The 72089-nt window shown below is 37.8% G+C and overlaps 6 protein-coding genes across 6 annotated transcripts in view; 5 read left to right on the top strand and 1 right to left on the bottom strand.

Annotated features, from left to right (window-relative positions):
* The first annotated feature begins 8828 nt into the window (after nucleotides 1-8828).
* LOC110799980 (F-box/LRR-repeat protein 3) lies at nucleotides 8829-13718 on the top strand. The gene is made up of 7 exons (XM_022005266.2): nucleotides 8829-9556; nucleotides 9881-10006; nucleotides 11327-11431; nucleotides 11540-11939; nucleotides 12033-12162; nucleotides 12873-13167; nucleotides 13283-13718. Exons 1-7 carry the CDS (start codon nucleotides 8912-8914, stop codon nucleotides 13526-13528), a joined length of 1947 nt encoding a protein of 648 aa, XP_021860958.1. The 5' UTR covers nucleotides 8829-8911; the 3' UTR covers nucleotides 13529-13718.
* Nucleotides 13719-14191: 473 nt separating this feature from the next.
* On the top strand, nucleotides 14192-16778 carry LOC110799979 (putative pectinesterase/pectinesterase inhibitor 22). The gene is made up of 2 exons (XM_022005264.2): nucleotides 14192-15248; nucleotides 15796-16778. The coding sequence occupies exons 1-2, from the start codon at nucleotides 14252-14254 to the stop codon at nucleotides 16464-16466; spliced, it is 1668 nt and encodes a 555-aa protein (XP_021860956.1). The 5' UTR covers nucleotides 14192-14251; the 3' UTR covers nucleotides 16467-16778.
* Nucleotides 16779-22017: 5239 nt separating this feature from the next.
* LOC130459648 (uncharacterized) lies at nucleotides 22018-23201 on the top strand. Its single transcript, XM_056827132.1, has 2 exons — nucleotides 22018-22933; nucleotides 23014-23201. The coding sequence occupies exons 1-2, from the start codon at nucleotides 22417-22419 to the stop codon at nucleotides 23028-23030; spliced, it is 534 nt and encodes a 177-aa protein (XP_056683110.1). The 5' UTR covers nucleotides 22018-22416; the 3' UTR covers nucleotides 23031-23201.
* Nucleotides 23202-37588: 14387 nt separating this feature from the next.
* Nucleotides 37589-40541, top strand: LOC110799982 (probable pectinesterase/pectinesterase inhibitor 7). The gene is made up of 2 exons (XM_022005268.2): nucleotides 37589-38675; nucleotides 39781-40541. Exons 1-2 carry the CDS (start codon nucleotides 37787-37789, stop codon nucleotides 40476-40478), a joined length of 1587 nt encoding a protein of 528 aa, XP_021860960.2. The 5' UTR covers nucleotides 37589-37786; the 3' UTR covers nucleotides 40479-40541.
* A 1994-nt stretch (nucleotides 40542-42535) lies between these two features.
* Nucleotides 42536-54799, bottom strand: LOC130471362 (protein FAR1-RELATED SEQUENCE 5-like). The gene is made up of 4 exons (XM_056841429.1): nucleotides 54308-54799; nucleotides 53953-53984; nucleotides 53215-53462; nucleotides 42536-42780 (listed from the first exon to the last, which is right to left on the bottom strand). The coding sequence occupies exons 1-4, from the start codon at nucleotides 54797-54799 to the stop codon at nucleotides 42536-42538; spliced, it is 1017 nt and encodes a 338-aa protein (XP_056697407.1).
* A 15016-nt stretch (nucleotides 54800-69815) lies between these two features.
* The window catches only part of LOC130459668 (uncharacterized), a 2820-nt gene continuing 546 nt past the window's right edge, over nucleotides 69816-72089 (top strand). The window contains exons 1-3 of the mRNA XM_056827155.1: nucleotides 69816-69992; nucleotides 70085-70189; nucleotides 72052-72089. The exon at nucleotides 72052-72089 is cut by the window's right edge and continues 32 nt beyond it. Coding sequence (XP_056683133.1) covers nucleotides 69868-69992; nucleotides 70085-70189; nucleotides 72052-72089 — 268 coding nt within the window. The 5' untranslated portion in view covers nucleotides 69816-69867. The remainder of the gene's footprint in view (nucleotides 69993-70084; nucleotides 70190-72051) is intronic.

Below are 72089 nucleotides of genomic sequence, written 5' to 3' on the forward strand. Positions count from 1 at the left end.
AACGTTAGACGATTAGAATGCAAGATGACTAGTAGTTCTGTTTCTTGAACTATGTGGACATGGCAATGTCATAATCATTTGCATAGATACTTACTTTGGGAAGACTAGTATCGGACAAGACCTATGAAACTTTACTGTAAGAGATGAAAATCTGTCATAAGTAAATTTCATTAAAATTATTAGACACTAAATCCCCAATACCTGAGTGATTTGAGATTACTTGTTTGAGAACTGGTTGCTTTGACGTTGACCAACCGTCGCACCGTAAAAGGAGGCTATAAAGGCAACGCTCAGGTAATCACCTATCAAACGAAGTCTAATCTCAAGATCGCAAGATTGGGATTGTCCTCCATAAATCGGGATGAGATGCTTAAAAGTTGTACAAGGCCACTCGGAGAGCTAGAAACTGTGAAATGCATGGCCGTGCTCGGATGAATCATAGGCCATGATTATCTGTTTATTTGATCAGTTGAACTCTGAAACCGAGGAACACCTCTGGACATAATAAGGATGACAACTCTTACCTTATGTTCAAGAGCAAGCATCGAGCGACAAAGGAATTAGGAAATGCACACTTGTCCCTAAGGACAAGTGGGAGACTGAAGGAAATAATGCCTTTGGTCCAAGTATGCATTCTATGTTAAGTCTAATAAGTGCGGTTCAGTATTAATTAACAAGTTAATAATCCAGTGAGATCAAGTGAGCTGAATGCCTAGCTAGAGGCCGCTTCAGTTCAAGTGGAATTAAGCCAAGCGCGCCACACGAACAGCCAAGGCCACGCCAGGCCCAGCGCAAGGACAGGCCCAGCAGGCCATGGCAGCGCGCGCAGCGCGCGCAGCGATGGGCTGCGAGCTGTGCTGCTGCTCGCGTGGGCTTGCGGCTCGCGTGGGCCGAGCGGCCATGTGGGCTGTGCGCGGGCATGGCCTGCACGCTCGTGGGTCATGCTCGTGTAGAGTTTGTGTTCACATACGAAACCTAAATTGTATAGGATTTGTTTGATGATTAAATTCCTAATCCTAAAAGGATAAAATTAATTAGTTAGAGTCCTACTAGGATTCTAGTTTAACTAATTAGTATCCTAATAGGATTCCAGTTCCTTTTCCATACCTCTATAAATAAGGGCCTAGGGTCATTATTTGAAAAGACGATTGAAATATTCAAAGGGTAAGTTTTTGAAATAAAATTAACCATACACTTGCAAACACTAGCCGAAATTCCTAGTAACCTTAAGGGCGATTCTAGTTGGTCTAACTTGAGGCGGATCCGGACGTACTGTGGACTATCTACGGAGGGACGACATTTGGAGTCCTAAAGACTTGTTCTTGTTCAGTTCGGGCGCAGCTAGGGAAGGCACGCTACAACATGTATGCATCAATTCTATGCTAAATGATTATGTGAATATAATATGCTTTCCTGGCTTTATGGTTTTTCCGCATGATTTATGAATTGTCATATGTATCATAACCTAACAGTAATCATTTGCATAGATACTTACTTTGAGAATACTAGTATCGGACAGACCTATGAAAATTTACTGTAAGAGATGAAAATCTGAACTAATCCTCAATACATGAGTGATTTGAGATTACTTGTTTGATAACTGGTTACTTTGTTGTTGTCAACCGTCGCACCGTAAAAGGAGACTATAATGGCAACGCCCAGGTAATCAACTATCAAACGAAGTCTATCCTCAAGATCACAAGATTGGGATTGTCCTCCCATAAATCGGGATGAGATGCTGAAAGTTTTACAAGGACACTCGGAGAGCTAGAAACTGAAAAATGCATGGTCGTGCTCAGATGAATCATAGGCTATGATTATCTGTTTATTTGATCAGTTGAACTCTGAAACCGAGAAATACCTCTGTACATAATAAGGATGACTACTCTTACCTTATGTTCATGAGCAAGCATCAAGCGACAAAGGAATTAAGGCAATGCACACTTGTCCCTAAGGACAAGTGGGAGACTGAAGGAAATAATGCCCTTGGTCCAAGTATGAATTCAATGCTAAGTCTAATAAATACGGTTCAGTATTAATTAATTATGCAAGTTAATAATTCAGTGTGATCAAGTGAGCTGTATGCCTAGCTAGAGGCTGCTTAAGTTCGAGTGGAATTAATAATATCAATCCACAGCTTACTCTTGGCTGAACCCGTAGGGTCACAAAAATAGTACATGAACGGATCAAGTATTTAGGTGAATTAAATACTCTATTTATGAACATTCGAAAACGACGGATCTCGGTTCCAGTGGGAGCTCAAATCGTCAAAAGGAAAAATAAAGAATACTCCGGAAATGATGATTTTGCCGGAAACGGAAATATGGATCGTGACGGAAATATAAATATTATCCAAGTCATAGATGTTTCCGGAAACGGAAACATGGTACGTATCCGAAAATATTATCGGAAATAGAAATATTGCCGGAATCGGAAATATTGCCGGAAACGGAAATATTACCGGAATCGGAAATATTGTCGGAATCGGAAATATTAAATATTTGTTCGAATAGGAAATGAATTCCGGAATCGGAAAACGAATCGGAATCGCGACGTACGAAACGATCGACGGACGAGCTTGCAAGACGCAAGGCCCAACACTAAGCCAGGCCCAGCGCCCAGCAAGCTTGCGCGCGCGCCAAGCAAGAAGGCCGAGCAGCAGCAGCGCCCAGTGGGCCGCGTGCTTGCTGCCAGCGCCCATCTCTTGGGCCGAGCCGAGCATCAGCGCCCCTCGTGGGCTGCGTGGATGTGAGGCTTCGTACGACCAAAGCCTTGGTCGGTTAGGCTTGCTTGCTTAAACCTTGTTTTCCTAATTCTACTCAAATTGAATGTTTTTGTTAAATCTGAAACACTTAGGTGTTTGATTAAACATTAAATTCTAAGGATATAATTTAACTAGAATCCTAATGGATTTAGTTATTGGAATCCTAGTAGAATTCTAATTCTGTTATTTCCACCCTATAAGTATGTGGTTTATAATCACAATTTATAATGCAATTCAATAAGTATTCTCATACACTAAGTTCAAGAGAGAATTTAATAATTTGCCTAAATTAATAATTAATAATAAAACTTTCCGAGTAAACATAAAACCTTAGATAATATTCTAGTTAATTGAATCTAAGGCGGATCCGAACGTGTTGTGGACTATCTACGGAGGGGCGACATTTGGAGTCCTAAAACTTGTTCTTGATCGGTTCGGGAGCAGTAGGGAAGGCACGTATCACATTGTATGCATCCTAATTATGCTAATTGACTATGTTGCAATTAATTTGGATTCCTGGCTTTATGATTTTTCCGCATGAAATATATTGTTTATATTTGTCATAACCTAACAGTTGCTGCTTTCTTCTTCATTTGTGGGAGACACAGATTATACAAATTAGTGTTTTTCCTCTGAAAACTCTTGATCAAATACCTAGTTTCTATAATTTTTTTATTATTATAATTACTTGCCACGGGTTTTGACAAATTATTATGGGCATTTATATTAAAGTATATAAAAAGTTATTCCAAATGTAAAGAATAAAATGAAACACTCAAAATAAAATCTGTAAAAAAAAATAAACTTATCGAACGGACGAATCGAAATACATCATAATAATTTTTTTTAGGGAGGACCCGTGTTCGATCCCCGCAACAACAATTGTGAGGGAATTAGAACCTATCCACCCAAAACTCGTTCAATCCGGATTAGTCATAAGGGTGAATCAATTGCTAACACAAAAAAATAATATACAAGTAGTAAGATGCATCTGCATCTCATATTCTGAATTTCTCATGCATGTGATCGATGATCTGAAGTCAGAAGGAAGTATTGCATTGAAGTAGATTATGATCCAGAATTCGTATGATGCAGTTCCCCATGTTTACCTAGGACATTATTAAACTTAATTTGGATTTATGTACCAAAGTCAGTTAAATAATTAATACTCCGTTGATAATTAATTTGTGTCAGTCCACTATAATACGGAGTAGTATCATGGTTTTCTAATTTATCTTGAAGAAAAAAACGGCCAGAAGTTTTCCAAGGTGATAGTATAATACTTCGTATACAACTATATAAGTAGTAAGATGCATTACAGCATCTCATCGAGGTGATAAGCCAAGCACTGGCATGATAGGTGTTCAACGTGACTGCTGATAAAACTCCGCTGGTTATAACCGAATCTTCCTCAAACATGCACTAAATACTACGGCGTATCAAATCTTATGGATTATTGATTGTATGAACCATGAGCTATGACTAATGGCAATAATAATTGAAACAATCTTATCCGTATTCAGTGGCGGATCTAAGAATTTCGAGATGGGGTGCGAAATTAATAACAAACACAATGTACTTCCAATAAACTCATAACCAATAATTTGCGGGGCCGGATTTAATATAAATCAAAACTTGAGCGATTTCCTTCAATATTGTTTAAAGAACGTCAAATTCCCAAAATACGCCACTTTTTAACTTAATTCCCACCATACCGTCCACGTCAGCATTAAAACCGGTCTCTTTTTTTTTTAACGAAGCGACACTAAACCGCTATCTCAGATAGCGGTTGACTTAAGTAAACCGCTATATGAGATAGCGGTTTATAATCACGTACTATTTATAAATGGTAAAAAAAAAAAACTGCATCAGCTAGGGGTCGAACCCACGACCTTTTGCTTAGGAAACAATCACTCTATCCACTGAGCTACAGACACTAATGTTGATAAGTTAAATTTGGAAATGTTTATAATTAATATTAATAAATGGTTAAAAAGAAATAAACACATCATGTAGGATTCGAACCCACAACCTCCTGCATAGAAACAACACACTCAATCCACTGAGCTACAGACACAATTGATGTCACAAGAGGTTACTTCTGAATTATATTTCTATTTAAACTGTAATTCATGTTAAAAATAATTTACAATTAAGTAAACCGCCATCTGAGATAGCGGTTTTGTTTTAATACAAACCGCTATCTGAGATAGCGGTTTATAACATTGAACCGCCATCTGAGATGGCGGTTTGCTTTAAAACGAAACCGCTATCTCATATAGCGGTTCAATGCTGAACCGGAAAAAAAAAATTACTTCTCTTTCTCCCTTGCTTACGTGGACGGTATGGTGGGAAATAACTTAAAAAGTAACGTATTTAGGGAATTGTTGGATCTTTATGCAATATTGAAGGAAATCGCTCTCAAAACTTGGCGCCTAATTTAATATAATAAGAAACTCATCCATTATTGTATGAATCATGGCCATACTCAACTCTTTGATTTTTTTTTTTGACGGATAACTCTTTGATATTGATGTCTAGTGCGTTAAGAAGAAATAGTAACCTTTTTGTGTAATGATCCATTTTTTAAATTATCTAACCAAATTGTTACTCATATGTAAAAACAATTTAGTTAATTGTACTGCTAGATAATTAACGACTGCACTTTTTACAAACAACTTTGTTGCACATTTTCTATATATGTCACGAAATAATAAACATATTCACCTTCCTATAGAGTAAATGAGTAATAAACCATAGTTTCTTTATATACTATTTTTAAAATTGGTGAATCAAAAATCAACAAAATTTAAATATCTTATGTTATCTATAATCATTAGGCAAACCTAAAATTTTGAAAATCATAACAATTAAAATTGGCACATATAATAACAATAGAAGTATATAGTAGACTGATGGAGCATGTGTACGATAAATCACAAGTTTGAATCTCCACTCCCTCATTTGTAAAGTCATAATTTGCGATGAACATCTCTGCCCTCAAATAAAGAGTATAAAGATGGTAAGCAACTTGTTACATGTTTGACATTTTCCCAATGCTAAGACTCAAAATATCTATATGAGGCAACCCCCATGAGCCTGTGTGCCTTTATTGATGCATGTATATATCTTGCTGCATGTTAGTATATTGCATGATATTTCTTCTACTATTGTTATGTTCAATGCTTGTTGCACATATGGGAGTATGTTAGCAAATAAAACAATTAGAACAACTTATCTGAATATTGCGAATTACGAACTGAACAATTGTCGCGCCGTGGCCGAACTACTATTCTAAAAGACAATTTTACGCTATCCCGAGCAATGGAGCGCTTGCGGTTGTCCTCCAAGGTTAACACGACATCAAGGATTGTGTGCAATCACAAGTCTGATTGGAGACCATAATATTTGCACAGAAACAGAAGTGAGTTCGAGAGAATATGAATTACAATTTCTGAAAGATGTGTTTTTATAAAAAAAATGGAAAGAGGAATATATATATATATATATAATAAGTGTTTAAGGAAACTGCAACAACCATAAAACGGCTAAGGAATTAATTAAAACGGAACGGTTTTTCTAACCGTTACGTAATCAAGGTAAGATTCCTGTAACAAGAATTAACCAAACCTCTGGCGACACCCGCGCATCACATTCCCCAATATATCGAGCCCGACCTAACTTGCATGTGTTATATGTCCACACATACCACTTTCACACTTTCTCAAACAAATAATACACTCAAGTCCTCATATATAAAGTAAGAAGGAGGTTGGTACTCCCTCTGTATTTATTTAAGGGATACACTTGCTTTTTCCGGCCGTATTTATTTAAGAGATACACTTGCTTTTTCCGGCCGTATTTATTTAAGAGATACACTTGCCATTTTTAGTAACTTATCAATCCCACCATCTAATTAAATAATCTATCTACACCCCATCCCCACCCCCATCCTCTAAAATGACATGATCCCCACTTTTACTTATTAAAATATCTACCCAACCCCACTTGTTTTATTATTTTATTTTCATTCAATTTTTTTTCTTAATATCCGTGCCCGACCAAGTGTATCTCTTAAATAAATACGGAGGGAGTATTATATTAATGTGGGACATTTCCCCCTTTCATTTTTCAACTGCTTTCTTTTGCCTTTCCAACAAAAACTTTCAACATAATATGCTGGCACAGTGGTGTGAATCAAGTCTCGGGAATTCAGACGTTGCGCAGACGGTTAAAAGACCCCTATGTGACAAACCGCTAGCAATGATCCGATATCCTACAATACTCTCTCCAACAAGGCTGCAAATCTACAATAAGACAGTTCAACATGTAACCTACATAGTCGTATAAAATTGGAGGAGAATGAATAGTCAACGAAAAGGCTAATTGCCTACTTGAGCATTAGCATAGTAGGTTGTTTATGTTGATGATGCTCTGGAGGTGTGGTGGTGGATAATGGTGTTTCATTTAATTATTTAATAATGAAGTTGAAGGTGGAAACTGGTGTAGGTTAGTAGTAAGTAGAAAGCATAAGTTATTAGTTAAGACTATAATTAAGACAATTAGAGACAGGTTTATGTAACAGCAAGTGGGCCATATGGTCCCATGTGTTACACTGGAGTTTCTAGAGAAGGGCATATGCCGCGTATCTACGTATTGATAATTTAAAACCCTTTTCATTCATGGAGATAGGTACGGTTCTTCGCACGTTAGCTTGTGGGCCCCATTCTTGTATTACTTCCTATCAATTGCCGTACGAAACTCCAATCCGTTTCGCGAGTTCCTACGTGTTAGTAGAATTTAAGGTATAAACTCCCTAATCATTTTCCCGTGGAGAGATAATATATACGATTCGAATAATAGAAACACTATGACTTCGGACACTATTCATAAATTTTAATTTGACTATCGTTTGTAATTTATGTGTATAGAAAAATATAGTTTCGTGAGATCGTGTTTGAAATATCAACTTTTTATAAGTTTTACGAATACAAAATTAGAGATATTAATGTCCAAATATTTATATTGGCAAGGTGAAAACTGTCCCTATTATTACGAAACAAAGAGAGTATAAAGGACAACCACTTTAGTTGCTGACTCTTTTTTATTTTAAGTTACTAGGATTATTTTCACGTCTTTAGCCTATTACAATTAAACTCAAATTTATTAATTTAGGTTACTGGAATTATTTTACTACATATATTTATGAAGTACAATATCCAAATAGTCTCTATTCTAAAAAAAAGACTCTGTTAGGATTCAATTTCACATCTCAAACATCACACTTCAAACCTTTATATATTAAGGCACTGTTCTTTTCACCTTATTTCCACTAATTTCAGTAAAAATAGTTCAGTTAAGTTCAGATAAGATAAGTTTAGAAAAAATAAGGGTTGACCAAGTACAATTTATAACTAAAATAAGTTTTGATAAGTTCAGTTAAGTTCATATAAGTTCAGATAAGATAAGCTCAGGAAAAATAAGTGAAAATCAGGTGAATAGAACGCAGCCTTAGCTACTTGATATTCACATAAGAGCATCTTCAACGATAAGCTAATTGCTTAATTAGCTTGTCATGCCACACAATTAATATATCAAGCTACTTCCCTTTTTAACTAGTTGGTACCCCAATGGCTAGCTACTAGCTTGATATTGTTATAATCATATTTATCACTCAATATTTTTAATTTAATTTAATTAATACTATTTCATTAGCCATTTTTTTTCAAGCAAATTAGCTTGTTAAGCCCCAATGGCCAGGCTTATTATCATTTGAACTCCAATCGTTAAGCTAGTAGCTTGAAATTTGTAAGAATTACAAGTTAGTCCCTAACTACAACCATTGGAGATGATTTAAGGGTTATGTTACTAATGCTAGTAGTTTGATTATCCATTAAAGTAATACATAAATACAAACATGGAAACCCCATATATATTATTAATAAACACATATACACCAAGTCATATAACCTTCCAACTTCCAAGTAGTCTCTTTTTTAAAAGCTTCATATGTTTACCAAAGTCACCTTCATATATATAAGAACATATATATGATCTCTCTCTTTCATCATCATTCCATCTCTCACAATAAACTCTTCTAATCACTACTTAATTACTTCATTATCAACTAAGTTTAGTTTTAGTCTAATGACTATCTTACAATTACACCAACAATGCCCTTCCTTACCCCTCTCCCTCTTAACCGACGACCTCCTAGCTCACATCCACTCCCTCCTCCTCGACACCACTCACCGTAAATCGTTTCGACTCGTCTGCACCACCTTCCACCGCGTCGACTCACTGAGTCTAACCCACCTCCGCCCCCTCCACCCATCCATCATTCTCTCTCTACTCCCAAAACTTCCCTCCCTCCACACCCTCGACCTCTCCTTATGCCCTCGCGTCGACGACTCCCTCGCCTTCGCCATCTCCCCTCTCATACGCCAACGCATAACATGTCTTTCCCTCGGCCGCGCGTCCGGCCTTACACGTGTGGGACTCGAGGCTCTCGCACGCTCGTGCGAAAACCTCGAGTCCCTCGACGTGTCGTACTGGTGTAAGAGGTTCGGAGATAGGGAGGCCCTCGCGCTATCCTGCGCCACGGGGTTGAAGGAGCTGAGGTTGGATAAGTGCTTAAGCATAGGTGATGTGGGGTTGGCCCACATTGCGGTGGGATGCGCAGGATTAGAGAATGTAAGCTTGAAATGGTGCTTGGAGATTACTGATCTTGGGATTGGCCTTCTTGCAACTAAGTGCTTGGGATTGAAGTTCCTCGATGTCTCTTCCCTCAAGGTTTGTTGTTTCTTTTCTTTTGGTATTGCATCTAATTTATATTTTTAAAATGATCTTTACTGTTTTCATTTTAGTCTGTTTTTGTAATGTTATTGATATTATGCTTCATATTATTTTTAGAAAAAATATTTACTTCCTTTTCTTTTATCTTAAATTCTTAATATTTGTCTAAATAGTAACGGTAAATTATTCAACTTCTCAAAATGTTAGTTGTCAAGCATTGAAGAAGATACGAGATATTAAACACTTTGCTAAATTTATAATTAGCAATTGATTTTAGGATGAAATCTAATTTTAAACAATGATTGATTTTTTCGGTTGCAGATAACAAGTGCATCATTGCATTCGATTGCGGCGCTGCAAGGACTAGAGAGTTTGGTTATGGTGGGATGTGGTTTGGTGGATGACTTTGGGTTGCATTCTCTTGCTAATGGCTGCCCTTCACTTAAGGTTAGTACTCCCACAAGATTCATTTTATGTACTTTAGTTGACTTTTTTTCTTTTCTTTTCTTACTAACAAAGGGAATCCCTGGCCTAGGGATTCTTTTCCCATGAGAAAAGCATTTCACTAGGACCAATTGTTCTAGGGATTATTAATATCGAAACTGATAAAGGTCGCAACATGCGACCTTTAAGCCGTGTCACAATGATGACGTGGCAGGCTTATATGTCATGACTTAAATTGGAAATTAAAATATTTAACTTATATTTTTTTATTATACATGTTATAAAAATAAGGTAGGAAAATCTTAATATTCTAATTTTTTCCCTTTTTTATATCGGCTACCTTATTTACATATTTTCGTAGTTGAAATATTGAATTAATAGTAAAAATATTAAGATGACGCGTAGTCTACGTGGCGCTTATATGTACCAATTAAACTGCGACACGTAAGATTGCGACAATTAAATGTTGTCGCAACTTGCGACCTTTATCATCGTCCTATTAATATATAGTGTCTGACACGAGTATATTGTTAAGGGATGTCTTCAAAGGACATGCATAGACGAGATTCGATTACAAAACTTGGGTACTTAATATTAAGACTCTATTAACTAATTTAGTTGACATTCACTTTTATAATATGTATTTCCTCCGTCATATATTTATAGCCTTGTTTGACTAAAAATACGGATTTTAAAAAAAATGGAATATATTACATGGAAAATTGGAATAAAGTACGAATGATGATTGATTTGTATGGAAAAGTGGAATAAAGTACGAAATATAATACAAGGGGAAATGGAATATAATACTTGTTTTTGTTTTGTTGTATTATCAATGCATTTTTTAATTAATATAGTACATGAGAAAGTGAGGAACTTAATAGCCAAAAATAGAAACAAGACTATAATTCTGGGACGGAGGGAGTACTATGTTAGACTATCTGCTCAACTTCTAATTAGGGCACTCATATTAAGACATGTTACTTCAATTCTTTATTTTGTACTAGCTTAGTTTGTGGTTAAGAAGTTCGATAACCTATGTTCATAGTGGTAAAAAGTGAGGGTCTGTATACGATGTGTCTCAGGTTCGAATCCTCTCACCCTTTGTAATTTATATTGTCCTTGTGGCTCATACGGAGAGAGGGAGAAAAAAAAAATGTCCCTATTCTCCCAAATTTTTAGCATGAACCAAAAAATGAATGGCAAGTTTATTTTTGCAACTAGTATATATGTAGTACGGGCTCCTAGCTAGGATTCATTGTTTCTCAATAGACAATAACGTATAATGAAGTTATCAAATTGTCCTCTGTGGTACGGTTGTAGGTAGTAGATATGTCAAGGTGTGATGGCATTTCTTCAGCTGGTTTATGTTCAGTGGTTAAAGGACATCATCAACTGCAGCAGCTAACTGCAAGCCATTGTATGGTCGTGAGTACTATTTAAACTGTGGGAAACCCTTTCCTTATTTCTTCCTTCCATTCAGATATAACAACTAATGTTTTCTGATCTTAAACTCTCATGTTACATCTTTGGCAGGATCTCACCTCTGATCTTCTTTGTGCATTGAAGACCTTAAAGTCTCTAACTGTATTCAAAGCCGATGGTGCTCGAGTTTCTCAAGCTACTTTCCAGACCATCACAAAAAACTGCACATCTCTTGTCGAAATTGGGCTAAGTAAATGCATAGGACTGCGAGACATTTACATCATACAGCTTGTAACAGGCTGCTGTAACTTAAAAACCCTTAATCTTTCGTGTTGTGATGCTGTTACTGATGACGCGGTTGCAGCCATTGCAGGGTCGTGTAAAAAACTCCAGTGCTTGAAGTTGGAGTCTTGTGGTTATGTAACTGAAAAGAATCTTCAACTCCTTGGCTCCTCCTGTGTTCTTCTTGAGGAGCTAGATCTTACTGATTGTTCTGGTATAAATGACACTGGTATGCAACTTTATCTTCTTCTGATTCATTATATTTCAGAATAAGTTACAGAGTGTTTGATTGAAAACAGGAGTATTTTTTTTCACTTTGCAGCTCTTGGTTTCTTGTCTCGGTGTTCAGAACTTAAACTGTTAAAAGTAGGGCTTTGTGATAACATATCAGAGAAAGGATTGTTCTACATTGCTTCCAACTGTTCCAAGATCTGTGAACTCGATTTATACCGGTACACACCCTGACTTTGCTGTAAGGATAGGTTTGTTAAGTTCTTCTCACTACAAAATAATCATTTTATAGAGACGAGGAATTTCGTCTCTATATAGTCTAAATCCGTCTCAAATTGATGCTTAGAGACGAATTTGAGACAGAAATAGGGCGTCTCTATAGAGGGCGTCTCATAAAAATTTGAGACGGAATTTTTACAAATCCATTACAAATTTGAGACGGAATTTTTGAAATTCCATATACAATTCCATCTTAGTTTTAATTTAGAGACGAAATTTTAGTAATCCGTCTCAAGTTTGAGACGTTTATTGTATCCGTCTCAAAATCCATCTCTAATTGACGCATAATTTTGTAGTGTCTGCATATGCCTTTAAAGAAAAAGTTGTTGCATATGCAACAATGTTTGTTAAAATCGCGATTCAAATCGTAGAATCGTAAATATGGTCTTGACTAGCGAAAACCTCATAAGTTTTACTCTCGATTTTTATTTAATTATATCACTTACCATACAAGGCGGAAGGAGTAATAGTCAAGTATATATTTCAATTATTAAGTTTTTCACCTGTAATTTAAACACCTTCAATGAAATTTGAGAATGAAATCTTGATTACACGTACTGTTCGTTGAATCTTACGATTTAATTTTACAATTCGATTCTAAGAGTCCCTTAGATGCAAAGTAGAATCTCGATTTTGACAACCTTGTTTGTAGGTGTCCAAATATTGGAGATGAAGGAATGGCAGCACTATCAAACGGGTGCAAGAAGTTAAAGAAGCTGAATATTTCATATTGCACTAGTTTAACTGATAAGGGAATGGAGTACATCGGCAGACTGGAGGAGTTAAACGTCCTAGAGATGCGCGGGCTAATGAGTGTCACTGGTGTTGGACTACAAGCCGTTGCTGCTGGATGCAAGAAGCTAGCAGTATTGGACCTGAAGCACTGTCAGAACATTCAAGACTCGGGTTTCTGTGCTCTTGCCAACCACCCCAACAACATACGCGAGGTAATTTGTAACCATTAGTCTACTAATAACCAACCTAATATTGTGCATTGCACGGGTTAAACAACTAGTTAAGCAAGTCTGAATTACTTATAACAGTCTGCATTCGCGTTGTCAGATAAGCCTTTGTCATTGTGGCATATCAGATGCAGCCTTATGGATGGTGCTGAGTAAACTTACATGTCTTCAAGACGCGAATCTGGTTCACCTTCCTAATGTATCAGCAAAAGGATTTGAGCTAGCCCTTAGGGCATGTTGCATCCAACTAAAAAAGGTTAAATTGCTTGGATATCTTAAATCTTCCCTTTCCCATGAATTAATTCAGTTTCTTTGGTCCAGAGGATGTAAAATTAGATGGGATTAGAATAAGTATTACTGAAGAATATGTGTTTGTTTCATTAACAGAGAAACTTGGTCCATTGATTCTTGTTGTAATAAGGTGTGTGCCAAATTCAATAAACATTATGTAACATCTTTTCCAAAAGCTTGTTTACCAAATGTAGCGTTATGGTTTGGGCTTTACCTTATGGCTTGAGTAGTTGTGTTGAACCCCAATGCTTTATTACCAAATTGTGTAACATAAGGTAAGGTTAGAAGTTACCTTATGGCTTATGTTGAAACCAAGTCCACCCCTTCAAATTCGAGTTCCATTGTACAAAATCCCACACTATATTGCCCAACTCTTATAGTCTTCTATTGTACTGTACCAGTTAAATTGTTCAAGATCCGTCACTGCCACTAGTATTATTGATCTTTACCATTATCTATACATCTATTCTAAAAGAAAACCAATAGAAGTTCAACAAGTAGTAGAAGCTCACTGACCTAGCGAAAGTTACTCCATGGAAAACGAAGCCAATAAGAAGCCATCATTCCGAATCAAGGCATCAAGCAAAGCATAAAAGTTGAGATTAGCTTCAAACTTTTACCTTAATTGGAATAAACAAAACTTTGGTTAGGGTAAAAGCATAACTTTTCACAATTATCATACATGACCCTACCCTAAAAGAAACTATAATAACATTAACACAAACACTCAAATTTAATTTTGTGACCACAATTTCCTTAGTTTCCTCCATTATTTTGCATGCCCTACCCAAAAATGTCCAAAATATTACCATTTCTCATCCTACTTCTACTTTCGCTTTCCCTTAATGAAGCCCTCTACAACGAAAAGACCGTTTACAATCAAATTCCAGCCAAAATCCTACAAAATATGATCTCCCAAGCATGCGCCAACGTAGAGGACGAAATCAATTGCCTTTCCAACGTCGAATCTAGGCTACCAAACGGCCCTAGGAACGCTTCTTCGGTCCTTAAGGCCGCCTTAGAGACTTCTCTGAATGAAGTTCAACTAGCCCTAAGAAAGGTTTCTGATTTTAGCTCCCTTTCATCCTCCACTGCTCGCGAACAGATAGCAGTGGAGGATTGTAAAGAGCTCCTTGACTATTCAGTCACGGAGCTCGCTTGGTCTCTCTCCGAAATGAGAGAGATTCGAGTTCGTGGGTCTGTCCATGACCGTGGAGGAGACCTCCAAGCATGGCTTAGTGCCGCGGTTAGCAACCAAGATACTTGTCTCGAAGGGTTCGAGGGTACGAACCAACATGTTAGGAATAATATTAAGGGTAGTTTAACACAAGTAACACAACTTATTAGCAATGTTTTAACTTTGTACACACAATTACATGCCTTACCCTTTAGACCCCCTAGGCATAATCATTACCACAATAATAATGATACTAATAAAAATAACGATCAAGATTATTTTCCTAAATGGATGACTGAGGGTGATAAGGAACTTGTGGTTTCTTCTTCCACAAGTAAGGGAATTCATTTAGACGCGGTTGTTTCGTTGGATGGTACCGGGAAGTATCGGTCGATTAACGAAGCAATCGACGACGCTCCGAATCATAGTAACCGGAGGCATGTTATATATGTAAAGAAAGGTGTTTATAATGAAAACGTTGATATGAAAAAGAAGAAGACTAATATTATGTTGATGGGTGATGGCATTGGAGCTACGGTCATCTCTAGTAATAGAAATTTCATGCAAGGCTGGACTACCTTTCGCAGCGCTACTTTTGGTAAGCTTTTTCTATGGTTACTATACATGATTCAATTTTTTCTTTGTTCTGTAACATATTTTATGTGGCCGGGAGAAGTTAGAAAAAGTTAAAAATGGTGCGATATTTGTGAAACAAATAAAGTATAAAAGTTACTCCGGCCTCAAAATCCATTAAACCTGTCTCGTACAAAATAATGTTGAAAATGTTTAAGCTGTTATAGCATAATTGGACTAATAACAGGCCTGGGCCTTTAGTAGGACCCAATTACATATGATTGGGCCGAAAGTAATATTTGATGAATGAAATTTGTAAAGAAGGCCCAATAGTAGAAATCTATATCACATTTATTTTAGCCCCATTGATTTCAAAAAACTATGTTATTAATATTAATCAAAAGTTGGAATTATTCTTGTGGAACAAAAAAGTTAGATTATTTGGATAAAAAAAATATATGCCGACTTTTTACATGTCAAAAAGTAAAAATACTCACAACAAGGCTCTAAAGCTATAAAGTCACATACTCTTGAAATCTCTCTTTTGCTAAAGAACATACCTTCACATGCAGCTGTCTCTGGCAAGGGCTTCATAGCAAAAGGCATCACATTCCGAAACACCGCGGGCCCCAAGAACCACCAAGCAGTGGCCCTTCGAGTAGATTCCGACCAATCAGCATTTTACCAGTGTAGTATGGAAGGATACCAAGACACTCTCTACGCACATTCCCTACGCCAATTCTATAGGAATTGTAACATCTATGGTACCATCGACTTCATATTTGGTAACGGGGCCGCGGTGATCCAGAATTGCAACATCTACTCTCGTACCCCACTTCCACTCCAAAAGGTTACCATCACGGCCCAAGGAAGAAAAAGCCCACACCAAAGCACGGGCTTCTCGATCCAAAGTAGCCACATTTACGCGAACCAGCCCGCCTACTTGGGCCGACCCTGGAAGCCCTTCTCTAGGGTGGTCTACATGAACACCTACATGAGTGCTACAATTCAACCTAAGGGTTGGCTAGAGTGGTATGGAAATTATGCTTTGAATACTTTGTACTTTGGAGAGTATAGGAATTATGGGCCTGGAGCATTGTTATCGGGCCGGGTAAAATGGCCTGGGTTTCACATTATCCGAGATGTTTCTGAAGCTACGTTCTTTACTGTTGAACAATTCATTGATGGGATGTCATGGTTGCCAGCAACTGGTGTCAAATTCTCAGCTGGTTTGACTAATTAGAATATGTAGATCATGTTAATGATGTGAAAAAATGAATAGAACTATAGTAGTTTTATTCATTTTTATGATCTCCGTGGTAAGATTCCATTACTCAAAACTTTTCTCAGCTTGACGTTTCTATGATCTCTAATTAGTCAAATGCTAATCATATCACCAATTAGAAAAGAAAATAAATTGGTATTATCCTTAAGAGAAAATGAGACATTGTGACAACTATGAAACCTCCCTTCTAAAACTCTCTCTCTAAAACGAGAGCATCTCTCACTAGGTGAGTTTAGTCAAGTTCAAAATACTTGAGTTGTACTGTAGCATGCAAGACTGATTGTTATCAGTTTACCAAGTCTTCCCCTTTAACCAAAAATCTTTCTAAACTTTCTTTTTCTGATCTAAAGACATGGCCTTTTTAGTTTTTTACACCACATTTTAATCCAATCAGATTTGGGACGCTTGAGTTTTCTCCTTGATTACTGTTTCATGCAATTAATCTTAGTGGTTCATTCAAGGAAAACCATCATTATATTTTCTTGAGCCAATCAATTCCTCATTTTCTAAGTTTTTCTAAAGGTTAATCTTTAATCTTCTTCGGAAAGTTGTTTTCTTTTTTCAACTTTATGGTTTTGGCCAATTGATTTCTTGCGTGAGTCTTCTGAAGGTTATCAAAAGGGTTCAGTGGTTTCTGAGAAGAGAGAAAACCATTTGAGGGTTTTGGCCAAGTGGCTTGCATGCATTTCAAAACCCATCGTTTCTCAATCTTTTTCGGCTACTTATTGTGTTTGATCTTCTCAAGCTTGAAGATCACCTACCTTCAACTCTTTCTCTCTTAAATTTCTCTTTTACTCTCTGGTTTTATCCAGTGTGTTCAGTTGCTTCCTGTTTTCTATCTTAATCATGAGCAATCAAACCCCCCCCCCCCACCAACCTTCCCAAAATGGCAATTTACATCAAAACTCTGCGAACCCAAGGCCTAACCAAAGAGATCAAAGGGGGATCTTTCGAATGGGGTCGTTGATTGATCCGCCTCCGAATTTTCTCCAAGGGGGAGAATTAATTACAGCAACTCAGTAATTGGAAGGTTTGTTGGAAGAAACCCGCTTGTAGTTTCACTCATTCAACACATTGTGAGAACATGGTGGGTCAGTAGAAATGAAATCCGGGTACATCAATTTGGGTCGTTTTTCTTGTTTGAATGTTGAGACAGAGGGGATATGGAAGCAATTATTCGTCAACACACTGCTGTGGTGGATGGTAGACTTATCAATTTTAGAAGATTTGATAGTCTGGATAGTCCAGATCTGATTAATTTCAACACGACAAGTTTATGGGTTAGGATGCATGGGTTACCTTTGCCTTACTTGACGGAGAGGTGGGCAAGGCAAATTTTTGAGCAAGTTGGCTACATTGATGTGTTGGATAATGTCAATGGAGATCGATTGTTGAACTCAGAATTGAGGGAAAAAGTTTTGGTTGATATTTCTCAGCCATTGTTACCTGGGTGTTATATTCCACTGGAAGGAGATCGAGTTCAATGGGTGTATTTGAAGTATGAAGGTGTCTTTAGATTCTGCAAAAATATGTGGGTGTGCAGTGAAGGAAATAATGCCCTTGGTCCAAGTATGCATTTAATGGTAAGTCTAATAAATGCGGTTCAGTGTTAATTATACAAGTTAATAATTCAGTGAGATCAAGTGAGCTGTATGCCTAGCTAGAGGCCGCTTCAGTTCAAGTGGATTAATGATATTAATCCACAGCTTACTCTTGACTGGACTCGTAGGGTCACACAAATAGTACGTAACCGGATCAAGTATTTAATGGAATTAAATACTCTATCTATGGATATTCGGAATCGACGGATCTTGGTTCCAGTGGGAGCTGAGATCGTCAAAGGCAAATAATGAATACTCCAGAAACGATGATATTGCCGGAAACGGAAATATGGATCATATCGGAAATATAAATATTATCCAAGTCGTAGATGTTGCCGGAAACGGAAACATGGTACGTATCGGAAAATATTATCGGAAATGGAAATATTGCCGGAATCGGAAATATTGCCGGAAACGGAAATATTGTCAGAATCGGAAATATTATCGGAATCGGAAAATAATTCCGGAAACGGAAATATTAAATATTTGTTCGAAATGGAAATTAATTCCGGAATCGAAAATGTTAAATATTGTTCGTATCGGAAATGAATTCCGGAATCGGAAAATTAATCGGAAGCGCGACGTACGAATAAACATCGGACGAGCTTGCTAAACGCAAGGCCTAGCACGAAGCTAGGCCCAACGCCTAGCAAAGACCGCGCGACCAAAGCAAGCAAAGCCCAAGCGCGAGCAAGGCCAGCAGGCGCGCCCCTCGTGGGCTGCGAGCACTTGCTGGGCCTGGGATCAGCGCGCGCGCGCATGGCGCCCCTCGTTGGCTGCTGTGCGTGCGTGTGTTTTTGTGCTTGTGTACGAAACCTTAATCGATTAGTATTCGTATATATTGATTTCCTAAGTCTACTAGATAAATTAAGTGATTGAATTTAATATTAATTCAGATTCGCTAAATCGTTTCCCGTAGGATTCTAATATCAGATACCCATACCCTATAAATAGGTGATGATGGTTCACAATTTATAACGAGTAATTCAAGTATTCATTCAAGTTTTAGGCTTAAAACTCAGACTTTTATTTGTCATAAAATCCGAAAAACACATAGTACCTTTGGCGCAATTCTAGTTAATTAAACCAAAGGCGGATTCGAGCGTGCTGTGGACTATCTACGGAGGGACGACACTTGGAGTCCTAAAGACTTGTTCTTGTTCGGTTCGGGCGCAGCAAGGGAGGCACGCTACAAAGAGTATGCATCCTAAATTATGCTAATTGTTATGTGGCAATTAATTTGGAATCCTGGCTTTTATGGTTTTTCTGCATGATTTATATTCAATTATATGTATCATAACCTAACAGTGGTATCAGGAGCCTCTAATTAATTCCATAATAATTGCTTAACATGGTTAAATTTTATAAATTTGCAAAGAATTAAAAGGGGTGATTAATTTCGTAATTTTAATTAATTGCAAATTTGCGTTTATTTAATTATATGTTCGCAGTTTTTCGGCAGTTTCTTCGTTACTCAACGAAATCGAGTGATTTTTGTGTCAATTCTGTATGTAAAAGGCATTCTAAAATTTTGACAAAAATACTAATTTTCGGCCGAACCCAGAATTCCCGAATTCGAAGCCTAACTATGACTTTTCGGATGTTTTAGTTTTTCGAACGCAAAATTTGTAATTTTTGAGATGTTAAAATAAATATTTGCGCTTCTTGTTGTTAAATCTTGAATTTTTGATTGACCTACTGTATATGTTTAACAAATTTAAGTGCCTAAGCTTGTTAATTATACAACCTAATTTGTAATTGTAATTAATTTGTTGAAATTCGAATAAATTTAGAATTTGATTTGATTTTCATAATTAATTAACGATTTAATTAGGTATTCATGATTAAAAACCACCATAAAAATTGTTGATTTTTGATAAATTTTAAATTTTTATGACCTAGATTTGAGTCCATGATAATCGGAAATTAATTGATTAATAAATTTTCGATTTTCGCCCTAAAGTTATGAAATTAATATAATTTATTAATTTGTCTATAAATTTGAATTAAAAAATTTTAATTTTTATATAATTCGCTCATGAATGTTGCACGCAAAAAGCAAAGGAAGCTACGTGTTACCTTTAAGGGGTGTTGTATAGTGCGAGCATGCGACGACGAGCAAAGGAGCTCGTCTCCCATGCGGTACGAATGCAACGAGCAACAAGCAATGGCGCGCGTGCGAGGCAATGGTGCTGGGCGTGTGTGCTGCGCGATGGGTGATGGGGCAAGGCATGAGCCGAGCGAGCAGACGCGTGTGGGCAGCGATGGGTGCTGCGCCACAGCGCGCGCTGCCTCACCCAGCGGAGAGACCAGACGCGTCGAGTGAGGCAGGCTGCGCGCAGCGTGGCCTGGGCTGGCTGCGATGCGTGTGGCCTGCTCATGCGTTGCTGTGCGATCAATCGTTGGGGCGCTACTGCCTCGTGACTCGATGGGGCTTGGGCGCAAGCCCAAGTGCCTCGTCTTGTTACGATTGATGCGTTTTGAATTTAATTTTACATTTTCAGTTCGGAAACGATTTTAATTAACTTTAAAATTCGTAATTTAAATTGTTTTCTCAGAATTTAATTTTGAATAATCTAATTATTATTAATTCTAATTTATACTAATTATTTTACTAAAATTAAAACCTTGAATAAATTTAAATTCATTTAATTATTTGATTCAACTGAAAATAAATTAAAGGATTCAATAAATAATTTATATGAGCTTTAAATTTTAATTGAATTTGTATGTTTCCGGTTAGACTAGGAAATACAATTTATGTTTAAAATTAGTAAAGCATGTAAATTTATTGTTTTAAGTGGGAGCCTTTAGTCATAAACTCTTGATTAGGTCTACATTCCTTTAAGGTTAAAACAACTTGATTAGAATTAATAAGGATTGAATAATTGGTAGATTATTGGAACCCTTGATTAATTGTTGCAAATGTTTATGTAATGCATAATATGTTCTACTAACCAGCTATGTGGGCCATTCATGAATATGAATGGGTGAATGGTATATATTGTATATGTACTGTTTTGCAGGTTCTTGAAAAGTGACTAGTATGGCCCAAATAGAATAGAAAATATGGTATGCGTACCATTAATTTGAATGTAAAATTGGTCTAATGCACCAAAGTTTTTAATTTAAATATGGTCTGCGTACCATCAAATAGTTGTAATTAGTTTAAATTATAGCTGATCCTATTTGAAGAAAATGGCGCCTCCCATGGTGATATTCAAGACGGAGTTTCCAATCCATTTTCAAGACGGACTTTGAAGTTGAAGCTTCAAGATGAAGTCGGGCCATACTAGATCACATTTATATCTTATGCATGCTTTAAGTTATTTATTGCTTTAAATATGTCTTAATTATGCATGAGATTGTGGCTTGATTATGTTGCATGATTAAGTATTTTAGTTCACTTAAAATCTAACCAACATAGTAAGAGCCTTAAGTTCCAAACTTTAAAATTGAGTTAAAAGGTGCCATGCCAAAATAACACTTACTTGGATAAACCTTTACATCAATCTTAGTTAGTTTTCCGCCATAGCGAGGTGTTACTTATTGATCCTAAAGGGGTAAGGTACACAAATAATTGCGAGTACATGTTAGTTTTGGTGAAACTCAACATATAAGTAAGGAGTCATTTTATGTCGTGGAAAATGAGATAGGTTTACCTAATAAGTTCTTAGATGTACCTATCAACCAAGAGTAGTTTCTAGACAATTAGCAAAGGCTTTGCTTACCTAAAATATTTTAGAATTGAGTCTAAATACATAATGTGCTTAATTCTTCAATGATTTAAGGATCTTGGAATCATTTTATTCACACCTGCCGGAACACATAACTTGAATAAAATGCTTAATAAATGATAAATTATGCATGTTTGCTAGAATTTAAAGTTTGTTAAGAGAAACTGTGAATGGTTATTTATTTGTTTATTCTTTTTCAATTGTAGTTTTACTATGGCAAACAACAATCAAAACATCGTCATGGGTTCTGAGCTTATGGTCAACCTGAACCTAACAAATATTCTTGAATGGGAAGCTAAGCTAGTTGAAGTAGTCAAACTCAATGGACTTCAGTATGTACTGTTACATCCCATGCAAAGCTACTATACCAGAGACATGACCCCTGAAAGATTTGCTGTCTGGGATGCGGATCTCAAAAAGGTTATGAGTCTCATGCTGAACAATATCCCTGATGAATGAGCTAGAAGGTTTGTAGCTTACGAACCTTTTACTCTCATCAAGAATCTGAGGGATATCTGTCGTGGAAACACGGAGGACAGGGACCTCAATGTCCATGAGTTGATTGAATCAATGACTGGTATAAAGGTTATTTCTCATAACATGTGTTTTAGGATGGAGGTCCAAGAAACACATGTTCAGCTCCTTCGCAATAAACAAAGGGTAGGCGTCCCACTAAGGTTCCATGTGGAGCTTATGCTTTCATATTTTGATCGCCTAAGTCTGCTAGGAACACCAATAAGCGAAAGGATGACAATCTCTATCATGCTCAATTCACTGCACAGTGGGTTTGGTCGCTTCAAGCAACTATACCTAAGTGAACCAAGAGAAGAAACAGTTGCAGAGTTTGTTCACCTTGTCAAAAAGGCTGAGATAGTACTCGACTGTGAAGCCAAAGATTTACTCAAGGCTAAAGGGAGACCTTTCAAGAAAGGTGGAAAGTCCAAGGGAAATGCTGAGTTAAGAAAGAAGACAAAGCAGGACAAGTCCACATCAAGCTGTCTTTATTGTGATGGAATAGGCCATTACAAGAAAGAATGTCCAAAGCTTAAGGAAGATCAGAAGAACGGAACAGTCGTTCCATCTTCAGGTATAGACTGTATACTTGCTAATTCAACTTCTTGGGTATTAGATACAGGTTGTGGCTCACACTTATGTTCCAATTCACAGGGACTAAGAAGAAGTAGAAGGTTAAGCAAGGGTGAAGTCGACCTACGAGTGGGAAATAGAGCAAGGATTGCTGCATTAGCTGTAGGAACTTATTATTTGTCGTTGCCCTCTGAGCTAGTTTTGGAACTGGAAGATTGTTTCTATGTTCCAAGTCTTACTAAAAACATCATTTCTGTTTCTTGCTTAGATGCTAAGGGATTTTCCTTTTTAATAAAAGAAAATAGTTGTTCGTTTTATTTTAAAGAGATGTTTTATGGATATGCTATATTAGTCAATGGACTTTATTTATTAGATCACGACAAACAAGTTTATAACATAACCAAAAAGGCCAAAAAAGAATGATTCAGATCTCACCTATCTGTGGCATTGTCGATTAGGCCACATTAACTTGAAACGCATCGAAAGACTTTAAAAAGAAGGAATTCTAGAACCATTTGACTTAGAGGATTATGGTAAGTGCGAATCATGTTTACTTGGAAAAATGACAAAGCAGCCTTTCTTTAAAGTTGGAGAAAGAGCAAATGAACTGTTGAGTTTAATCCATACAGATGTATGTGGACCAATGAGTACAAATGCTAGAGGGGGTTTCAGCTACTTTATCACTTTCACTGATGACTTCAGTAGGTATGGTTATGTCTACCTGATGAAGCATAAGTCTGAATCCTTTGACAAATTCAAGGAATTTCAGAGTGAAGTAGAGAATCAATTAGGCAAGAAGATTAAGGCACTGCGGTCTGATAGAGGCGGTGAATATCTGAGCTATGAATTTGATGACCATCTGAAAGAATGTAGAATTCTATCAGAATTGACTCCTTTTGGAACACCACAATGGAACGGTGTGTCGGAACGGAGGAATAGAACCTTGCTAGACATGGTTAGATCAATGATGGGTTAGGCCGAACTTCCAATAGAATTTTGGGGACATTCACTAAATACAGCTGCACTCACTATAAATAGAGCTCCGTCTAAAGCTGTTGAAAAGACTCCATATGAGTTATGGTTTGGAAAGCCTCCAAAAGTGTCTTTTCTTAAGATTTGGGGATGTGAAGTATACGTCAAACGATTAATTTCAGACAAACTTCATCCAAAATCTGACAAATGTATCCTTGTGGGCTATCCAAAGGAAACAAAGGGGTATTACTTCTACAATACATCTGAGAACAAGGTGTTTGTTGCTCGAGATGGTATCTTTTTGGAAAGAGATCACATTTCCAAAATGACAAGTGGGAGAAAAGTAGACCTCGATGAAATTCGAGTCGAACAACAAACTCTAGAGAATGCTCAAGATGACATTCAGGATGAAACTCAGAGATCTTTAGAAGTATCTGGTGAGAATCAAGGACCATCTAGAAATGTAACCCCGCGTAGATCGCAGAGATATAGATCTCAACCGGAAAGGTACTTAGGTATTTTGACGAACGAGAGCTATGAAGTTCTATTACTTGAAAGTGATGAACCTGCGACTTACAAACAAGCTATGACGAGCCCTAGCTCCAAGCAATGGCAAGAAGCCATGCAATCTGAATTAGACTCCATATCTGAAAACCAAGTTTGGGATTTGGTCGATTTGCCAGATGGCTACCAAGCCATAGGAAGCAAATGGGTTTTCAAACTGAAAAAAGACAAGGATGGGAAACTAGAAGTTTTCAAAGCTAGATTGGTTGCAAAAGGTTACAGGCAAGTCCACGGTATGGATTACGATGAAACCTTTTCACCAGTTGGAATGCTAAAGTCTATTCGGATAATGTTAGCAATCGCTGCATATTATGATTATGAAATATGGCAGATGGATGTCAAAACCGCTTTCTTAAATGGCGTTTTAACAGAAACTGTGTTTATGACACAGCCTGAGGGTTTTGAGGATCCAAAGATTGCTAAAAAGGTATGCAAGCTTAAGAAATCAATCTACGGATTGAAGCAAGCATCAAGGAGCTGGAATATATGTTTTGATGAAGCAGTCAGTGACTTTGGTTTCATCATGAACGCAGACGAATCTTGTGTATACAAGAAGGTCAGTGGAAGCAAAATTTCTTTTCTAGTATTATATGTCGACGACATATTACTTATAGGAAATGACATACCTATGTTGAACTTTGTCAAGATTTGGCTTGGGAAATGTTTTTCGATGAAGGATCTAGGAGAAGCACAGTACATACTGGGCATTAAGATTTACAGAGATAGATATAAAAAGATGATTCGACTCAGTCAAAGCACTTATATCAATAAGGTGCTTGAAAGGTTCAATATGGCAGACTCCAAGCGAGGCTACCTACCCATGTCTCATGGAATGACTCTAAGCAAGACTCAGTGCCCAAAAACACTAGATGAGTGTAGACGAATGAATGAGATTCCATATGCATCATTGATTGGTTTAATTATGTATGCTATGATATGTACACGCCCGGATGTTGCGTACGCACTCAGTGCTACGAGCAGATACTAGTCAGATCCAGGAGAGGCACATTGGACTGCTGCCAAGAATATTCTGAAGTACCTGAAAAGGCACAAAGATGATTTCCTGGTCTATGGTGGAGATGATGAATTAATTGTTAAAGGCTATACGGACGCAAGTTTCCAAACCGACAAAGATGATTTCAGATCACAGTCTGGGTTTGTCTTCTGCCTCAACGGAGGTGCAGTAAGCTGGAAAAGTGCTAAGAAAAGCACCATTGCGGATTCTACAACAAAGCAGAGTACATTGCTACACATGAAGCAGCAAAGGAAGCTATATGGCTAAGGAAGTTCATATGTGAACTTGGTGTAGTCCCCTCCATTAAAGGACCAATATCTCTGTATTGTGATAATAATGGAGCTATTGCACAAGCAAAGGAGCCTAGACACCACCAGAGAGTCAAGCATGTACTTCGTAGATTTCACCTTCTACGAGAGTTCGTTGAAAGAAAAGAAGTCGAGATAAGCAAGATTGGAACTGATGACAACATCTCAGATCCATTAACTAAACCTCTGCCGCAGGCAAAGCACAACTCGCACACTGCAGCTATGGGAATCAAGCATCTTGGAGAATGGCTTTGATGTCCTTATTTAAACGTTTTAAAATTTTAGAGTTTAATACTTTGTAAAACATTATTGGTTAACCATTCACATTAATGAATAGAATTCATTTTTCCATTTAATTTGTGGTTTATTAAATGATGAGTCCCTTCAATTTGACGATATATTCAAGATAGACTATCAGGACCAGCCCTGTAACTAAGAAATGTCTATCAAGTGAACTTGAATGTCAAAAGTTGAAAATGGTCTCTGGTCGGAGTTTTCTATAAAGATGGACGCATAGAAAACGTTAGATGACTAGAATGCAAGATGACTAGTAGTTCTGTTTCTTGAACTATGTGGACATGGCAATGTCGGAATCATTTGCATAGATACTTACTTTGGGAAGACTAGTATTGGAAAGACCTATGAAAAATTTACTGTAAGAGATGAAAATCTGTCATAAGTAAATTTCATTAAAATTATTAGACACTAATCCTCAATACCTGAGTGATTTGAGATAACTTGTTTGAGAACTGCTTACTTTGACGTTGTCAACCGTCCACCGTAAAAGGAGGATATAAAGGCAACGCCCGGGTAATCACCTATCAAACGAAGTCTAATCTCAAGATCGCAAGATTGAGATTGTCCTCCAATAAATCGGGATGAGATGCTAAAAGTTGTACAAGGCCACTCGGAGAGCTAGAAACTATAAAATGCATGGCCGTGCTCAGATGAATCATAGGCTATGATTATCTGTTTATTTGATCAGTTGAACTCTGAAACCGAGAAACACCTCTGGACATAATAAGGATGACAACTCTTACCGTATGTTCAAGAGCAAGCATCGAGTGACAAAGGCATTAGGAAATGCACACTTGTCCCTAAGGACAAGTGGGAGACTGAAGGAAATAATGCCCTTGGTCCAAGTATGCATTTAATGGTAAGTCTAATAAATGCGGTTCAGTGTTAATTATACAAGTTAATAATTCAGTGAGATCAAGTGAACTGTATGCCTAGCTAGAGGCCGCTTCAGTTCAAGTGGATTAATGATATTAATCCACAGCTTACTCTTGACTGAACCCGTAGGGTCACACAAATAGTACGTAAATGGATCAAGTATTTAATGGCATTAAATACTCCATCTAGGGATATTCGGAATCGACGGATCATGGTTTCAGTGGGAGCTGAGATCGTCAAACGCAAATAATGAATACTCCAGAAACGATGATATTGCCGGAAACGGAAATATGGATCGTATCGGAAATATAAATATTATCCAAGTCGTAGATGTTGCCGGAAACGGAAACATGGTACGTATCGGAAAATATTATCGGAAATGGAAATATTGCCGGAATCGGAAATATTGCCGGAAACGGAAATATTGTCAGAATCGGAAATATTATCGGAATCGGAAAATAATTCAGGAAACGGAAATAGTAAATATTTGTTCGAAACGGAAATTAATTCCGGAATCGGAAATGTTAAATATTGTTCGTATCGGAAATGAATTCCGGAATCGGAAAATTAATCGGAAGCGCGACGTACGAATAAACATCGGACGAGCTTGCTAGACGCAAGGCCTAGCACGAAGCTAGGCCCAACGCCTAGTAAAGCCCGCGCGACCAAAGCAAGCAAAGCCCAAGCGCGAGCAAGGCCAGCAGGCGCACCCCTCGTGGGCTGTGAGCACTTGCTGGGCCAGGGCTCAGCGCGCGCGCGCGCATGGCGCCCCTCGTGGGTTGCTGTGCGTACGTGTGTGTTTGTGCTTGTGTACAAAACCTTAATCGATTAGGATTCGTATAGATTGATTTCCTAAGTCTACTAGATAAATTAAGTGATTGAATTTAAGATTAATTCAGATTCGCTAAATCGTTTCCTAGTAGGATTCTAATATCCGATACCCATACCCTATAAATAGGTGATGATGGTTCGCAATTTATAACGAGTAATTCAAGTATTCATTCAAGTTTTAGGCTTAAAACTCAGATTTTTATTTGTCATAAAATCCGAAAAACACATAGTACCTTTGGCGCAATTCTAGTTAATTAAACCAAAGGCGGATCCGAGCGTGTTGTGGACTATCTACGGAGTGACGACACTTGGAGTCCTAAGACTTGTTCTTGTTCGGTTCGGGCGCAGCAAGGGAGGGCACGCTACAAAGAGTATGCATCCTAAATTATGCTAATTGTTATGTGGCAATTAATTTGGAATCGTGGCTTTTATGGTTTTCCCGCATGATTTATATTCAATTATATGTATCATAATCTAACATGAGGACACTCGACAGCTAGGTGTCCGATGGACGAGGGTGTGGCTGAACGAAGGATTCGGAATAGACTTCAAGGAATGAAAGGAATTGGGCTAAGAGTTCTTTTTGGTCCAACAGATTATCCGGTATACACCAACAACATTGAGGGGCTCCCGGATCGTTTTGGTAATAGGAATTCATGGGTTGATCTGATGAGATTTGAAGAACCAGAGGATCTGCCTCTCAATCGAAGATATCAAAGACGAGGAGATGATGGGTGTGTCTCAGAGGAGAGCTCAGATGATGATGCAAGGTATTTTCTAAATCCCATTAGTTTTGATGAATTTTATTCGGGGAATGAGGATTTTGCTAATGATGAAAATTCTGAAGAGGGGGGGGGGGGGGGGCGGGGGTGAGTTTATTGGTCAGAGATCAAATGTTAGAAGGCAGCCAGGAGTCTGTTTTGGGTTGGTGGATGACCCATATGTGGTATATACAGGTTCTAGAAACCCACAAAATAATGCTCTTCCAAGAATTTCTTCCAGAATAGTAAACCCTAACCCTAACTCTAGTTTCAACCTTAACCCTAATATACCCCTTGTTTCAAACAATGTTCAAAATCCAGTCCTGTGTATAAGTCATGGTCAAGAGACGAGTGTGGTTTCCCCCATTAACCAGATCAATCATGATTCGAGTCAAACGATAACACAAAGTTATTCAACTTCTGAGTTTGTTCCTAGACAATTTAGACCAAGCCAGGGGTGGAAGAGGCCATTAGTGAGTGGATTTTGTACAATATTTCCAAATTTGCCGGATGATTTACCACCAATAACAGTTCCAGATTTTGCTCGATCAACATTTGAGGTGGGAGAATCATCGGTGGCTGCTGCGGTTAGGGGAAAAGAGAAGGTGAATGTGTCTGGTAATCTCTTTCATACCTTGGGAATTCAAGAATGGGCTACTTCAACGCCGCCGGTTGAGGCTCCTTTTGGTGACCGAAATTCGGGTCTGTTGCAAGATGTTACTAGGCGGGGGGGTGGTTAGGATCATCAGCAGATTCGTTGCCCCCTCCAAGCCAATGGTTGTTAGAAGCGTCGAACATGCCAAGGTTTGAAAGGTATGAAGATGGAGTAAATGTTGACAGGAATTTTACAAGAAGAATGGTTGAGGTGACTCGTAGGATAGCTTCGACTTTGGGCAATTGTAGGGGTCCATTTCGAGCTAATAGAGTTCATCCAGTACAAGACTTTGAGGTGGAAGGGATCCCAAATGTTCCATTAACGGAGTATGATCCGCCAAACTCTCCAGTTTCTCCTATTGGGTCCATTGATCCGTCGGTGTTTTCTGATGGACATGTTAAAAAAGGGAAAAAGGCAAGGCTGCGTCGACATAAGGACGTGCACTCTGATAAAGATTTGTCGATTAGAAAGTGTGATGAAGATTTGGATTGGGTCCAGAGGAAGAGATATGCAGCTTTGCATAGATAGGCTGAAAAAGGGGGTTCCATTGTGTGGCAAAGGGACGAAGATGAAGATGGTGTTAGAGGAATGAAAAGAAAGATGATCTCAAAAGCCATAACTGATGTTGACTTTGCTAGACAATGGGTAGCTGAAGTTAATGATGACTTTGCAACGAGAATGAAGGGCAAGAGAGTGAAGGTGGATAGTACTAGAAGTGTTCTTAGAACTAATAAGAGGCAAAGGAGTGTGGAGGTAACATCCAGATTGAGGGAAGAGGCAGATGAAATGGAGGTGGAGGTACAACAAGCAATCACGGAATCAATCAAAGATGTGGAGATGGGTGTGGAGACTGGCCCTGTTCAGTCCCTAAAGATATTATAAGGATTGTTGCTTGGAATCGCAGGGGTTTAAATGATCAGCGAACCCCTTCTTTTCCTTATTTATTGTGGCTGGCTCGAGTTAAAAATCCTTCTTTTATGTTTTTTTTTCTGAAACTAAAATGTCAGTTGTCGATCTTTCAGTGAAGTTAGCTTTTTTAAACCCGGGGGTTTGCTTTGGGGTGGATGCTGATGGTTCCAAAGGGGGGTTGTATATTTTGTCTTGGTGTAGTTCAGCTGTTAGTTGTGTTGTTTCCACCCAAAATTATGTACTTTGTAAAATTTCAGAAAGTAATGGAAGTAGTAGGCATGTCCTTTTCGTTTATGGGCATCCAGTTCTTGAAAATAGGCCGGAGGGTAGTGTGGGATAGAATGACAAGTCTTTTAGAAGCTTTACCATATTGTTTGGTTATTGGGGATTTCAATCAGTTGGGTAGCATGAGTGATAAGTATGGAGGTTCGAACTTTATTAGAGGAATTGATGACTTTAGGGATTTTAGGCTAAGAGTGGGTTTTGCAGGAAGTTGAATTTGTGGGACCTAGGTTTACTTGGGAAAATAAAAGGTACAATGATGACTTGATCATGGAAAGGTTGGATAGGGCCTATGCATCACCAGATTGGATGGATAAATTTCCTGATGGGAAGATTTTCAATGAACCTATCTCAAGCTCAGATCATGCTGTTATTATGTACGATTCTGAACCAAGGGGACTTGTCTCGAATAGACCATACCAACTTGAAAAATGGTCCTTTAAGTTCAAAGAAGTGGAACAATTGATTGTGTCTGCGTGGAATGAGAGATATCAAGGATCAAGTATGTTTTCTTTGGCTTGTAGACAAAGGAAAGTGAGAACAAGTGTGCAAAAGTGGTGTTTGGAAAATAGGAAGTTTTGGGGTATAAATTGGAGATTGGTCACTAAGTCGCTTGTAAAAGCTACTGAAGAATTGTTGTGTTCGAATCAAGGGAATACCTATTTAGATTAGCTGAATGAATGGGATTCCAAATGTAGATTGGGTTTTGAATATTGGAGGTAGAGGGTGAAAGAAAATTGGGTTAAAGAAGGTGAGTTAACTAGCTCTTTGTTGTTTAGAAGAGTGAAAGTCAAGAAGTTAGCAATGAGATTTTGTTCAATTAAGAATGTTGATGATGAATGGGTGGAAGGACAGGATGGTATCAAAGGTGGTTCTTGAATCTCTTTTGAAAGTCTATATCCACCGGATAATCCAAATCATGGGGAGGAAATAGATTTAATTTTGAGACAATTGCACTGCCCAAGGATATCATTGTTAGAGTCTAGACGAATGGATGCTCCTATAACAGATCGGATGAGGAAATTAGAATTGCTATGTTCGACATTGGTAAGGATAAGTCTCCAGGACCGGATGGAATGATTGCTGAATTCTTTCATCAGTTTTGGGATAAAGTAGGGGAAAAGGTAATAGAGGGGGTGAGGAGTTTCTTTACGGCTGGTCATATTCTAAAAGAGTGGAATCAAGCGTTACTTGTTATGATCCCGAAAGTGGCTTCTCCGGAGGTGGAAGCACATTTTAGACCGATTGGACTGTGTAATACAATATATAAGTGTGTCTCTAAGTGTATGGTTAAAAGGTTGAAGATGGTAGTAATTAAACTCGACATGTCAAAGGCGTATGATAAAGTGAATTGGTTGTTTCTTTTGAAAGTGTTAAAATTAAAGGGTATCGGTTCTCGGATTGGTGGGTTGGTTTGATTTCAGAATGTATTACCACGGTTTCTTATAAGGCTCTAATTAATGGTAGAATGACAAAGGGTTTCAAGCCTAAGTGTGGTCTTCGTCAAGGAGCTGAGATCCTCTTTCTCCTTATTTGTTCTTGTTAGTATGGATATCTTCTCTCGTATGCTTCTTCTGGGATAGAGTATTGGGCTTTTCAAAGGGATAAAGGTTAGTCGACATGCTCCTTCGATCAACCATCTTTTCTTTGCCGATGATGCCATGTTATTTTTCAGGGCAAATGAGGAATCATGTATAAATATAATGAAAATCATTGATGATTATGGGAGGATTTCGGGTCAACAGTTGAATAATAGGAAATCCCATGTTAAATTCTCGTCACATATGAAGGAGGACTTGAGGGTGACGCTTAAAACTGTCTTAACAGTGGGAGAGGTTGGAAAGTTAGGGAACCATTTAGGAGCTCCTATTAATCTAGGGAGGAAGAAGAAAGAAGATTTTCAGTTTCTCATTGATAAAATTCAAAACAAAATTCTATCTTGGTCTTCCTTGCACCTTTCTCAACCGGTGAAGGTAATCTTGATTCAATCGGTTATGCTCAGTGTTGCATCCCATGTGATGAGGTGTTTAAAATTACCTGCCTCGGTGACAAATAAGATCGATTTCCTAGTTACTAGGTTTTTTTGGGCAATAAGGGGTGAAAATGGTTTGCATTGGGTAGGGCGTGGAATTGTTCAACGACCGAAAAAAGAAGGTGGTTTGGGCATTAGAGCTGCAACAATTTTGAATGACGCCATGTTATTTAAACAAGTCCAAAGATTGGTGCATAATCCACAACTTTTGGTCACAAGAGTAATCTCCAGTTTTGACGGCCAGGGTAATAATGTTCTAGGTGGTAATAAGGGGAAAGGGGTGGGGGTATCTTGGGGGAGGAAGGGTCTTTGTCAGGCCCATGGGAAATTCAGTGGGGGTCTGGCGTGGAAAATTGGTACGGGAGATAAAGTGTTAGCATCAAGTATGGCATGGGTGGGAGGTAAGGTCCCTGAGGTCCGTTCGAACCAGCTAATAGGACCTTCAACAAGATGGAGAGTCAGTGAGTTTATAGATAGGGAATCGTCTTCTTGGAGGCCAGATTTGGTTCGAAATAGGTTTGTTTGGAATGATGCTTGTTCCATTTTAGCAATGGAAATTCCGAGGGGGGAACTGGAGGACTTTAGATATTGGAAGTATACCAAGTTAGGTAGATTTACAGTAAGCTCAGGTTATGAGTTTTTATTGAACGAGTATGCGGATGATACACGGATTCTAGATGATCATGATGAAGGAAATAATGCCCTTGGTCCAAGTATGCATTTAATGTTAAGTCTAATAAATGCAGTTCAGTATTAATTAACAAGTTAATAATTCAGTGAGATCAAGTGAGCTGAATGCCTAGCTAGAGGCCGCTTCAGTTCAACTGGAATTAATGATATTAATCCACAGCTTACTCTTGACTGAACCCGTAGGGTCACACAAATAGTACGTAAACGGATCAAGTATTTAATGGCATTAAATACTCCATCTATGGATATTCGGAATCAACGGATCTTGGTTTCAGTGGGAGCTGAGATCGTCAAAGGCAAGTAAATGAATACTCCGGAAACGATGATATTGCCGGAAACGGAAATATGGATCGTATCGGAAATATAAATATTATCCAAGTCGTAGATGTTGCCGGAAACGGAAACATGGTACGTATCGGAAAATATTATCGGAAATGGAAATATTGCCGGAATCTGAAATATTACTGGAAACGGAAATATTGTCGGAATCGGAAATATTATCGGAATCGGAAAATAATTCCGAAAACGGAAATATTAAATATTTGTTCGAAACGGAAATTAATTCCGGAATCGGAAATGTTAAATATTGTTCGTATCGGAAATGAATTCCGGAATCGGAAATTTAATCGGAAGCGCATCGTACGAATTAGCATGGGCCGAGACTTGCTAGACGAAGGCCCAGCACGAAGCCAGGCCCGCGTCCAGCAAGCCGAAGCGCCCAACGCACATGCTGCCAAAGCCTCGCCAGGCCCAGCGCAAGGCCAGGCCCAGCAAGGCATGGCGCGCGCGCTCGTGGGCTGCGAGCTACGCATGCTCGTGTGGGCCGCAAGGACTGCGCGGGTCGTGTGGTAGGCTCGTGGTCGTACGACGTTTGTGTTCGAGACGAATCCTAAAACTATTAGAATTCGTTCTATGATTAAATCCTAATCCTAATATATAGAATCAGTTTAATAGAGTTCTAATAGAATTCTAACTAAACTAATTAGTATCCTAATAGGATTCTAAATCCCTTTCCATGACTCTATAAATATGTGCCTAGGTTCACAATTTATGGACGAGATTTCAAGTATTCAAAGGTAAGATTTTCAAGCAAAAATCATCCAAACACTTGCACCCTAATAGCCGAAAATTCTAAGAACCTTAAGGGCGATTCTAGTTGGTCAAGCTTAAGGCGGATTCGGACGTGCTGTGGACTATCTACGAAGGGACGACACTTGGAGTCCTAAAGACTTGTTCTTGTTCGGTTCGGGCGCAGCTAGGGAGGGCACGCTACAATGTGTATGCATCCTAGACTAATTATATGATTATGTGTAATTAATATGTTTCCTGGCATTAAGGTTTTTCCGCATGATTTATGTTTTTCATATGTATCATAACCTAACACATGACTTAGTGGTTCTTCGGTTAGTATGGAAGATGAACATATTGTCTAAATGGAAATACTTTGTCTGGAAGATCTTTTACGATAGTCTTGACGTGAAGGCTAATTTGGTGAGAAGAGGTTTGGATTATGATACTGAGTGTAACTATTGTGGCATTCGTGAGGAAGATTTACAACATGTTTTGAGATTTTGTTCGGTTGCTCATTTGAGTTGGATGTCTAGTTCACTTCAAATCGATCCTTCAGAAAATGAATCGTGGCCATTAAAAGAATGGGTACGAAGCTATATCCTTCTTTTTCATAGGGAGGATGGGTGGAACGGAGGCCGAGTTCAAAGATTTATTGCTTTGCTTTGGTGTTTATGAAAAACAAGGAATGCAAGAATTTTTAGAGGAGAGGGGGGACACCCGGGTGCGATTTTGGAAGCCTTGGAGAGTCAACTGAAGGAAGCGGATACCTTTAGAGTGCGGAACCAAGATTCTTCATCAGATGGGCCAAGGGAGCCTCCGGGTTTCAATATGGTGCACATTGGACAAGAAAAGGAGTTACATAATGATTTTATTTTGCAGGTTGATGGGTCGTGGGACAAGAAGACTGGAAAGGCGGGATGGGGAATGATGGTTTGTACTAATCATTTCTCAGAGTTAGAAGAGTCAGCAGGCCAACATGGTAGGGCAGTCTCTTCAGATCATGCAGAAGCGAAAGCTTGTCTTCTTGCCCTAACTTGGGCCTCAGATAGGCAGGTTCATCGATTATGAATTAATATTGATTCATCTGCTCTAGTGTCTAACCTCTGCACAGGAAGAGTGGTTGATATAACAATAATGGGTATTATTGAGGAAATCAAGGCCTTGGGCTCCACTTTCCGGCAATGCACTATCCTCAAAGTCCCAAGGGGCGAAGTGGACAAAGCTCACAATGTGGCCACTAGATGTAGGACGCTTGGCCTTTCTTTTGTTTAGTTTTTCGGGTTTGTTCTTTGTAGCTATTGTCAAAAAAAAAAAAAAAAAACCTCCCTTCTTTACCACATGGATAGATATAACTTTTGATTAAGCACAAAACTCCATTTGAATTGTTTTTTAAGAGTTAACCCAAAACAACGCGTCTCTTGTGTGATCGGTCACACCAACAACTTGATGGTGTGACACGTTCACATTGAAGATTTGCCCCGGGTCAAACAGGTGTGAAACAAATATATTAAATTAAATATTAAAAAAACGCGAAACAAATTAAAATGCTGCCGGATATTGGATAAGTAGTGAACCTGTGAAGCACACAATTGGAATTTCCAATTATATACCAACGCAAACCTGGTTTTTGGTCTTCAACCTAAGGTCATATTTTTTTCTTCTCTTCTTTGTTTAGTAGTTAAACACACTATTAATTTGTTTAAGTATTATATTGATTATAAATTGAGACTTACTCTGTATCATACTATTAAGCAGTTCCTTAACATAAAATCTAGAGTTATTATTTTAAGTGAATACGTAGCTTGATTAAAAGTAAATTTTCTAAAGCTATTAAAGTAATTAAGTAACGGAAATTATAAAAGAAGTAATTACTTAGTAACTCTACTAATATTTTCTAAAGCTATTAAAGTAATTACTACTAATATTACTATAAAAAAAAGTAAAAGATCTAAACCATAGAAGTAACATACGTAAATTAAAAAAGTACCTCCTCTAAAATTATATAAAAAAGTAACATGTCTAAACTATATATAGAAGTAACATACCTAAACTAAGAATGTACCTCCCCTAAAACAAGTCCGTACAAAAAAAGTAACATGTCTAAACTATAGAAGTAATTAATATATCTAAACTAAAAAGGTACCTCCCCTAAAACTACTCCGTATAAAAAGTAACATGTCTAAACTATAGAAGTAACATACCTAAACTAAAAAAGTAACATGACTAAACTATAGAAGTAACATACCTAAACTATAAAAATACCTCTTCTAAAATTATAAAAAAAAGTAACATGTCTAAACTATAGAAGTAACATACCTAAACTTAAAAGGTACCTCCCCTAAAACTACTCCGTAAACTATAGAAGTAACATTTTTTAAAGAACTTATTAACTTAAATTGAGGTGGGGTAAAGAGGTGGACAAAGTGAAAAAGCACAAAGGAAGGCATTGGAATAATATTCAATAAACGAGTATGAAACCTCTTCCTTCGCATGAATGAGCTTTGCCGGATTTAAATTGAAGGTATAATGAGAAATTAGTCCATATAGTGTGAACACGTCACATCATCAAATGATGGCGTGGGCGGTCTCATACAAGACTTGAGGAAATTCGAGTATCGACGTCTTATTTCAGGGGATGAAATTTGAACTTGAAAGAGCTGAACTTCTAAACATGGATGAACTGAATTTATAAACTTATCTGGACTGATTGGAATTATTAACCCTGCTTAAACTGATACATATTGATTAAAGCTTATTGGATTTGATAAGTTCTGATTTCAAAAGAGTGAATTTGAAAGAGTAAACTTATAAGACTAATACCAGTATATAATTGGATTCTATAGGACCTGATTGTAACTTATTGACCTTATAGAACTTGATTACGACTTATTTGAACTTATATTAACCAATTGGACTTAAGACTTGTTATGTTAAGGTAAAAAGGACGCAGCCTTAATCAATTTGCTTTCACAATACATATACGAGTATGCATATAGTGACAACATATTTGAATTAGGCATTACAAATTAGTGAATTACAATGGTGGAGGAGGAACTTGTCACCTACGGAGTATTACGTATATCGTACACATGCCAATATTTTATTGGTATAAATCGTGTATATTTTTGTTGGAAACATGCAAATTTCCTCTAATAATGAACTAGTAAATCAGACGTATGATTAGCTTTCTTCAGACTAGACGTATGATCACCTAAGTTCAGTGTTTTTAGCGTACAAATTTCATTTCTTTAATCACTTGTTTCTCTTGTCATGTCTAAAAAAACTAACGTGTTTAATTGGGGTTTTTGATCTGAATTAGTGCTAGTTGTTAACCCATCTTGTCATACTTTTGTGATGATTAACTAGTTCCTCATATAAATGACTTATCCCGTAACATCTAACTTCACACACGAGAATCTTTTAGTTTGATATCTAGAATTTTATAAGCTACTTTTCTATCTTAATTAAAAAAAAACCTCCAAATGCCCCTATCATACACACGATATATATGAAATTTATACCTTAATAAAACTTCTAATCACGAGGTGTGATTTATCAGACCTTATCAATTGCCTTACTAGAATTAATACTATGGAATTCACTCTACCATTATTTTTCCAAATACTATTGCACATTTGTCTCTTACTTTCTTTCTCCTCCTCCTCTCAAGCCCTCTCTAATTTAGATACAATATGTAACAAAACTCTCCATCCAAACTTTTGCAAATCAATTCTAACACAAAACCATTTACAAACTAAAACAATAAAAGATTATGGTAGGTTTTGCATTAGCCAATCCTTAACCATGTCCAAAACATTCAAGTTATTAGTAGACCAACATCTCCTATCCACAAAAAACGTTTCTCAAATTACAATATACGCCCTTCAAGACTGTGACTATCTTACTAGTCTAAACATCGATTTTCTTTCTACCACGACCAGTATCCTTAAACCTAACGACTCCTTAAGTAGCGCGGACATTGATTATGTCCAAACACTCCTTAGCGCGACCATGACCAATTTAGAAACTTGTTCCGATGGGCTCAAAGAGGCGTGGTCACCATCTAGTATGGCTCGTGACCTTTCACCTCAAATCTCAAATGGTACAATGCTTCTTAGCCTAACCCTTGCACTTTTTACCGAGGGTTGGGTACCAAAAACTACCCCAAATGGTAATTATTTTCCTTTGAAATTTGACAAAGTGGGTCATATTATTTTGAATACTACGGTGGTGGTAAATCCTGATGGGAGCGGTCAGTTTACAACTATCAACGATGCAATTGCGGCGGCGCCGGTGAATACGAAGCCGAATACGGGCTATTTTGGGATATATGTGGTGGCTGGAGTCTATGAAGAGTATGTCAACATTCCTAGCAACAAAAAGTATTTGTTGATGGTTGGTGATGGTATTAATCGGACAATAATTACGGGTAATCGGAGCGTTGGTGACGATTGGACTACTTACAAGTCTGCTACATTTGGTAATTACCAATTTCATGTAATTTTTTCTTTTTAAAAAATTAGCAGACGTGAACCGCAATTTGGATTATACACCCGGGTGCACAGTGCTCATTGTGCATCCTGAAGAACATTTGTTGAGTATCTAAAGAACATGAAGAATGATTACAATGTACATATAGTCATATACAAATAAAATATTTGCACTATATGTTCTTTGGATTTGAACTATATGTTCATTTAGTATATGTTCTATGGATATGAATGATATGTTCTTTGCATTTGAACTATATGTTCTTTGAAAAATAGGGTGCACAGTAAGCATTGTGCACCCGGGTGTATAAACCATATTTTGGACGTGAACATCCATCGTACATTAGGATGCATCTAGATCTAAGTGCACCTAAGCACGTATTTCCCTGGCCTCTGCTTATTAGTCAAATTAAAATGAGGGAGGAAAGTGAAAACATCTTTAAGGACACATATCTGGTATACCCGGGTATAAGATAATTTTTTTAGAGTTGTGTTAGAATTGTATAATCGATTTTTTTTTGGGAAGCTACTTATGACACTCTTTTCCAAAACTAAGTTGCTTATTGAAAACAACCGGCTTAATCAATTTTTTTCCCTTCTAAAACACTACCTTATTCAAGTTCAGTCATTATTCTATTTGTAGAATCAACTCTATTGACTTTCACCTAAATTTTGATATAAAATGTAAAAAAAAAAAAGTTGCTAGCATAGAATGGGAAGCTACAGAGCCAAATGGAGTAATTTTTTGTGTAAGAAGTTTGGTTTAAGCAAAGAAGAATTTGTTTTTGATGTTAATATTGTTAGTTATAAGTTGTAATGGTGTGGTATGTACTCCGGAAAATATTTTTATCATTTTACATCAAAAGTTAGGAGAAAAGTCAATAGAGATGAGTGACAGAATAATGGGTGGAATATGAATAATGTGGTATTTAAGAAAAAAAAAGTTGGATAAAGATAGTTGTTTTGACTTTTGAAAAAGCAATTTATAAGGTGGTTATTTTGAAAATGTGTGTCATACTACTATTAGTTACTTTCCCATAAAAACCCTTATACTTGACTTGTTTCTGAATTGTAACAATTTCCTCCATATTTCAGCTGTGACTGCCACAGGATTTGTTGCAATAGACATAACCTTCCGCAACACAGCAGGAGCCATCAAGCACCAAGCAGTAGCACTTCGAAGCGGAGCCGACCTTTCCGCCTTCTACAGATGCAGCTTCGAAGGATACCAAGACACCTTATACGCACATTCCATGAGACAATTCTACAAAGACTGCGACATTTACGGAACAGTCGATTTCATATTTGGTAACGCTGCAGCAGTGTTACAAAACTGTAACATTTACGCCAGACAACCATTAGAACAACAATATAACCTCATTACTGCTCAAGGCCGAACTGACCTGAACCAAAATACAGGATTATCTATCCAACAATCTACAATTAGAGCCGCCGATGACTTAGCCTCGACCACTTTTACAGTCGAGACTTATCTAGGAAGGCCGTGGAAGGAATACTCGAGAACAGTATATATGCAGTCCTTCATCGATGGTTTGATTGAGCCTGTTGGTTGGCATGAGTGGTCTGGAAGTTTTGCATTAAACACATTGTATTATGCAGAGTTCAATAACACTGGACTTGGGTCTAGTACGGCTAACCGTGTCACTTGGCCTGGGTACCATGTTATTGATCAGACTGTAGCGTCTTATTTTACAGTGGCTTATTTCATAGTAGGTGAGTTTTGGTTGCCCTCTACTGGAGTGCCTTATACCTTAGGTTTATTTGGAAAATAATGTGTACTGTATCTATTGATTTCAATGATTTGACAAGATCAAAATCAGGCAAAATTACCTTGTTGTCGGTCGAGTTTCTAAGCTAGGTCACCTTATTTGTTTGTTGCCAACTAAAACTTCGATTTAACATAAAGCAACCATGAGCCACTTTTCCGATCAAATTTGGCATTAACTTTGTTACTTTTTTCTTTCCAGACTTTAATTATAAACTTGCGTATGTACCTTACCATGTAGTAACTAACTACGGCCCTGTTCTTCTAAACTTTGTTTGGCTGAACTGAACTGAATGAAGTTGAACTGAATTGAACTGAACTGAACGGAACTGAATGAATAATAAATAATAAATAATAATAAAATAATTAATAATTAATAATTAATAATAAATATAATATTAATATTTATAACAATACTCATAATAATAAATACTAACTACAATAATCATAATTATTTATTAATAACAATAATTGCGTATAATATTAATATAATAATAGTAATATTTAAGTAATAATAACGATAATAATAATTTATATATACAAGTAATAATTGTCAATTTTAATTGCAATATCAAGAATAAAAATAATTACAAAGAAAGATGAATCCGTTCTTTTGAACTGAAGTGAATTGAACTGAATGAAGCTGAACTGAACTGAATTGAACTGAACTGAATGGAGCTGAACTGAACTGAACTGAATGGAGCTAAACTGAACTTTCTAATGTTCTACTAATTGCAGATATGATTCCTGTGAATATCAGGGTTTAGGTAATTTGGATATGATTAATGATGTTCTTTTGATGGTTTGATTTGCTCTTTTGAACTAGTGGAAGGTTATTTTGTAAACTGTCAGGTGTTCGAAATGTTCTTTTTCACACTTTAAGCATGAACTAGTATACAATAATGTTTTTAGGGGTTGAAATTTTGTTCTTTCGAAAAAATTTAGAGTATTAATTAAAATGACATATTCTTTATTTTTTAAACCATCTTCCATAATATACATCGTAATTGGACAAAGTAAAACGATAAAAAAAAAATTATACATATTATGGGATTAAAAATTTGCATTTCAAAATGTTGATTGCGCCAAACATCAGTAGTTCTTAATAAAGATCTACATATTATGCACTTGAAAAATCTACATTCAAATATGTCAATTGAGCCAAACACGAACAACACGTAAAAATCTACATAAGAAAAATAAAAGAACATTCAAAAGAATCCAAAAAAAATATACACTAACATAAAAGAACACATTAAAAACAAAAAAAATTACCAATGGTGAAAAGAATCTACAATGGATGTATGTGTACTCCAAAATAATCATGTGGAACAAAAGCTTCCAACTGCGAATTCGAAGATGTTGGATGAACCAAAACACCTCCAACAGGTAAGTTTATGATACACTGGAAAAAACAAAAGAACATAATAAGGGAACGAAAGAATAATATAGGGAAGAAAAATAACATATCAAGTTGAATAGAACAACATGAACTAAGTTAAAAAAAAAAAGAACATAATAAAGAATATAAAAGAACAAAGACGAAAATAAAGAACAAATAAGGGAAATGAAAAGAACAATTGAATTCTGAAATAGAACAGTTCACCTGATCAGTAAACTGAGTTTCCTCTCTCAAATTATCAACATGTCTTTCTCTTCTCTTGTTCCAACCCTTCAGTTTATTTCGTTTCTTCTCAACAATTCCTTTTGGCCTAACATTCCTCTCATTAGTCTTTTCGGTCCCTTTCTTATTCTTCTTTATTCTCTTTGGTGGATTTTTAATCACAGTTGGAATGATTTTTTCAACAACCGGTTCCTCAACTTCCTGCAAAACCTGTTCTGTTGAAGGCTCAAAAGCATCAAGTAGAGTTTCATTACGCACAAAATTGTCTGATGAATCACCAGCTCCTTCAACTCCGCCAATGTACTCTTTTACTTTAGTTGACATATCCAGCACACCCGAATCAATAATTTTCCTTGCAGCCGGACATTGTTGAGCTTCATTAATAACCTTAATGCAACTCCTTATGGTTTGCATCCTCCACACCGATGCAGAAACAACACTTATTTCATTATCTCTACCTTCTCCTTCCTAATATTCATAGCCTCTTTGGTCCATCTCTTCATAATGTATCGATTGGGAAGCTTTTCAACATTATGGACAATAAAAACTCTAAGGATATGAGAACAAAGAATGCCTATTTCTCCAAATGACTTGCATGTACAATCAACAACCATCTCTAGCTCATTGAATCTGACATTGTGTCTGATGAAATACTTTGTAGGATGCCCAATAATATACTCAGAAACTGGATACTAAAAGAGAATACGTTCACTCCTCAAACCCACAGCTTTGATAAATCTGTTAGGTTATGATTCATATGACAAAACATAAATCATGCGGAAAAACCATAAAGCCAGGAAAGCATATTATTTACACATAATCATTTAGCATAGTTTAGACGCATACACTTTGTTGAGTGCCCTCCCTAGCTGCGCCCGAACCGAAAAAGAACAAGTCTTTAGGACTCCAAGTGTCGTCCCTCCGTAGATAGTCCACAGCACGTCCGGATCCGCCTTAAGCTTGACCAACTAGAATCGCCCTTAAGGTTGCTTAGGAATTTCGGCTATTTAGGTGCAAGTGTATGGCTGATTTTTCTTCAAAATCTTACCTTTAGAATAATTCAATTGTATCTATAAATTATGACCCTAGGCACCTATTTATAGAGGTATGGAAAAGGAATTGGAATCCTACTAGGATACGAATTAATTAAATTAGAATCCTAGTAGAACTCTTATTTAATTAATTTATCCTTTTAGGATTAGGAATTTAATCATATATCGAATCCTAGTAGCTTTAGGATTCGTATAGCACGTACACGAGCATCGCACGAGCACCGCACATTCGCGCAGGCCTTGCGGCCCACGCTGAGCGCACAACGCTCGGCCCATGCTGCTGCCTGTGTCCGCGCGCGCGCCCAAGGCCTTGGCTGGGCTTGGCCTTGCGCTGGGCCTGGTCGAGGCTTGGCGTGTGTTGGTGATGCGTGTGGCTTGCTGGGCGATGGCCTGGCTTCGTGCTGGGCCTTCGTCTAGCGAGCCTCGTCCGATGCTAATTCGTACGATACGCTTCCGATTAAATTTCCGATTCCGAAAATCATTTCCGATACGAACAATATTTAATATTTCCGATTCCGGAATTAATTTCCGTTTCGAACAAATATATAATATTTCCGTTTCCGGAATTATTTTCCGATTCCGATAATATTTCCGATTCTGACAATATTTCCGTTTCCGGCAATATTTCCATTTCCATTAATATTTTCCGATACGTACCATGTTTCCGTTTCCGGCAACATCTACGACTTGGATAATATTTATATTTCCGATACGATCCATATTTCCGTTTCCGGCAATATCATCGTTTCTGGAGTATTCATTTCTTGCTTGTGACGATCTCAGCTCCCACTGAAACCAAGATCCGTCGATTCCGAATATCGATAGATGGAGTATTTAATTCCATTAAATACTTGATCCGTTTACGTACTATTTGTGTGACCCTACGGGTTCAGTCAAGAGTAAGCTGTGGATTAATTCCACTTGAACTGAAGCGGCCTCTAGCTAGGCATTCAGCTCACTTGATCTCACTGAATTATTAACTTGTTAATTAATATTGAACCGCATTTGTTAGACTTAATATTATATGCATACTTGGACCAAGGGCACTATTTCCTTCAGTCTCCCACTTGTCCTTAGGGACAAGTGTGCATTTCCTAATTCCTTTGTCGCTCGATGCTTGCTCTTGAACATAAGGTAAGAGTTGTCATTCTTATTATGTCCAAAGGTATTTCTCGGTTTCAGAGTTCAACTGATCAAATAAACAGATAATCATAGCCTATGATTCATCCGAGCACGGCCATGCATTTTACAGTTTCTAGCTCTCCGAGTGGCCTTGTACAACTTTTAAGCATCTCATTCGTATTTATGGGAGGACAATCCCAATCTTGCGATCTTGAGATTAGACTTCGTTTGATAGGTGATTACCTGAGCGTTGCCTTTATAGCCTCCTTTTACGGTGCGACGGTTGGTCAACGTCAAAGCAACCAGTTCTCAAACAAGTAATCTCAAATCACTCAGGTATTGAGGATTTAGTGTCTAATAATTTTAATGAAATTTACTTATGACAGATTTTCATCTCTTACAGTAAAGTTTCATAGGTCTGTCCGATACTAGTCTTCCCAAAGTAAGTATCTATGCAAATGATTATGACATAGTTCAAGAAACAGAACTACTAGTCATCTTGCATTCTAGTCGTCTAACATTTTCTATGCGTCCAATTTTATAGAAAACTCCGACCAGGGACCATTTTCAACTTTTGACATCCAAGTTCACTTGATAGACATTTCTTAGTCACAGGACTGGTCTTGACAGTCTATCTTGAATATTTCGTCAAATTGAAGGGACTCATCATTTAATAAACCACAAATTAAATGGAAAAATGAATTCTATTCATTTATTGTGAATGATTAACCAATAATGTTTTACAAAGAATTAAACTCTAAAACTTTAAAACATTAAATAAGGACATCAAAGCCATTCTCCAATATGCTTGATTCCCATAGCTGCAGTGTGCGAGTTGTGCTTCGCCTGCGGCAGAGGTTTAGTCAATTGATCTGATATATTGTCATCAGTTCCAATCTTGCTTATCTCGACTTCTTTTCTTTAAACGAACTCTCGTAGAAGGTGAAATCTACGAAGTACATGCTTGACTCTTTGGTGGTGTCTAGGCTCCTTTGCCTGTGCAATAGCTCCGTTATTATCACAATACAGGGCTATTGGTCTTTTAATGTAGGGGACTACACCAAGTTCACCTATGAACTTCCTTATCCATATAGCTTCCTTTGCTGCTTCATGTGCAACAATGTACTTAGCTTCAGTTGTAGAATCCGCAATGGTGCTTTGCTTAGCACTTTTCCAGCTTACTGCACCTCCGTTGAGGCAGAAGACAAACCCAGACTGTGATCTGAAATCATCTTTGTCGGTTTGGAAACTTGCGTCCGTATAGCCTTTAACAATTAATTCATCATCTCCACCATAGACCAGGAAGTCATCTTTGTGCCTTTTCAGGTACTTCAGAATATTCTTGGCAGCAGTCCAATGTGCCTCTCCTGGGTCTGACTGGTATCTGCTCGTAGCACTGAGTGCGTACGCAACATCCGAGCGTGTACAAATCATAGCATACATTATTGAACCAATCAATGATGCATACGAAATCCCATTCATTCTTCTACGCTCATCAAGTGTTTTTGGGCACTGAGTCTTGCTAAGAGTTATTCCATGAGACATGGGTAGGTAGGCTCGCTTGGAGTCTGCCATCTTGAACCTATCAAGCATCTTCTTGATATAAGTGCTCTGACTAAGTCCAATCATCTTTTTAGATCTATCTCTGTAAATCTTGATGCCCAATATGTACTGTGCTTCTCCTAGATCCTTCATCGAAAAACATTTCCCAAACCAAATCTTGACAGAGTTCAACATAGGAATGTCATTTCCGATAAGTAATATGTCATCGACATATAATACTAGGAAAGCAATTTTGCTCCCACTGACCTTCTTGTATACACAAGATTCGTCTGCGTTCTTGATGAAACCGAAGTCACTGACTGCTTCATCAAAACGTATATTCCAGCTCCTGGATGCCTGCTTCAATCCGTAGATTGATTTCTTTAGCTTGCATACCTTTTTAGCATTCTTTGGATCCTCAAAACCTTCAGGCTGTGTCATAAACACAGTTTCTGTTAAAACGCCGTTTAAGAAAGCGGTTTTGACATCCATCTGCCATATTTCGTAATCGTAATATGCAGCGATTGCTAACATTATCCGAATAGACTTTAGCATTGCAACTGGTGAAAAGGTTTCATCGTAATCCACACCGTGGACTTGCCTGTAACCTTTTGCAACCAATCTAGCTTTGAAAACTTCAAGTTTCCCATCCTTGTCCTTTTTCAGTTTGAAAACCCATTTGCTTCCAATGGCTTGGTAGCCATCTGGCAAATCGACCAAATCCCATACTTGGTTTTCTGACATGGAGTCTAATTCAGATTGCATGGCTTCTTGCCATTGCTTGGAGCTAGGGCTCGTCATAGCTTGTTTGTAAGTCGCAGGTTCATCACTTTCAAGTAATAGAACATCATAGCTCTCGTTCGTCAAAATACCTAAGTACCTTTCCGGTTGAGATCTATATCTCTGCGATCTACGCGGGGTTACATCTCTAGATTGACCATGATTCTCACCAGATACTTCTAAAGATCTCTGAGTTTCATCTTGAATGTCATCTTGAGCATTCTCTAGAGTTTGTTGTTCGACTCGAATTTTTTCGAGGTCTACTTTTCTCCCACTTGTCATTTTGGAAATGTGATCCTTTTCCAAAAAGATACCATCTCGAGCAACAAACACCTTGTTCTCAGATGTATTGTAGAAGTAATACCCCTTTGTTTCCTTTGGATAGCCCACAAGGATACATTTGTCAGATTTTGGATGAAGTTTGTCTGAAATTAATCGTTTGACGTATACTTCACATCCCCAAATCTTAAGAAAAGACACTTTTGGAGGCTTTCCAAACCATAACTCATATGGAGTCTTTTCAACAGCTTTAGACGGAGCTCTATTTATAGTGAGTGCAGCTGTATTTAGTGCATGTCCCTAAAATTCTATTGGAAGTTCGGCCTGACCCATCATTGACCTAACCATGTGTAGCAAGGTTCTGTTCCTCCGTTCCGACACACCGTTCCATTGTGGTGTTCCAGGAGGAGTCAATTCTGATAGAATTCCACATTCTTTCAGATGGTCATCAAATTCATAGCTCAGATATTCACCGCCTCTATCAGACCGCAGTGCTTTAATCTTCTTGCCTAATTGATTCTCTACTTCACTTTGAAATTCCTTGAATTTGTCAAAGGATTCAGACTTATGCTTCATTAGGTAGACATAACCATATCTACTGAAGTCATCAGTGAAAGTCATAAAGTAGCTGAAACCACCTCTAGCATTTGTACTCATTGGTCCACATACATCTGTATGGATTAAACCCAATAGTTCAGTTGCTCTTTCTCCAACTTTAGAGAAAGGTTGCTTTGTCATTTTGCCAAGTAAACATGATTCGCACTTACCATAATCCTCTAAGTCAAATGGTTCTAGAATTCCTTCCTTTTGAAGTCTTTCCATGCGTTTCAAGTTAATATGGCCTAATCGACAATGCCACGGATAGGTGAGATCTGAATCATCCTTTTTGGCCTTTTTGGTATTTATGTTATAAACTTGTTTGTCGTGATCTAATAAATAAAGTCCATTGACTAATCTAGCAGATCCATAAAACATCTCTTTAAAATAAAACGAACAACTATTGTCTTTTATTAAAAAGGAAAATCCCTTAGCATCTAAGCAAGAAACAGAAATGATGTTTTTAGTAAGGCTTGGAACATGGAAACATTCTTCCAGTTCCAAAACTAGCCCAGAGGGCAACGACAAATAATAAGTTCCTACAGCTAATGCAGCAATCCGTGCTCCATTTCCCACTCGTAGGTCGACTTCACCCTTGCTTAACTTTCTACTTCTTCTTAGTCCCTGAGAATTGGAACATAAGTGTGAGCCACAACCTGTATCTAATACCCAAGAAGTTGAATTAACAAGTGTACAGTCTATAACGAAAATACCTGAAGATGGAACGACTGTTCCGTTCTTCTGATCTTCCTTTAGCTTCAAGCAATCTCTCTTCGAATGCCCCTTCTTCTTGCAGTAGAAGCATTCGGATTCAGAAGTGGGTTGACTGACCTTCCTCTTTTCAGACTTGGCGCCAGTTTGCTTAGTTGGGCTAGCCTTGTTGCCACCTTTCTTAGCATTCCTCTTCTTTCCAGATTTCTTGAACTTGCCCCCACGCACCATAAGCACATCTTGCTTATCACTTTTGAGCATCTTTTCAGCAGTCTTCAGCATACCGTGAAGCTCAGTGAGCGTTTTGTCCAGACTATTCATACTGTAGTACAGTTTGAACTGATCATACCCGTTATGAAGAGAATGGAGGATGGTGTCGACAGCCATTTCCTGAGAGAATTGCTGATCCAGCCGACTCATATTCTCAATGAGTCCAATCATTTTGAGAACATGTGGACTTACGGGCTCGCCTTTCTTAAGCTTGGTCTCAATAATTTGCCTATGAGTCTCGAATCTTTCGACCCGAGCCAGATCTTGGAACATGTTCTTTAACTCACTGATGATCGTGAAAGCATCTGAGTTGATGAACGTTTTCTGTAGATCTGCACTCATGGTTGCAAGCATTAGACATTTCACATCCTTGTTGGCATCAATCCAACGATTGAGGGCTGCCTGAGTGACCCCTTCGCCTGCGGCTTCGGGCATCGCCTCTTCCAGGAAATACTCCTTTTCTTCCTGCATAAGAACTATTTGCAAGTTCCTTTGCCAGTCAAGGAAGTTTTTCCCGCTCAACTTCTCCTTTTCGATAATTTTGATCGAATGTTGAATGAATTGTTGTTTGCCATAATTAAAACTACAATTGAAAAGAATAACCAAATAAATAACCATTCACAATTTCTCTTAATAAACTTAAATTCTAGCATACATGCATAATTCAATGTTCATTAAGCATTTTATTCAAGTTATGTGTTCCGGCAGGTGTGAATAAAATGATTCCAAGACCCTAAAATCCATTGAAGAATTAAGCATATTATGTATTTAGACTCAATTCTAAAATCTTTTAGGTAAGCAAAAGCCTTTTGCTAATAGTCTAGAAACTACTCTTGGTTGATAGGTGCGTCTAAGAACTTATTAGGTAAACCTATCGATTTTGCCACGACATAAAATGACTCCTTACTTATATCGTTGAGTTTCACCAAAACTAACATGTACTCACAATTATTTGTGTACCTTACCCCTTTAGTATCGATAAGTAACACCTCGCTATGGCGGAAAACTATTACTAAGATCGATGAAAAAAGGATATCCAAGTAAGTGTTATTTTGGCATGGCACCTTTTAACTCAATTTTTAAGTTTGGAACTTAAGGCTCTTACTATGTTGGTTTGATTTTAAGTGAACTAAAATCCTTAATCATGCAACATAATCAAGCTTTGATCTCATGCATATTTAAGACATATTTAAAAGCAATAAATAACTTAAAACATGCATAAGATAAATGTGATCTAGTATGGCCCGACTTCATCTTGAAGCTTTAACTTCAAAGTCCGTCTTGAAAATCTCCGTGGGAGGCGCCATTTTCTTAAAATAGGATAAGCTATAATTATACTAATTACAACTATTTGATGGTACGCAGACCATATTTGAATTGAAAAACAATTTTGGTACTTTAGACCAATTACATTCAAATTAATGGTACGCAGACCATATTTTCTATCCTATTTGGGCCATACTAGTCACTTCATAACCTACAAAACATTACATATACAATATATACCATTCACCCATTCATTATCATGAATGGCCCACATAGCTGGTTAGTAAAACACGTATGCATCACATAAATATTTGCAGCAATTAATTAAGGGCACCAATAATTTACCAATTATTCAGTCCTTATTAATTCTAATCAAGTTGTTTAACCTTAAAGGATTTGTAGACCTAATCAAGAGTTTATGACTAAAAATGCTCCCACTTAAACCAATAAATTCATATGCTTTACTAATTTTAAACATAAAGATGTATTTCTAGTCTAACCGGAAACATACAAATTTAATTAAAATTTAAAGCTCATATAAATTTATAATTGAATCCACTTATTTAATTTCTTTTCAGTCGAACTTAAATTAATTCAAGGTTTTTAATTTTAGTAAAATAATTAGAATAAATTAAAATTTATAATAATTATAATATTCAAAATTAAAATCCAAGAAAACAATTTAAATTATTAATTTTAAAATTAATTAAAATTATATGAACTGAAAATCTCGAATTAAAATTTAAAACTCGATAATCTTAACATGACGAGCACTTGGGCTTGCGCCCAAGCCCCGTCGAGTGCACGACCTATCGCTGGCCCATGGCTCATCGCAGCAGCAGCCACGCGCAAACGCAGCAAGCCAAGCCACGCTTGCGCGCAGCCTGCTTGCCCGCATGCATCGCAGCAGCTACGATGGGAGCGCTCGCTCGCTCGCGCGCAAGCAAGCCCTCGAGGCCACGCGTGTTGGTGCGCGGAGCAGCGGTCGCTGGGCGACCAGCTCTCGCCCTCGCGCGCGCCTCCCCTCGTGCCACGCCTTCGCCCTTCGCCCATCGCCATAGCACACAGCACACACGCACAGGCTCCCTTCCCTTGTGCGCGCGCCATGCGCTAGGTTACTCGTTGCATTCGTACCGCACGGGCGAAGAGCTCCCTTGCTTGTCGTCGCGTGCCCGCACTATACAACACCCCTTAAGGGTAACACCTAGCTTCCATTGCTTTGTGCGTGCAACATTAATGAGCGTTTTCATAAAAATTTAAAATTTTTAATTCAAAATTAATGACAAATTAATAAAACATATTAATTTCATAATTTTAGGGCTAAAAATCGAAAATTTATTAATCAATTAATTCCGATTAACATGGATTCAAAACTAGGTCATAAAAATTAAAAATTTAACATAAATTAACAATTTTTATGGTGGATTTTAATCATGGATACCTAATTAAATTATTAACTAATTATGAAAATCAAATCAATTCTAAATTATTCGAATTTCAACAAATTAATCATAATTACAAATTAGGTTGTATAATTAACAAGTCTAGGCATTCATAATTGTTAAACATATACAGTAGGTCAATCAAAAACTCAAGATTTATCAACAAGAATCGCAAATACTTAATTTAACATCTTAAATTTACAAACTTTTGCGTTCGAAAAACTAAAACCTCCGAAAAGTCATAGTTAGGCTTCGAATTTCGGAATTCTGGGTTCGGCCGAAAAACATTATTTTTGTCAAAATTTTAGAAAGCCTTTTACATGCGGAATTGGCACAAAAATCACTCGATTTGGATGAGTAACGAAGAAACTTCCGAAAAACTGCGTACATATAATTAAATAAACGCAATTTGCAATTAATTAACAATTACGAAAATTAATCACCCCTTTTAATTCCTTGCAAATTTGTAATATTTAACCATGTTTATGCAATTTAGATTATGAAAATAATAAGAGGCTTGTGATACCACTGTTAGGTTATGATTCATATGACAAAACATAAATCATGCGGAAAAACCAAAAAGCCAGGAAAGCATATTATTTACACATAATCATTTAGCATAGTTTAGACGCATACACTTTGTTGCGTGCCCTCCCTAGCTGCGCCCAAACCGAACAAGAACAAGTCTTTAGGACTCCAAGTGTCGTCCCTCCGTAGATAGTCCACAGCACGTCCGGATCCGCCTTAAGCTTGACCAACTAGAATCGCCCTTAAGGTTGCTTAGGAATTTCGGCTATTTAGGTGCAAGTGTATGGCTGATTTTTCTTCAAAATCTTACCTTTAGAATAATTCAATTGTATCTATAAATTATGACCCTAGGCACCTATTTATAGAGGTATGGAAAAGGAATTGGAATCCTACTAGGATACGAATTAATTAAATTAGAATCCTAGTAGAACTCTTATTTAATTAATTTATCCTTTTAGGATTAGGAATTTAATCATATATCGAATCCTAGTAGCTTTAGGATTCGTATAGCACGTACACGAGCATCGCACGAGCACCGCACATTCGCGCAGGCCTTGCGGCCCACGCTGAGCGCACAGCGCTCGGCCCATGCTGCTGCCTGTGTCCGCGCGCGCGCCCAAGGCCTTGGCTGGGCCTGGCCTTGCGCTGGGCCTTCATTTGCTAGGTTGCTCGTCGAAATGGATGTTACTGTCGCTCTTCCTGAGTGTATTTGTCGAGGCTTGGCGTGTGTTGGTGATGCGTGTGGCTTGCTGGGCGATGGCCTGGCTTCGTGCTGGGCCTTCGTCTAGCGAGCCTCGTCGGATGCTAATTCGTACGATACGCTTCCGATTCCAGAAATCATTTCCGATACGAACAATATTTAATATTTCCGATTCCGGAATTAATTTCCGTTTCGAACAAATATTTAATATTTCCGTTTCCGGAATTATTTTCCGATTCCGATAATATTTCCGATTCTGACAATATTTCCGTTTCCGGCAATATTTCCGATTCCGGCAATATTTCCATTTCCATTAATATTTTCCGATACGTACCATGTTTCCGTTTCCGGCAACATCTACGACTTGGATAATATTTATATTTCCGATACGATCCATATTTCCGTTTCCGGCAATATCATCGTTTCCGGAGTATTCATTTCTTGCTTGTGACGATCTCAGCTCCCACTGAAACCAAGATCCGTCGATTCCGAATATCCATAGATGGAGTATTTAATTCCATTAAATACTTGATCCGTTTACGTACTATTTGTGTGACCCTACGGGTTCAGTCAAGAGTAAGCCGTGGATTAATTCCACTTGAACTAAAGCGGCCTCTAGCTAGGCATTCAGCTCATTTGATCTCACTGAATTATTAACTTGTTAATTAATACTGAACCGCATTTATTAGACTTTATATTATATGCATACTTGGACCAAGGGCACTATTTCCTTCAAAATCGTTGCTCAAACATCAAATATATTGCAATCGTGTACACATCCCGTGCGTGCAAACATAACATGTTATCCGAACATGCATAATATTTATTACCAGTAGAAGAATTATAATCTCCAGTGTTCTCCTTACTTCTCCATTCACCAATTACATCCAAAAAACACTTGTAAAATTCACGTAAGCCGTTGGTTTTATGCAACCTCCTAGAAATAGAATGATTTGTAGTCTCATTCCTTTGAGAAGACAAAACACCCCCGGAAAACCAATCTTTGTTATATACAGGACACCATTTCTCCTTCAAACTATATAACCTTATTATCCATGGATTGTAATCCGCCAGAAGACTACAAAAGAACAAATAAAAGGGATAAAAGAATAATAAGAGAAACATAAAGAACACCTTGAGTAAAATAAAGAACATGAAAGAACATGTGAGGAAAAGGAATAACAGAAACATACAGTACAAAAAAAACATAGAAAAGAACATGAAAGAACATGTGAGGGAAAGGAAAGAACAAAAAAACACTGTACAAGAAGTATGAAGTCTATTAATCAAAGAAAAGAACATTAAAATAGAGGATAAAAAGAACAAGTTACATATAGTTATAAAAAGAACAATACCAAACAATGAAAGAACATGTGATGGATAAGAAAGAACAAAATTAAACTCTAAGCAGTCTATTAGCAAAAAGAATTATTATCTATTCCAATAATGCTCGAACTCAGCAACTGTGTCATAATATTTCAAGACATAATCAAATCGACGTTTGAATCCTTCTTTAGCCATTACGCCTTTGATGTTTACAACAACATTTTCTCCGATGTGCCACGTACACAACCGATGCCTCAATTTTGGAAACACATCCCTAAAAAAACATGAACCAAGAAAATAAATATTCATACAAATATACTAAACAAAACATAGCCTTTACCATTACAGAACAGTGATGAACGACAAAAGCACATAAAAAATAATATTCTTACAAAAAAGAAAAAGCACATAAAAAGAATATAAAATGATAACAAAGAACAATAATAAAAGACAAACGAACATACTAACATTCTAAACGAACAATACCTAGCTTATAGCCTTGTCCATGGCAGAACATTGATCAATCATGATAGTCAGAGGTTATTTCCCTCCCATAGATGTCAAAAAAGAATTAAAAATCCACTCAAAAGTACTTGCCTTCTCATTCAATATAAACCCAACTCCAAACATGATATTTTGGGTGTGAAGATTCATTCCAACAAAAGGCCCACAAATCATATCGTATTTATTAGTACGATAAGTTGTATCATGAATCAATAAATCACCAAAGGATTCATAATCAGACCGCATTCTTCCATCTCTCCAAAAAACATTGGTCAACTGATTAATTTCATTAAGTTGAAAATCATAATAAAAATCATATTCATTAGCTTGTCTCATAGCGAACCATCTGATCAACTGATTTGAATCACAACCATCCAAAATTTTCTTCTTCTCGTTTGAAACATCATCATATGCATCGGAAATATTGAAGCCTAAATGAGCCTCACCACTAACTTCTTTCCTCATAGCTCTAAGAATATCAGCAAGCTTAGTGCCACTACAAGTAAAAGTAGTAAGAAAAGCCAACTGTTCTTTTGAAATGTGCCTATGTGACCTAATAAGGTATCTCTTATTAGCAGGAACCATTGAATGGTTATGTAGACGACAATGTTTGGAAAGAACATACACTCTGATTTTCTTATCAACATCAAACTGGACTAAAGCCTTGCATCCAATTCTCCTATCAATTTTTTTAAATGATTTAGGCACAACACCTTATGCACAAACAAAAAACCGATGTCGAACTATTCCAGTACCACTTCTATACTCCTTTTTACCCTTCCTAGTACCAAAATCATTCCTAAATGTATGACTATTGTATAACTCAAACGCCTCATTGTAGACACCTACTTTTGTCCCCATTCCCGAAAGGGAAGGTTCGATGATGAGAACATAAATCTCCACTTGACAATGCATCTCCTATAAAATAACGAATCTCAATTCCCCTTTTCATTTCACCCGAAACCTGCTATTTATAGAAACCTGCTATTTATGGAAACCTGCTAAAATAGTAACTGCCGTAAAGGGTGGTTGCTAAAAGTAGTAAGAATAAAAAGATAGAAACCTGTCAGAATTAGGTGTTGCACTCCAACATAAATCCTAAAAGAGATAGAAATTGTGAAAGGAATTATATTCCTATCGCAGTTCGATAAAAGAGTTAACGTATTAATTAAACTCATAACGAACCTAGAGTTCGTAAAGGGCCCAGACGCATTCCGTTGTAAATTGATACGCACCAAATAACTCGGATTAAGTCTCTTAATGAACTCCGTACTCTAGAGTCCAATCTGACAAAGAATTCTGCCAGACCCTATTTTCAACGCCCAGCCCTGGGCGCCGAAAATACCTGGGACGGATTCTTTTCCTAATCCGTTTCGTATTCAAATTCCTGAAAAACTATCTTTCTACGCCACTCTTTCCTATAAATAGACCCCTAAAACCGACGTGAAGAGGACACAACACACACAACACATAATTATATTCTGAGTATTGACTCCAACCCTTAGCCTAAGCCTCACGCTGCGAAACTGTTCACGCGTTCTGTCGCAATCGATCCATAAATCGAACAGAACGTATCCTGTCCCATAATTGAGATTCGTTAAATAAAAAGGAGAAATAGCAAAGTCAAAGTGGTTAGTTTTCTGAGAACCGTGACGCACCTCTCAAGGGTGCGTCGTAATGTGTCCCTTTTCGATAATTTAACTGCTTTCCTCGCCCTTTTTATGAACGGTTAAACTAACTAAATCTGATTGTTCTATCACGCCTAACAAATATAATATTTTTGGGAAATCGGATTATCATGCTAGGTCCCTTAATGCTATTTAAATCAGATAATCACGATCGAATTAGTATTATATGTTGCATTTTGCTAAAATTAACTCAGATTAGTTTAATAGTTAACGCATGTCCCTTTAATTATTTATGCTGAGCTAGTAAGGATATCCTGCCTCTGGAGTTATCGACGAGCAAAGTACTCCTCTCGGTAGTTACAATCCCCCGAACCCTCAATCTCTACCTTACGGGTGTATGTTGAGAGATCCCCACACCAGGGATCACAAGGGAACCTACGGCCGTCGTGGTCAAACATAATTGCACTCCCTTTATGTCACGATAACCGGGTTTTGTCAGTTTTTCTCATTGTCGTTAAAAACTGAATGACGAGTCCTATATTACTAGTCAATTGGGTGTAAACTCACAGGAAATCCAATTACACTTGATTGAATAAAAAGAATCGTCACACCCACGAGGGACGAGGTCACACATTAGCCTCGCGCTTTTTCGACCCCCTCACAGTGGCGACTCAACTGGGGATAGTGAAGGAAATACTCGTGCTTGTAGGTAATCAAAATAGCCGAAGGGTGAAACGATCCTACCCCGCGTTTATTTCCCCATCAAGTTGGGACGACCTGAAAATCAGCATATTAATGTGAACGGGCAGAACCGCATAACGAATCTCGGCTCCCTCGGGAGTTGGGACTAAGTATACCTTTTTTCGCCAATAGGGGGGTGCATACGCCGCGCATGTTGCCCACTCGGTACTTGTGCAGGTAGTACACCTATCCCGAACCCAATCGCTCGCTCATTAGGTCCCTCTCGCCTGCATGCCCCCTTCGCTTGCACTTGCGGGTTGGCCTCTTGAGCGAAATTCGTCTGTTGAAGACACTACCTCGACATGTGTTGGATCTACGATAGAAGCGGTACCAAGCCAGGCGCAAATAATTACCCATAGAAGCCTATCATAAACTACATGACATTTTATTATTGCCTCATGATGTAATGTTAGTTATGTGTAGCGAAATATGTGATTGTGTGTGACAAACTATCCTAGAAAACCAACGACCTTAAAAATTGCCCAAACATTCATAGACTAATTTGCCAAAGAGTTATACCGAAATACGTGTTCCGCAAACCCGAGTGATCGCCACAAAAATAAGCGACGCTTGGGATGGCCGTAACGAATCCCACAAACGCTGCACAACGCGTAAAGGACGTTATTAGGCAAGCACGTAAAATCGAAGTCGCATAAACAAAAGTAGACGCAAACAGAAAACGAGAACCAGCCAGGGACGCATTTTCAACGCCCCTGGCTGGGCGACAAAATTTCTCACGCCCACTGCTGGGCGCTGAAGTTGCTGCCTGGCCTTTTGGTCAGGCACAGCAGCCTCGGTGCCCGCGCATAAAAAAAATATACATAGCAAAAAAAACTTTTCGTAAAAATTGCTGCAAGGGCGTATGAAAAAGGCACTCGATTCTAAAAGCGACTAAAAATATAAAAATAAATGACTCTTTGTGTCGTTGTTAGGCCTCCTACGACGACAATGCTCGGCACCAAAACCGAACATGCTAATTAAAACGACCTTGAATGTCACATGGGCAAAATATTCAAAAAATAATGTTCGAATAAAGTCTTCAAGAAAAAATAATGTTCAAATAAAAAAAATTAATCCGAGTCTAGACTAGGCTATGCCAAGGTACAATCTAAATCCTAAGTCTTAGTTGTCTTATCCATAGAATCGGTCCTAATACTTGGTGTAGTTCTGCAAACTAAAAGGTTAAACCATATTGAGTCTCCCTTCCTAACATTTAAATCAATAAGCACCCATATGTAATTGTCATCCCTTGCTAAGAGTCTACGGCCTCAATACTCTCCCTCACCAATAAAAAGAATATGTTATGTATTTTCAAAATGGAAACAGTCACATTCTGGAAATCATTCCCCCATAGTCGCACAACCCCCAAAGTGAACCTAAGGTGTCAATACCATTAGCAAAAAAAAAATTAATGGCCTCAAGGCTCAAGATCACATTGGGTCACGACTATCATAGTCCTCTCGAGCCACTCGCTCCTTTAAATACTCCTAAGTACGGACTAAAAGATTTTCCATGAATGCAACATGACCAACCATGAAAATACCCAAATCGGCATACCATAAGGCTACCATTGGGGTAAAGCAATACACACTAAGAGAGAAGCCGCACTAATGATTCTAGCCTTGTAAAAATGGAAATTCGATCTCCCCAATTAACTACCTTGCCAACATTAAGCAAAATGGCGCATGACAAATGAAATCTAAAGTGTCAACCAACGAAAGTTATGGTCCAATTAACCTAAGTCTAAAAGTCGCTTGGTCAAGTATTATAGGCTTACGCCATGTCATTATTTTGAGTATAGGCCACCTCCTTGTATTTATACACGGGTTATAATCGGAAAGATTAATGAAAGTTCGAGTCTAAATCACAACTTCCAATTAAATCCCAGAAACTGGAATCTGAAAAGAAGCAAAAATTATTTTCGATGTAATTCTTTCGTTAAATTTCAATAAGGTAGAAGCAACATTTTGAATCTACGCTATTTGCACATTTTAAGAAAAGACTAAATACGCTTGCAAAGTAAGACAATTTAAAAGGTCCACCCTAGGCCTACTAAAGTTAAAGGTCCACTATAGGCCTACCAAACGAGGCTCACTCAGTCTCGCCTCGTGACCTAAAAACCACAACCATCTACCTTTTAGCCCAAGTAAATTTTTTTTTTGAAGTATTTATGTTGGGGAGAGATCCCACGCAAAAAGAAGAAAAATAGAAAGAGAAAAGAGCAAGCCATGAAATACTTAAAAAGAAAGAGAAAAGGGAGAGCGAAAAGAGCCATGAAATATTTAGCCCGTACCTCCCAAAGTGCGAAATCTACCCAAGTAAACGAAGGAAAAGAATTGAGTCAACCAATCCAAATCATAAAATTCTGCGATGTCTACCCTTTCTAATCCTTATGCTCTTAGACACCTTCGCTCTGGGGTCCCTGTTCAGCTCATTTAACCCATCCATATTCTCATTGCCATAACCCAAGAAACCATTACCTCAACTCTTGTTTTTTGAACTTGTTATCAACCGCAAACCACGCGCGGCCATCGACACGTGCGTCATGCCCATTATTTCCAAAGCCCAAAACCTGTTCTTACACCACCATTAGCATAATGACCATATAACTTGTGTGGATACATCCTGTTGATATACCCTTGAGCCGTCCCCATACTACTCATTGGCCTTGATTGATGTAAACTCGTGACACTAGCTTGAGGCTGCAAATTGTGAGTCCTAGCAGATATAATCCTCATAATGCCTATACAATTATCCTATCTCATTCAACCCATCTTTCAAACCGCCTTGAGTCACAAGTAAAAAAGGAAGACATATGAAAAGTACAAAAAAAAATAATAAATAATAAAAAAGCAAACTTTGCAAAGCGCCTTTAAAAGTTCGTCTAAAAAGAAAAAGAAGCATTTAGCGCACCAAAAAAGATCCTCCTAGAAGTCATTTTTAGCGCCCATAGCTGGGCGCCGAAATCTTTAGCGCCCCAGCCTGGGCGCTGAATCTCTCTGCTTGCTAAAATTTGTCCAGAAGTGCTCGTCATTTTATCCGCACATGCACGGAAAAATAACGAACACTTGGAGGGGTACAGCACGTATTCAGATATACGTACCATCAAAAAATACATGTACTCAAAAAAAATATGATATAAAACAAATTTTTGGCTTATGGCAAGGCAGCAGATTAAAATAATAATAAACTTCACTTATTCCACCGTTTCAAATAATATGTTTCCACCTCAGAACGTACTTGTTTAAAATCGGCATTCTAAGAAACCATTTTCTAGGCTAAGAACTACGCAAGACCTGATTCCAAATTAAATTTATTTAAGGCGGATACGTAGGCAATCCATGATTCGGTCCAACCAATTTGCAAAAATATTAAAGCCTATAGAAAAACAAGAATAAAAAATAGAAGTCCCTTATTGAAATTTAATTACTTGCAATCCAAGTCGAAAGAAAAATGAAAGTCAAAGGAAGAATCCAAGTCATCAAAATGCCAAAATTAATGAGCACACATCGAAAAATAATAAGGGCACGTACCCTTGCCAGAAGGAGCACTCACACTCCTAGGCACTTAGCCAAGACTCAAAAGATCGTTTTGCCTCAATTGAATGGGGGCTAGCACAAGCGTCCATGACCTCTAAAGTACTCGACTTGACCCTCCCTAAAGTGAACTAACTCACTTAAAGACTTTCTTTCACAACTAGACATAGTCGTTCGCTTAAAGACCTTCTTTCACCACTAGACACAGTCATAATCGCCAACAAGTAATAAAGGCAGTAAGCTTGCAATAAAGAGGATTGTTCTACGGCGTCGCCCCATCGTTCCTTCGAACTCAGGGCACCCGTCCATGGTAATTCAAATGCTTGCTAATCCCCTTTGAAAAAAATAAGACATTGTCAATAGGACTTGGCACTTAACCAAGGCTCACCCTACTCAGACATATGACACGGCATCTAAAATCGAAATCTAAAAGCATCATTAATGGGAAGACATAACAGCAACTAGGGGCTAAAAATTGAAATGAAAGAGCTAGGGAAAGAACTAAGTATACCTTGACCTTTTGTACAGACATACACCAAGTAAATCTAAGTCAATTTGAAAACGGTTTATATTCCCGCAATTCTGGAAAAGATGGCCCTAAAAGCCCAAAGCATGTGCCACACGGGCACAAGTAATATCTTGACGCCTGCACCCTGGCTTCCAGCAAATCCTTAGACAACATTCCAAAAATCGTAACAGTATTTTGATTCACTCATGTGATCCTGTACGAACCCTTCTATAAGTCAACCTACTTAGTGAAGGAAATAATGCCCTTGGTCCAAGTATGCATTCAATGTTAAGTCTAATAAATGCGGTTCAGTATTAATTAACAAGTTAATAATTCAGTGAGATCAAGTGAGCTGAATGCCTAGCTAGAGGCCGCTTCAGTTCAAGTGGAATTAATGATATTAATCCACAGCTTACTCTTGACTGAACCCGTAGGGTCACACAAATAGTACGTAAACGGATCAAGTATTTAATGGCATTAAATACTCCAACTATGGATATTCGGAATCGACGGATCTTGGTTTCAGTGGGAGCTGAGATCGTCACAGGCAAGAAATGAATACTCCGGAAACGATGATATTGCCGGAAACGGAAATATGGATCGTATCGGAAATATAAATATTATCCAAGTCGTAGATGTTGCCGGAAACGGAAACATGGTACGTATCGGAAAATATTATCGGAAATAGAAATGTTGCCGGAATCGGAAATATTGCCGGAAACGGAAATATTGTCTGAATCGGAAATATTATCGGTTTCGGAAAATAATTCCGGAAACGGAAATAATAAATATTTGTTCGAAACGGAAATTAATTCCGAAATCGGAAATATTAAATATTGTTCGTATCGGAAATGAATTCCGGAATCGAGAATTTAATCGGAAGCGCATCGTACGAATTAGCATCGGACGAGGCCTGCCAGACGAAGGCCCAGCACGAAGCCGGGCCATCACCCAGCAAGCCAAGCGCAACAACCACACGCCAAGCATGCGACTAGGCCCAACACTAGTGGAAAAAGGCTTATTTGCATCCCCGCATTTGCCACGCCATTCTAAACATGTGACGCAAATGACAAATTTTAGCATAAAATTTAGTCATTTGCGTCGCAGCTTTGTTAAACTGCGACGCAAATGACTCTAGGATGCCCCCCAGAGTCATTTGCGTCGCAGATTAGTAAAACTGCGACGCAATTAACTCAATCAAGTGCGTCGCAGATTTACTAATCTGCGACGCAAATGACTCTGGGGGGCATCCTAGAGTCATTTGCGTCGCAGTTTAGTAATTCTGCGACGCAAATGATGTTTTGAGTTTTTTCTAAAATTTAATTTTGTTGGCGCTAGCTAGCTCTCCAATGCGATATTCCACAGCGACCTAAATTGAAACCCAATTGCAAAAGCTTCACCCCTCACTGCTTCAATTCCTTCCTCCAACTTCCTCGGCCTTCCTCGTCCTCCGCCGTCAACCTCGTCCTCCGCCGTCAACCTCCGTCTTCCTCGACCTGCTGTTCGTCTTCCTGCCGCGTCAACCTCCTCTTCGCACAGCTCATTGTCCTCCAACTTCCTGCTCGTCGCCGCCCCCTGATCGTCGTTCAACCCCCGGCCTCTTCACAGGTCACTGTCGCCGCTGCTTGCTAACGCCGTCGGCTGCCACGCCGCTGGCCCTCCTCTCTTCAATTGCTCCATCGATTAATTAGGTACATTTAAATTTTATTTTGTGGATATTATTTAATTGAATTTTAATTGTGCATTTTAATTATAATTGTGGATATTATGTTTGAATTTTAATGGTACATTTTAGTTGAATTTTAAGATTGAATTTTAATTGTGGATATTATTTAATTGAATTTTAATTGTGCACATTTAAGATTTAGGTTTTGTTGAATTTTAATTGTAGTTTTTGGTGAATTGTAATAGTTGGTTTTGTTGAAATTATTTGTTTATTACAATTAGGTTTTGTTGAATTAAGGTTATGAAATGAATTTTTGGGTTTGTGTAGGTTTATGAGATGGTTTGTGTAGGTTATGAAATGATGTTTTGGGTTTGCTACAAAATTCGGGTTTGTGAATTTGTGATGTGAAATGAATTGTACTATGGGAACTTGTTATTAGTTATGGTAGGTTTTGTTGGAAGCCATGGATTTATAATGATATGAATAGCCTAGTTTATATTCTAACCTTTGACAAAATTTGGTCATATTGTTTTATCTTTAGTGGTTGAAAATGGATCGGAGTTGGATGTATGGTAGTAAACGATTTTCTACAAGGTTCTTACAAGGGATTCAAGAGTTCATTAAGGTTGCCTTGAAACATCAATCAGAACATGAATCAAGTTTAATTCTGTGTCCTTGTTGTGATTGCAATAATTCAAGGGGGTATCGGGATATTGATGATATTGTTGATCACATAGTTCGTCGCGGTTTTAAGGGTAACTACACGACGTGGACATGGCATGGTGAGAGCATAGATCATGGGGCAAGTTCTAGTATGCCGAGCTCGAGTCAGCATAATCATTGTGATAATGGTGATGATAATGAAATTGAGGATGATATTGGTGTTGAAAGTGAGGAAGAAGAGGAGAAAGATAGGATAGATGATATGATGCATGATGTGGAAGACCATCATTTCGTTGAGCGTCCCCATATGTATGATAGTATAATCAAAGCTTCCGCAACACCATTATATCCTGGTTCTACACAAACTGTACTTGGTGCCGTCATCGAATATTTCAACTTAAAGGTGGAAAACGGTTGGACCAACAAGAGTTTTTCACAGTTTTTGGAGGCCACGTCTGGTAATCTTCCTGAAGGAAACAAACTTCCAAGGTCTAACTATGAGGCCCAGAAGCTTATGTGTCCTTTGGGTATGGATTATGAGAAGATACACGCGTGTCCAAATGATTGCGTGTTGTATCGAAAGCAGTATGCAAATCTGCATGAGTGTCCAAGATGCGGATTGTCCCGTTACAAGATCGTGGAGAATGATGCAACATCAACTAAGAAGAAACCTTCTCCGGCTAAGGTGCTTTGGTATCTTCCAATTATACCAAGATTTAAGCGCCTTTTCTCAGAAGAGAAAACTGCAAAACTCTTGAGGTGGCATGCCGAGGGGAGGAAGAAAGATGGGTTAATGAGGCATCCTGCTGATTCTCCACAATGGAGGAACATTGATCGAAAGTACAAGGTCTTTAGGGAAGAAGTTCGGAATCTCAGGCTTGGTCTTTGCACGGATGGAATGAACCCATTTGGGACACTTAGTACCCAATATAGCACTTGGCCGGTTCTTCTCACCATATACAATTTGCCTCCTTGGTTATGCATGAAGCGTAGATACATCATGTTGTCGCTCTTAATCTCTGGGCCTAAACAACCCGGAAATCACATAGATGTGTATCTAGAGCCACTCATTGAAGATTTGAAATTGTTGTGGGATGAAGGGGTGTTGATGTTTGATGCATACACCAAAACCAATTTCACTTTACGTGCCATGATTTTTTGTACGATAAATGATTTCCCGGCTTATGGAAATTTGTCAGGGTATTCTGTAAAGGGAAAGAAGGCATGTCCAGTTTGTCATGATGATTTGGTCTCGAGGCGCCTAAAATTTTGTGGGAAAGATGTGTACATGGATTACCGGATGTATCTTCCTGAAGATCATCCATTTCGAAAAGAGAAGGAAGCTTTTAATGGAGAATTGGAGATGAGAGAAGCTCCTGCCCCCTTATGTGCGTGTGAGGTTTATGAACGGGTTAAAGACATTGAGACAGAGTTTGGTAAGCCTTATAAAGGTCAGCCAAGTGGTGGTTACAAGAAGAGGTCTATCTTTTGGGATCTCCCATATTGGAGAGATTTGGAAGTTAGGCATTGTTTGGATGTAATGCATATTGAGAAAAATGTTTGTGATGCCATTGTTGGGACATTGTTGAATATGCAAGGGAAAACGAAGGATGGGCCTAAAGTTAGACAAGATATGGCTGCTATGGGTCGCTCCGAGTTGGCACCTCAAGAAAGGGGAAAACGCTGGTACCTTCCCCCAGCTTGTTTCACCTTGTCTAAAAAGGAGAAAGTTAGCTTTTGTGAGTCTTTGCATGGCTTAAAGGTCCCTGCCGGTTACTCTTCAAATTTTCGTAGACTTGTGTCCATGTCTGACTTGAAATTAGTTGGAATGAAATCTCATGATTGTCACGTGTTGATGCAACAATTGCTGCCGGTTGCAATTCAAGGGATATTGCCGCCACAAGTGAGGTATACCATTACAAGATTGTGTTTCTTTTTCAACACAATTTGTAGCAAGGTGATCAATCCAACAATACTGGATGATTTTCAGGCTGATGTACTTGAGACCATGTGTCGGTTTGAAAAGTATTTTCCGCCATCATTCTTTGACATGATGCCTCATTTGATTATTCATCTTGTTCGTGAAATTAAGCTTTGTGGGCCAGTTTGTATGAGGTACATGTATCCCTTTGAACGGGAAATGGGTACCTTGAAAAATAGAGTGATGAATCCGGCCAAACCTGAAGCTAGTATTGTCCAACGAACCGTCGCGGAGGAAGTTGCTGCATGGGTTTCTCAATATATGGCACGTTTGAAAGAAGTCGGAGTACCAAAGTCTAGACATGATGGGAGACTTGGGGGTCAAGGTACAATTGGCAAGAAAAGGATATCAATCAGTTCTGAAATGATGTGTAAGGTTGAGCTGTTTGTGGTGCAAAGTCTTAGTGAAGTCCATCCATACGTGGCTGAGCACATGAACTTTCTTAGAGAGCAATATCCTTCAAAAAATGGTCCTCAACTGATAAAAGAGCATAATCGTTCATTCCTCACATGGTTCAAGCGTCGAGTGATGGATCAATTTTCCGACACGCCTAATGAGGTATCTGACATGGTGAGATGGTTGGCATATGGTCCTAAATGTCAAGTCATATCTTATGAGGGGTACGACATCAATGGCTATTCTTTTTACACGAAGCGACAAGATGACAAAACGACGATGCAAAATAGTGGTGTTACGGCAATACGTTTGTCTTCAGAGTATGCTAGTGTAAAAGATAGAACACTTGTAGATAAGACGAACTCTTACTATGGAGTCATTGAAGAAATATTAGAGTTGGAATATAAGTATTTTAAGATTCCTCTATTCCGGTGCAAGTGGGTTGATATTAGTCGCGGTGTCAAAAAGGATGAACATGGGTACCTGACACTTGTAAACTTTAGTCGAGTTGGGCATCTTGCAGATCCTTTCATATTAGCATCACAGGCAAAACAAATCTTTTACATGGTTGACCCTGCCGATCGTAGTTGGTCAGTTGTTCTGGAAGGCAAAAGAAGAATACTTGGCGTTGAGGATGTGGATGATGAAGAAGAGTATGATGAGCAGTTTAATGAGATTCCACCTTCCTCCTGGCATATCCCTCAAATGATTGACGATGTTGACATGAGTTATACACGCCGAGATCATGATGAAGGATTTTATGTTGAAAAAGAGAAATAGTGAGATAGGTACTATTTTGGCAACTATTTTTTCACCAAGTTAATTTGTAGATTAGTTAAAAGTTGGGTTCGAAAATGTCATTTTTGCCTAAATATGTACTATAACGACCCAATTACCCTTAAATGTGGAATAATAGATTAGTACGAGGCTTAGAAAGTTATAACTATGCATATGAGACATGTAATAAGTTTGAAAACATTCCTTAGGTTCTTTGGTTCAAAGTTGGGTTCGAAAATGTCATTTTTGCCTAAATATGTATTATAACGACCCAATTACCCTTAAATGTGGAATAATAGATTATTACGAGGCTTAGAAAGTTATAACTATGCATATGAGACATGTAATAAGTTTGAAAACATTCCTTAGGTTCTTTGGTTCAAAGTTGGGTTCGAAAATGTCATTTTTGCCTAAATATGTATTATAACGACCCAATTACCCTTAAATGTGGAATAATAGATTATTAAGAGGCTTAGAAAGTTATAACTATGCATATGAGACATGTAATAAGTTTGAAAACATTCCTTAGGTTCTTTGGTTCAAAGTTGGGTTCGAAAATGTCATTTTTGCCTAAATATGTACTATAACGACCCAATTACCCTTAAATGTGGAATAATAGATTATTACGAGGCTTAGAAAGTTATAACTATGCATATGAGACATGTAATAAGTTTGAAAACATTCCTTAGGTTCTTTGGTTCAAAGTTGGGTTCGAAAATGTCATTTTTGCCTAAATATGTATTATAACGACCCAATTACCCTTAAATGTGGAATAATAGATTAGTACGAGGCTTAGAAAGTTATAACTATGCATATGAGACATGTAATAAGTTTGAAAACATTCCTTAGGTTCTTTGGTTCAAAGTTGGGTTCGAAAATGTCATTTTTGCCTAAATATGTACTATAACGACCCAATTACCCTTAAATGTGGAATAATAGATTATTACGAGGCTTAGAAAGTTATAACTATGCATATGAGACATGTAATAAGTTTGAAAACATTCCTTAGGTTCTTTGGTTCAAAGTTGGGTTCGAAAATGTCATTTTTGCCTAAATATGTACTATAACGACCCAATTACCCTTAAATGTGGAATAATAGATTATTACGAGGCTTAGAAAGTTATAACTATGCATATGAGACATGTAATAAGTTTGAAAACATTCCTTAGGTTCTTTGGTTCAAAGTTGGGTTCGAAAATGTCATTTTTGCCTAAATATGTATTATAACGACCCAATTACCCTTAAATGTGGAATAATAGATTAGTACGAGGCTTAGAAAGTTATAACTATGCATATGAGACATGTAATAAGTTTGAAAACATTCCTTAGGTTCTTTGGTTCAAAGTTGGGTTCGAAAATGTCATTTTTGCCTAAATATGTACTATAACGACCCAATTACCCTTAAATGTGGAATAATAGATTATTACGAGGCTTAGAAAGTTATAACTATGCATATGAGACATGTAATAAGTTTGAAAACATTCCTTAGGTTCTTTGGTTCAAAGTTGGGTCCGAAAACGTCATTTTTGCCTAAATATGTACTATAACGACCCAATTACCCTTAAATGTGGAATAATAGATTATTACGAGGCTTAGAAAGTTATAACTATGCATATGAGACATGTAATAAGTTTGAAAACATTCCTTAGGTTCTTTGGTTCAAAGTTGGGTTCGAAAATGTCATTTTTGCCTAAATATGTACTATAACGACCCAATTACCCTTAAATGTGGAATAATAGATTAGTACGAGGCTTTAGGATAGTGGTGGTTGTTCAAAGGATGATGGATGGTTACACCTGATACTTCTTTATTCAGGGAATTTCCATACTCCTTGAATTCTTATGCAACTGGTCTCTATATTATGCTCATGGAGCTGGATATTATGTCATCCATGTTTGCACTCCCAAACTACCTCCCAACCCGGGAAAAAAACATCTTATTTGGATTTAAGTGTCTGCTAAGTTCCTGTGTACCATCTAATTGCTGGTTGTTAGTATCTGAAGGTTATTTCAGGAGCTTGGTTGTGCTTTCTTTGTTGCTTAATCTTTAAAGAACAGTCTGTTTTTGGGTGGGTTTGTGGACCAAAATTTTGCATATTCAAATTCATTCCCCAGCATTTGTACAGAACTGATCAGAACTGACCAGTTCTATGCACTGATCTGCACAGCTCAGATCAGAACTGTGCAGATCAGTGCACAGAACTGGTCAGAACTGATCAGTTCTGTGCACTGATCTGCATAGTTCTGATCTGAGCTGTGCAGATCAGTGCACAGAACTGGTCAGCTCTGATCAGTTCTGTGCACTGATCTGCACAGCTCAGATCAGAACTGTGCAGATCAGTGCACAGAACTGGTCAGTTCTGATCAGTTCTGTGCACTGATCTGCACAGTTCTGATCTGAGCTGTGCAGATCAGTGCACAGAACTGATCAGCTCTGATCAGTTCTGTGCACTGATCTGCACAGTTCTGATCTGAGCTGTGCAGATCAGTGCACAGAACTGGTCAGCTCTGATCAGTTCTGTGCACTGATCTGCACAGTTCTGATATGAGCTGTGCAGATCAGTGCACAGAACTGATCAGTTCTGACCAGTTCTGTGCACTGATCTGCACAGTTCTGATCTGAGCTGTGCAGATCAGTGCACAGAACTGGTCAGCTCTGATCAGTTCTGTGCACTGATCTGCACAGTTCTGATCTGAGCTGTGCAGATCAGTGCACAGAACTGGTCAGCTCTGATCAGTTCTGTGCACTGATCTGCACAGTTCTGATCTGAGCTGTGCAGATCAGTGCACAGAACTGATCAGTTCTGACCAGTTCTGTGCACTGATCTGCACAGTTCTGATCTGAGCTGTGCAGATCAGTGCACAGAACTGGTCAGTTCTTTATTTTTATTTTAAAATCCTGCTTTTGAAGGTATGTAATTTTGATGATTTTCCAATGCAGTAGCGTCAGGCATGGATGAAGATCAACACGCAAATTCAGGTCCTTCTAACAAATCACCAAATCAAGTGCCCCAAAAGCAAAAAAAGAAGCCAAGAGGCCCTACAAAAGGAATAAAATCCATGCCCGGGGTTCCAAGAAAAATTGAATGGGATCACTTGGACCGACCCACAGGGAAATGGGCAACGGATTACAAGAATCACATTGGCGAGATAAGTCGCGCAAAGGTTTCAATATTGATCAGAACCTGGGAAGATGTTTCACAAGGAATAAAAGACACTTTGTGGGAAGACGTCAAGGTAACCGGTTTTATTTTGGAAATTCAGTTGTACATATCTACGTGTCTTTTTCATGTGCTAAAAGACTTTCTTGTTCCTTTTCTTTTTCTTTCATTTAGAGAGAATTTCATATCACAGATGAAACTAAGAAAGAAGTTGTCTTAAAGAGTTGTGATAAGTGTTGGAGGGAATTCAAATCAAGATTGACGACTGGTTGGATTCGGGGTACAAGGAAAAGGCCAAAAGATGAAAAGATGCCATATGATTTGTATAGTTATATAACTAAGGATATATGGAAGGAATTTGTGAAGATACGTACCTCCGAAGAAGCTGAGGTATAAAAATTATTCTTATTTAAAGTCTTGTTATAATCTAAGTTTTATTTTGTTGTAATAATTTCTTTTACCCCCCTAAAATTAGGAAATAAGTGAGAAAGCAAGACAAAGTCAATATGATTGTCTTAACGTTCTTACACTCTATATTATAGGGCTTTGAGTGAGTTGTGTTTTCACGATGATTGTCACCCCAATAGTATTGGATTCATGTGCCCGGAGATGATCTCGGCCACCATGTTAAAGTCCGATGCAGATCGAATTCTATTGTACATGACGAGGTCCATGAGTGCACTTAGTTCTAAGACATTCATCTTATGTCCATACTACGAAAAGTATGAAAATTACTTTGAACTTCGTTTTTAATTGATTGTTATAAATTTAACTTTTTTTTTTCTAACTACATACGTTTATTGTTTGTATGTAGGAGTCACTGGATGCTTTTAGTTCTTTGCTTATCTAAACGTGAGGTCTACATATTTGATTCTCAACAGAAGAAGAGAAATTTGAGGATTAAGGAGCCACTAAACAAGTAAGTAAAGTATGCATATGAAAATGCCATTTTTGCCAAAATTTTTGCCTTAGGTTCTTTAGTTCAAAGTTGGGTTCGAAAACATCATTTTTGCCTAAAAATGACCTAGGACGACCCAATTAGCCTTAAATGTGAAATAATAGATTGTAAAGGGACTTAGAAAGTTATAACTATGCATATGAGACGTGTAATAAGTTTGAAAACATTCCTTAGGTTCTTTGGTTCAAAGTTGGGTTCGAAAACATCATTTTTGCCTAAAAATGACCTAGGACGACCCAAATAGCCTTAAATGTGAAATAATAGATTGTAAAGGGCCTTAGAAAGTTATAACTATGCATATGAGACGTGTAATAAGTTTGAAAACATTCCTTAGGTTCTTTGGTTCAAAGTTGGGTTCGAAAACATCATTTTTGCCTAAAAATGACCTAGGACGACCCAAATAGCCTTAAATGTGAAATAATAGATTGTAAAGGGCCTTAGAAAGTTATAACTATGCATATGAGACGTGTAATAAGTTTGAAAACATTCCTTAGGTTCTTTGGTTCAAAGTTGGGTTCGAAAACATCATTTTTGCCTAAAAATGACCTAGAACGACCCAATTAGCCTTAAATGTGAAATAATAGATTGTAAAGGGCCTTAGAAAGTTATAACTATGCATATGAGACGTGTAATAAGTTTGAAAACATTCCTTAGGTTCTTTGGTTCAAAGTTGGGTTCGAAAACATCATTTTTGCCTAAAAATGACCTAGGACGACCCAAATAGCCTTGAATGTGAAATAATAGATTGTAAAGGGCCTTAGAAAGTTATAACTATGCATATGAGACGTGTAATAAGTTTGAAAACATTCCTTAGGTTCTTTGGTTCAAAGTTGGGTTCGAAAACATCATTTTTGCCTAAAAATGACCTAGGACGACCCAAATAGCCTTGAATGTGAAATAATAGATTGTAAAGGGCCTTAGAAAGTTATAACTATGCATATGAGACGTGTAATAAGTTTGAAAACATTCCTTACGTTCTTTGGTTCAAAGTTGGGTTCGAAAATATCATTTTTGCCTAAAAATGACCTAGGACGACCCAAATAGCCTTAAATGTGAAATAATAGATTGTAAAGGGCCTTAGAAAGTTATAACTATGCATATGAGACGTGTAATAAGTTTGAAAACATTCCTTAGGTTCTTTGGTTCAAAGTTGGGTTCGAAAACATCATTTTTGCCTAAAAATGACCTAGGACGACCCAATTAGCCTTAAATGTGAAATAATAGATTGTAAAGGGCCTTAGAAAGTTATAACTATGCATATGAGACGTGTAATAAGTTTGAAAACATTCCTTAGGTTCTTTGGTTCAAAGTTGGGTTCGAAAACATCATTTTTGCCTAAAAATGACCTAGGACGACCCAAATAGCCTTGAATGTGAAATAATAGATTGTAAAGGGCCTTAGAAAGTTATAACTATGCATATGAGACGTGTAATAAGTTTGAAAACATTCCTTAGGTTCTTTGGTTCAAAGTTGGGTTCGAAAACATCATTTTTGCCTAAAAATGACCTAGGACGACCCAAATAGCCTTAAATGTGAAATAATAGATTGTAAAGGGCCTTAGAAAGTTATAACTATGCATATGAGACGTGTAATAAGTTTGAAAACATTCCTTAGGTTCTTTGGTTCAAAGTTGGGTTCGAAAACATCATTTTTGCCTAAAAATGACCTAGAACGACCCAATTAGCCTTAAATGTGACTACTACGTATATAATTGCATTTACATGTGTAAATAAAGTATATAATTGCACTTACATGTAAAATATTCTTTGCATTTACATGTGTAAACAAAGTATATATAATTGCATATTTTATCGAATGTGTAGTGCTTTTCGGAGTTACAAGAGACTAGGTGGACAATCTA

Source organism: Spinacia oleracea, chromosome 4 (assembly GCF_020520425.1).
Source record: "Spinacia oleracea cultivar Varoflay chromosome 4, BTI_SOV_V1, whole genome shotgun sequence".
NCBI classification, from domain to species: domain Eukaryota; kingdom Viridiplantae; phylum Streptophyta; class Magnoliopsida; order Caryophyllales; family Amaranthaceae; genus Spinacia; species Spinacia oleracea.

Coding starts and splice junctions, on each gene's coding strand:
- LOC110799980 (XM_022005266.2), top strand. CDS start 8,912: ATGACTATCTTACAATTACACCAACAATGCCCTTCCTTACCCCTCTCC. Junction 10,007..11,326: donor ATGGCTGCCCTTCACTTAAG/GTTAGTACTCCC, acceptor GTACGGTTGTAG/GTAGTAGATATGTCAAGGTG. Junction 11,940..12,032: donor TTCTGGTATAAATGACACTG/GTATGCAACTTT, acceptor TTCACTTTGCAG/CTCTTGGTTTCTTGTCTCGG.
- LOC110799979 (XM_022005264.2), top strand. CDS start 14,252: ATGCCCTACCCAAAAATGTCCAAAATATTACCATTTCTCATCCTACTT. Junction 15,249..15,795: donor CTTTCGCAGCGCTACTTTTG/GTAAGCTTTTTC, acceptor CTTCACATGCAG/CTGTCTCTGGCAAGGGCTTC.
- LOC130459648 (XM_056827132.1), top strand. CDS start 22,417: ATGACTGGTATAAAGGTTATTTCTCATAACATGTGTTTTAGGATGGAG.
- LOC110799982 (XM_022005268.2), top strand. CDS start 37,787: ATGGAATTCACTCTACCATTATTTTTCCAAATACTATTGCACATTTGT. Junction 38,676..39,780: donor TTACAAGTCTGCTACATTTG/GTAATTACCAAT, acceptor TCCATATTTCAG/CTGTGACTGCCACAGGATTT.
- LOC130471362 (XM_056841429.1), bottom strand. CDS start 54,799: ATGGTTCCTGCTAATAAGAGATACCTTATTAGGTCACATAGGCACATT. Junction 53,463..53,952: donor AAAATTGAGGCATCGGTTGT/GTACGTGGCACA, acceptor GTTCTTTTGTAG/TCTTCTGGCGGATTACAATC. Junction 42,781..53,214: donor AGATTATAATTCTTCTACTG/GTAATAAATATT, acceptor TTTAGTATCCAG/TTTCTGAGTATATTATTGGG.